At 38.4% G+C, this 72,089-nt stretch overlaps 2 protein-coding genes across 2 annotated transcripts; one reads left to right on the forward strand and one right to left on the reverse strand.

Annotated features, from left to right (window-relative positions):
• Nucleotides 1-30,223: 30,223 nt before the first annotated feature.
• Nucleotides 30,224-48,610, reverse strand: NMBR (neuromedin B receptor). The gene is made up of 3 exons (XM_039707466.1): nucleotides 47,850-48,610; nucleotides 32,965-33,313; nucleotides 30,224-30,722 (listed from the first exon to the last, which is right to left on the reverse strand). The coding sequence occupies exons 1-3, from the start codon at nucleotides 48,263-48,265 to the stop codon at nucleotides 30,321-30,323; spliced, it is 1,167 nt and encodes a 388-aa protein (XP_039563400.1). The 5' UTR covers nucleotides 48,266-48,610; the 3' UTR covers nucleotides 30,224-30,320.
• Nucleotides 48,611-54,345: 5,735 nt separating this feature from the next.
• Nucleotides 54,346-58,226, forward strand: GJE1 (gap junction protein epsilon 1). The gene is made up of 3 exons (XM_039707402.1): nucleotides 54,346-54,556; nucleotides 55,124-55,306; nucleotides 55,699-58,226. Exons 1-3 carry the CDS (start codon nucleotides 54,518-54,520, stop codon nucleotides 56,092-56,094), a joined length of 618 nt encoding a protein of 205 aa, XP_039563336.1. The 5' UTR covers nucleotides 54,346-54,517; the 3' UTR covers nucleotides 56,095-58,226.
• Nucleotides 58,227-72,089: the final 13,863 nt, after the last annotated feature.

Consider the following 72,089-nt stretch of genomic DNA (forward strand, 5'->3'; position numbering starts at 1 on the left):
CTTTGCTGTGCTGAGCAACACCCTGTGAAATTAATTTGCATTTTGCTGAGAGAAATCTGTCTTTTGCTTATTCTCACCAGGAGATCATTCTTTATTATATTTCAGTCTCTTGCTGAGAATATTATCTTAAAATTGCAGAGAATTAGGCTTTTTATGAGGTGATAATGACAAAAACTGTAAGTGGTTATTCTTAAAGCAAATACTATTTGTTATCTAAACGCTGTGTTGAAATATAACAAAGATTATTTCACCAAGATAAAACAAGAGGACATTGTAATTAATATTTTGTTATAATGCAGTAAAAAGGACACTCCAAACTTTGTTTTCTTCTTTTTTTTTCTTTACAATTAGAAACAGAAAGAAAAGAACTATGGTGTTGAAATAGGTGCAAGAAAGTAAAGAAAAATTGAAATTGTTTTTGTTTTCTATAGAATAAAAATACTAGAAAAAGGTCAGTCATATATCAAAGAAAACCTTCTAATATTTTAAGTTTTAACCCCAAAATTGAGAAAAAATTGAAGTAAGCTATTGCTTCCATATAAATTTTGTAAGCCAACATTTTGTGCTACTCTCTGATATACTTAATACTAATATAATCTAACTAAAGTTCTGAAATCATGGATTAGGGAATAAAATTCACAAAATATCTATGTCTCCTGAACTGATTGAATTTTTTGGGAAAAAAAGATACTGTAACTGCAAAATGATGGGGTGGTTTGCCAGGTTATTGAAAATGGAGGGGTGTGATTTAGTTACTGCATCAGTCTAGAATGAAAAGGCTGCACCCCAAAAGTCTAGATAAAGCTCACTCTCAGGAACTATGCTAGTATACAAAGGCAGCTGTGTGTCTTGAGGATATATGGCTTGCTCCTCTTCTTAGCAAGCAAACAGCTGACAAAATCTGGAACTGGAGCCCTCAGGGCACTTTAGGTTTTCTGCTCATATAGCCACACACACTGGAGTGCTGCTGCTAGTGTAACTTAGGGCAAATTAAATGCTTTTCAAAGCAGAAAGGAAGAGTTTAAATCCCCTGCCTTAATGAAACATGGACTTTGAAGTGACAGGAGCCCACATTCATGACACTCCTTTTCCCTCATCCTTCCTCCCCGAGGGTTAGGGAAGCAAGAACTTGATATTCACAAGGTAAAGTGGTAGCACTCTTTCTGGTGTTAACAGGTGATAATGCTTGCATGTGGAGCTGCAATTTTTGTCAGAAGGGGAGACAAAAGTTATTTGTTACAGGCCATGATGCAGAAGAAAGTAGACAGCATGCTCCAAGGATCTCTGGAAAAGGAAAGGCTGTATTAATAAGTGACACTTTTTAAAAATAGGGAAAAATGGACCTAATACAAACATAATTTGAGATCCAATATTACATTTCAAAATATTCAAAAAGTTTCAAGTTATTCTTTGTAGTATCTGTTAAGTAGCTTGAAGTTGCTTAGAATTCTAGGTCTAGCCTTCAGAAGATGGTGACATCTCCAGCCCAAAATAAGAAAAGCTGACGACTAAAACAGCCATGTGTGGTATCAGAATTATTTCCTAATGCTAGACTTAGACACATAACACCTGCAAGCCCTACAGTATCAGAAAACATTGCTAGAGTGTTTGTGTCTAACACAAATTTCCTTCTCAGAAAGAAATCTGAGAGCACATGAGCTGAACTTCACCCAGGCATGAATAAGAGCCAACATTCTCTTTGGCTTCTTGTTAAAGGTCATTCTTCTTCAAAAGCTGTCAGGTGCCTGATCACAGCCAGCAATTTTTCAAGCAGATAAGTCAAGATTTTGTCATTAAGGGAGATCATAATAGAACTACACTGATTAATGTAATTAAGTTTAATCCAGCATTACTTCAAATAGCAGAAGAAAAGCTCAGTAATGCCAGTGTATCAAACATCTGGTCAATGGTATTAATTGGCAAGGCAGATTGTGGAGCCACAATGACTGTAATTATCCATTATTTAAAGAGAGAATTTGTATCTCTTTATCAGAGACAAAATATGAGTGGTTAAATTTTCTATTATATAAAATTGACTTCGAAAACTAAAAACAAGCTTTTGAAGTTCTTCTCTATTAGTGTTATTTCAGGCTTCTCCACCACATCTCTTTTTTCATCCCAAGAGACATAGAGTATTATTTAAGCCTTGGAAGATTCTTAATTGGAGATTCCTTAGCAATAAAAAAATTTAAACATTACGGCCCCTTCTACAAATGTGCTGCTGGCTATTTGCACAATGAATACAAGAGAATGAAATAGGATTCACGAGAAAAGAATAGCACAGAAAGTGCTTGGATGTAACAGAAAAGAACAAGAACAAAATGAATACACTTAGAACAATCAGATAAACATGCGATTTTGTATCTCTGTGCTCCCACGTGGGTTATGATGCTTTCCCTTTCAGATGTCCCCTTAGGCATGTTGCAAGTAGGATTTCATTTAGCTGTTTGTTCACTCACAAACAGGCTTCCCAAAAGGCAAATCTGTGTCTGTTTAGGACCTTGCTTCTCCTTTGAACGTGTCTAGTTCCCTACAAAAAACAATCTCTACCTCTTCATCCCACTTTAAAGAAAACAAGTGAACTATTTTTGCAAAAAAGTGTTTGTGTGGTTGGGAGAGTGGGGTGTCATGAAATTAATAAAAGAATATCAGAATAACAATGAGAATAAAATTATGCAGAAGAAAGTATAGTAGAAGTAAACATTATAAATTCTCCTGCCCTCAGTGAGGAGGTGCCATCAGCAGGGACAGAGAGTTCAGCTCTTGCCCCACACAGTGCCCCAGGCTGCAGCCAGGCTCTGCTGGACTTAGCGTGGAACATTAGTTTGAGCAAGGCTGTGCTGGAGATTCAGGCATCTGGCCACCAGCCAGCAGAACAGAGGGGCTGGAGCAGAGGATGGCTGCACAACTAGAGACAGCAACTCAAGGATGAACGGAAGAGACCCGGATTTCTATCCCACACAGCCCTTGCTGCCTCCCCAGCCGCTCCTCAAGTCCCCTGGTGTCACCCTGTTCTTCTAAGTTCTTCTAGGCCTTCTGATGTTTGCATTCTTGTAATGAAGTTTCTCACACAGTTTTATGTAAATAATTATTGTTTTTACATTCCTCTCTGGAGGAGGAGAAATTTGATGGACTGTTGTCTTGTCCAGTGTCATTGGAGAGGTGGCACTTTCATCCTCCAATCCACTGTCACTTTTGTAAGTCTATAAATATTGGAGTCAGGAAATAAACTTTCCTTCTTTTTCTTCTTCTTACCTTGGAGTCCAGTAATTCGTGTCCTATTGTGACATCCTGGGAGTGCACACCCTCAGTGAGCAGCAGGAGGGGGCAGAAAGAGGGTCAGTACTGCCACAGGAAGACAGCGAGGAGGGGCCTTGGCTGGAGAGCTTGAGCTTTCCCAGTTGGATGGGGCAGAAGACCAAGAGCTATCTAAAAAAGAAAGGAACAAATACCAATAAGTGACGCAAGGGAAGGCCTGCGCAGAGCCAGAGCTGACCCCAGGAGATGCTGGTTGTTACAAGGAAATTTCCAAGGGGGAAAGCCTGCAGGGAGCAGAAGCTGACCCCAGGGAAATGCTGAACATATCACTTCATATCAGAAACTATACCTTCTGAAGTACCAGAATGTATCCCAAGGGGAAGCCTGCTATGAGACAGAGCTGTCCCCAGGAGAGAACAGTGACTATTCGGAAGTTTTCCAAGGCCAAGCCTGCAGTGAGTGAGAACACTCGCACTCCCCAGTGAGATGCTGGTAGCCACCTGGAAAAATCCAGAGGGGAAGCTTACAGTGAGCCAGAGCTGTCCCAGGGAAATGCTGCTCACTACCAGGAAATGTCCCAAGGGGAAGCCTGCAGTGAGCCAGAGCTGTCCCAGGGAGCTGTTGGTAGCTATTAGGAAGTTTCCCGGGGAAAGCCTGCATTAAACAGGAGCTGACCCCAAGAGAATCTCGTAGCCACCAGAATGTATTCTAAGTAAAAGCCTGCAGTGAGCCAGAGCTGTCCCCAGGGAATGGCAGTAAATAGCTGGATGTCTCATAAGGTGAAGCCTGTAACGAGCCAGAGCTGACTTAGGGGGATGATGAGATGAGATGACATGAGATGAGATACCAGAAGTGTCCCAAAGGGAAGCCTGTAGTGAGGCAAAGCTGTCTTGGGGAAATGCTGGTATCTGCTGGGAAGTTTCCTAACAGGAAGCCTGCAGTGAGCAAATGTAGCCAGAAAATGAGTGCCCGCTGCCCGCGCCAGGCCGGGCCCACAGACGGTGGCTGCCATGCAGCCTGCCTGGTGTCCTGAGGGAGCCACACGGGCTGCCTTTGCCTGGACATGTCCTTGCAGGCGGAGCAATCCCAGCTGCTTTGGATCACCCCAAGCGGGTCTCCCCAAGACCAAGTGTTGTTATACCTTTGTGGCCAGCTCCAAACCAGCACCCATGGGCTGGTGCCAGATGGTTCAGCAATGAATCACAGAGAGTCATCAGGGAAGGAAGAGACCTTGAAAGTCATTCAGTCCCACCATGACCCCAGCACCACCAGCATCACCCCTAAACCATGTCCCCAACTGCCACATCCCAATGGCTCTTGAACACTTCCAGAGATAATGACTCCACCACTTCCCTGAGCAATTTCTTCCAATGCCTGACCACTTTGACAGGGGAAAATTGTTTCTGATATCTAATCAGAACCTCTCCTAGTGGAATTTAAAGCCATTTCCTCCCATCCTGAAAGGATTACTTTCGATCCTTTGGAACTTTATCCATGAGGAATGGGCACAGACAGGAGGTACTGCTCCCAGGATCCCACTGCACACTGCAGGACAGTTCATCCAAACCAAATAGAAGTTGGTTTTAAGAAAAAGTAGCAATAAAAAAAAGAAACTAAAAAAACACACCCAAGCAAACAAACAAAACAACCCCTCTCCCAAAAATAAACACAGAAAAAGAAAAGAACGAAGAATAGAAATAAGAATAATAAGAAAATGGAAAAAGAAAAAAAGAAAAATAATCAGAATCCGAATCACAATCACACAATTTTAAATAATAGTAGTAAATAAGAAGAAAAATAAGAAAAAGGATAAGAACAAAAATGTGAAAATGTATAATAAAAAAAATAAGAAGATTAAAATAAGATAAAATAGTAGTAATAGCAGGAAATAATTAGAAGAAGAAGTAAAAGAAAAATAATAAGAAAAGGTACTGCTCCCAGGATCCCACTGCACACTGCAGGACAGTTCATCCAAACCAAATAGAAGCTGGTTTTAAGAAAAAATAGCAAGAAAAAAAAAAGAAACTAAAAAACACACCCAAGCAAATAAACAAAACAACCCCTCTCCCAAAAATAAATTTTATCCATGAGGAATGGGTACACACAGGAGGTACTGCTCCCAGGATCCCACTGCACACTGCAGGACAGTTCATCCAAACCAAATAGAAGTTGGTTTTAAGAAAAAGTAGCAATAAAAAAAAGAAACTAAAAAAACACACCCAAGCAAACAAACAAAACAACCCCTCTCCCAAAAATAAACACAGAAAAAGAAAAGAACGAAGAATAGAAATAAGAATAATAAGAAAATGGAAAAAGAAAAAAAGAAAAATAATCAGAATCTGAATCACAATCACATCATTTAAAAAAATAGTAAATAAGAAGAATAATAAGAAAAAGGATAAGAACAAAAATGTGGAAAAGTATAATAAAAAAAGATAAGAAGATTAAAATAAGATAAAATAGTAGTAATAGCAGGAAATAATTAGAAGAAGAAGTAAAAGAAAAATAATAAGAAAAAGAATATTATTACTATTAATAATAATAATAATTTCCTATTTCTATCTCTCTCCCTCACATTTCTTGTTAAATAAAATCTATGTTAAATAAAATCTGTATCTTGTCCTCATATGGTTGCCTTTGCACGGTTGCCTTTGCAGAGGCATCTCTCCATAGTCTGATTTTAACGCTTGAAATGGGCCTCACTGGAAGGGCTGAGAATCAGACCAATTTTATCTGTTCCCACTCAGAAGATATTGTTGGCAGTAGTCCTAATGAAACCTCAATTAGTGTCAATATGGGAATTGCCAACAGTACAACAGTAAGCTACTTGTGAAAAAAAAAAAAAATTTCTAGTTTGTTCTTCGATGAGAGAGTGGCTATGGAATTGAAAAACTTAATTCCATCTTATACTGTTTCACATATCCAAGTGTTTTGCCACCACTAGTGGAAGCGACTAGCGCTTGTAACACCTTTCCTTGCTGGCTGACATGTTCCTCTTCTTTGTAGCTCTTAGTGTTTCCTGGTTTTCCCATTTGGTAAATCATGGTTTGGTGACTCTCTGCTTGATACAAGATGAAATAATGGAACTAGGAAGGAAGCAACTTAATCCTTTTTCTAAACCAAACTTGGTGTTTATTTACTATGAACAGAGACCCAAATATATTGGATTATGATACTTCATCAAGTGTTGTGAACTCCCCATGTGTGGAGACGCAAAGCTTGACTCCATGTTTTCAGAAGGCTGATTTATTTTATAATTATATATATTATATTAAAATACTACATTATCATGGTTTGGTGACTCTCTGCTTGATACAAGATGAAATAATGGAACTAGGAAGGAAGCAACTTAATCCTTTTTCTAAACCAAACTTGGTGTTTATTTACTATGAACAGAGACCCAAATATATTGGATTATGATACTTCATCAAGTGTTGTGAACTCCCCATGTGTGGAGACGCAAAGCTTGACTCCATGTTTTCAGAAGGCTGATTTATTTTATAATTATATATATTATATTAAAATACTACATTAAAACTATACTAAGACAATAGAGAGAAAAGACTCATCAGACAGCTAGAAAGAACAAGAATAGAATGAATAACAAAATCTTGTGACTCTCAGAGTCTGATGCAGCTGCATCTGTGATTGGCTCTTAATTAGAAAAAACCAACATGCCCCAATCACAGCTGCACCTGTTGCATTCCACAGCAGCAGATCGTTATTGTTTACATTTCTTTCCTGAGGCCCTCAGTTCCTCAGGAGGGAAAAATCCTAGCAAAGGATTTTTCATAAAATATCATGGCTACAATCAGGCCCATTGCAGACCACACTGAAAGAAGAAAGAGAACTCTGCCTACCAGAAGGCTTGGTTTCCAACTTTCTGAAAGGGCTCAAAGCTTGCTGGAACATATAAATCATAGAATATGCTGAGTTGGAAGACAGCCATAATGGATTTGTTCAGTGGTGGATTTGATTGAAGCATATTTCATGGAATAAAAACTTCTTTGTCTGGAAATCAACTTTTAATGAAGTTCTTTCTTGTTCATTTAAGGCTAACTACTTGTATAAATGTTCAAAAGCTCCAGTAAATATGCAAAGTAGTTGGGAAAAAAAGTTATTGATGGAGTTGGTCACCCAACATTAGAAGTGGAAATATACTGTACAGTTAAAAATACAGGAAGGTCTTAATGAAGTTCTTTCTCGTTCATTTAAGGCTAACTACTTGTAAAAATGTTCAGAAGCTCCAGTAAATATGCAAATTAGTTGGGAAAAAAGTTCTTGATGGAGCTGGTCACCCAACATTAGAAGTGGAAATATACTGTACAGTTAAAAATACAGGAAGGTATGAGCTGTTTCTTCCTGTTTTATTTATTTTACTAGGACAATATCAGGGAGAGGTACTATTCTTTTCACATCCCAAGAAACATTTTGTTTTCCATTTTTATGATGAGAAATAAATCCCTGTAACTCACAAGTGAGTATTGTAACTTGGAAAAAAAAAAGCTGTCACGAAAAGTTAGACTGTGGCAGCAACTATGAAAACTTTATTTTGCATTAATTAGACAATATTTTATGAGTGGGATCTGAAAGAATATCTTTGTATAATTTTTTTTCCTGTCTTAGTGGTCACGTAGGTTTTCCTTACACCCCATACTAACTTTACAAGTTCATTTTCGTTTTATCTTTTTCTTATTTTTCAGAACCTTATGTTTCTCTTTTTCACAAAAATGCAGTACAGGTGAAAGTATAGGTGAAGGCACTTTTTTACACTGAGCTGATAGGTTGTTGCAGGTGATATCGAAGTCAAATGTATCCATTTAGCACCTGCAATGCAAAATTGATGACTCATCTCTTCCCTGGCCTGAAATATTCAAGTTAGGTCTTTGCAGCTCTAGCTTTTGTGGAACAATTATTTTTAATTTCCCTAAGTTAAACTCTGGTTCACTGCATTCTTGAATTATGCGTAACTTCTTTGATATCCACTGGATCTAAAGCTAATACTGTTAATGCAGGCAGCTCTGTGAAATTTGTAAATTATGTCTTCCTAAAGTGAATTTTCTTAATACCATTTATTCTTAATCTGTACAGAAAGATAGGTTTAAATTATCTAAGACAAATGTAGCTGATCATGAGAGAATTCCTGAAGCACGAATGCTGATAAATCATGGTACAACAGGCTACCAACAACTGCAATAAAAAGTGTCCTAATGACTGTATGGTCCTTAAAATAACTCCATTTTATTCTGATAGCATAATATGTATATATAAAGCAGATCTATCAGAGGATTTTTGCCTATGTAGTTATAATTTAGGTCAAAAGCCCTACATCACACGCTCCACCCCCAACACCTAAAAAAGAAAGAGGAAAACCAGGTTTTATTTTATTTGATTGAAGTATTTTCTGCAGTAAAGATATTTCTAAAGGTCCTAAAAGATACCCAGTCTCATGTTCAAAGGGTTGGGTTACTCTCCTAATTTTTCTGATTGCAGCAGTTTCTGCAGCAAAATGAGCGAGGTTTCCTTATCGTTCACATGCACTTGTTGAACAGAGTTTCTGCCTTTGTTTTACAGTTGATTTAGATAGGAGGCCATTGCTTTACAGCACGAAAAATAAGAATAGAGAAGGGTGCAAAAGAAGACTAAAAATGAAAACTGTGAGGAAAGAAAATGAAATCTCAGAACTGAGCAGAAAATGGAAATTTTCTGCTAGAATTAAAATAGAATTAAATAGAATTAAAATAGAAGTTGAAAACTGTTGAAAGAGGGAGGAAGGAAAGTTTCGTTCCGACACTGTAAAAAAGAGGAAATACTGTGACAAGCAAAAGAGAATGAAAGAAGGGGATGAGATGGAAGTGGTGGGTAGTACAGAGTAAAACGAAGTATGCAAACATCCAGCTAGAGGAAGAAGGAAAAGATGGTGTGAGAATAGAAAAACAAGGTGAGAATACATGGCCAAAAAAAACAACCCAGGCGAAAGGAGCACAATAAGTCATCTCCATCTATTAATTAAACTTCGACAAAAAAAGGTTGTTATAATTTTTTGGAAGGGAAGAAAATTTTGACAAATTATTATTTATCAGTTTAGTTGCAACTACAATATACTGTCAGTAAAACCTTCCACTTCATATGCTGGATGTGTGCACAGTAAATTCACCTTTGACCCAAAATGTAATTTCTGCATTTGTTAGGTCCATCTAGATATTATTATGGTGTATATTATAGTTTCAGTCAAGCTTCTGCTGATAAGTGTATTACTTGTTTTCACATTACATATAGTATTTGTTTTCATGAATTGTGACTTGAATGTAATATTATTTTTAGACTCAGTGCCTGACTTTTTGGAGCCAGGATAAAACAGTCCCCAAATACAGTGATTCTTGGGAATCAAACCACTTATTGCAGCTTCTGTAGGTGCTCCCTGTAAGTGATCATGTAAGCACTGTAGACAGTAAAAGTGATAGTGGGAACTGCTTGGGTTTAAGCATTTTGTATCAAACTGTATTTGAAAGGGAATTAAATTCCTATGAACATATAATAAGACCAGGGATGTGTAATATTTAAAAGACCTGTTTTCTCTTTGGAAATCCCAACTGAAATAAACATATTTTTTTCACATTAATTATTAGAAGAAATCAAGTATATGTACTCCCAGTCAGTATAAAACAACTGAAAAACATTAATATTTTTTTAAATAAATTATGATTTTTTAAATACATTGAATACACACTGAAATGGCAATACTGTGTTTACATAGCTGTGATATGCAAGCATGAGGTTAGAACCAAGAAAATATTTAGGTACTACTATCTATCTCTTAGGAAAGAAGGTGTCAGGGAAAGAGAAACTCATCCCACCTGCAGAACCTGTTGGATCAGTGCTGTGTGGCAGCTTGGCTGTTGGGGGAACATCACTTGCCATAGCAAAGGCTGGCACCACCATTAGCCATATCCCATTGCACTTATATATTGCACTGCTGAAACGTGAGCAGGTACACATGGCTTTTGTCATTTGGTTTATTTCATCCCAGTTATCATAATTACTGCAGAATTCTGAAGCCAGTTGTATTAAATTTACCTCATACAATACACCCTTCACCCCATTGCCTGTAGCAGTCTTTGAACCCTGTGCTATACTTAAAATATGTCAGAAATTATTCTGATTTTTCATTTTCACCTGGCATTCCCAGTTACAGGAGTCACCTAAAGAAACCACTCTCAATGGTTACTCTGTGGAGCTGTGAACAAATTTCACCTGCAAAACTGAAATTATTGAAAGAAGTTATGCTTATACCACCAGCTGAGTTATCACTCAAACAGGTACTGTTTCATTTTTGGTTTTTATAAATGTACTCTGTGGACATCATACTAACTATATATGTACATAAGCATACAGGTCCCTACAATATAGTCCTTATGAACTGTGTTTTTCATGTTTTGTTAGCTTGCAAGGCCAAAGTTTTAACAAATGCTAGTGCAGAATTCTAACACCATTAACATTAAATTACGTAAAAATATTATTTAAAAGAAGAATTATGGAGATTTAAGTTAAAAACATATGTTAATAGAGAGGAATAAATCAGTACACTGAAGATGGTGTCAAGGAATTGTGTTACACAACAATAGATTAGAACATGATTTTGTATTAGTAGATGATAAATATTAATAATTTATATACCATACAAAACAACAAAACGTGTAACAAATTCCCAGGAAAACATAAAATATTTGGGAATAGGTTGCTTTAAAATGAATTTGTGACACTAGAAGGGAATACAGAGAGCAAGAAGGATGGGTGAGAAAGATGGGATCAACCGCCTCTTTTTTTTGTTTAGCCATGTATTGCATTAAAGAATGTATCTGCACAAGATGCCTCCATTAGGGCTGTGATTTCTACTTTGTGTGCTGGTGACCTGAACAAATAGCTGAGATCAATTCTTCTTCTTTTTCCTTTCCTCTAACTTTTCCAAATTATCTCCCAGAGCTGTTAATAATGCCTCTTATTAACAATATAAAAATTTTGGAAGTTAACAAAGTGATTTAAATGTGTTTAAGCAAGACATTCTTCCTTTTGACTTAATCTTCTGCTTGAATTCCCATAAAATTATACAAGTCTATTATCTGTGAAGGAACTATGATGATTAGATAGAACAGTTTTTTAAATTGATTTTATTTTCCTTTCACTATGATGAGTCTGTAATTTTTTTTCTATCCTCTTTCTACTATTCTTCCCCCTCGTTTCTTTTTTTTTTCTGTTCACTCTTGACTACCATAATTATAATAATAGTAAATCAGGCTCTCAAAACCCACATGGTGTCCCTGTAATGAATCAGGAGATTAGGACAGTAGTTGCAGCAACCTTTTTTGAACCTAAAATAATCTACCTCCTGGAGGACTGTTCTATCATGTGTTGTCAATGCATAGAAAGGAATGGAAATGCATAGAAATATTGTTGTATTAATACCTGCAAAATAAATTAGAGAAAAGAATTAGATCAATATTTACAGAGCTTGTGATTAGGATTGGCTTTCTTCCCAGTCAAAGAAATCAAATGCTTTTAATATTATTAAGAACCAATAAAAGCAATAGAGTTTATTAACTCATCAAAGTGGATCTACATATTCAGATCTAAATGAAAGTGACTTCATTTACAATCATCCCTTCTTTTCTATAACTGCACTTTCTTAGCTCTTTCTTATCACATTTTTGTGTGATAAGAAAGAGCTCAGTTTGCTCATGTTTCTATAGTCATTTGCAAGCAATTCAGTGAGAAAAGAATGCCTGAACTCTCTTCAATTTCAGGTTCCTTGGTCCTTGAAAAAGGCATTTCCATGCTGTGGCAGCTGAAATAGAGCAACTAATCCCAGTGATGGAAGAGCATTCCTGTAGCTCTCATATGAGTTAGCAGGCTGTGGTAAAGCATGGTATGAAACCAAGCACTTACCCCGCCTGGTAAGAACTACAAACATTTCATCTCTGCTGTTCCATGCTATTCAGTGGCCACCATTAACAGGAGGTTTTACCTTGGGGCACAACTGGGTGTCCACCATGGAAAATAAATAAATTAATAAAATAGCTAGAGTGAAATAGAGCAAGAAAATATATATTTCTGTTAGTAAGAGATGAAGTCCATCACCCATGAAGGCAGAAAGTTCTCCTTGCAAAATCATTAATACAGCTCTGGGATAAGTCTACACTGCCCTTCTGTGCCAGATCCTTTCCTGCACTGCAACTGGCAGTGACAGGGACATTACCTAGAGCAGCTTTAAACCAGCTTTTCATCTAAATCACCTTTCTCTTACTTGTACTGCCTAAAAAAATGAGCTGAAATGTAAGAGACCCTGCAACACACTGCACAAAAATTATTGTCTACAAATTAGCTAATAGTCTGACAGTTGTTTTTTAGGCAGACATATGTAGAAGGACATCCAATTTGTTCTGCAAATAATAAAAATCTTAGAGTGACAGTGAGCAGCTGCAAATGAACCAGCATCTGGATCATTCAGCAGAAGAACACAAGGCTTCTCTTCTAATCATTATTTGAGCCTGACTCTTCAAAAGATAGTCTCAGGAGTACTTTCTCTGCCTGTCATGGAAGCTGTTGCAGAAAATACCTGGATGTTCCCTGGAGCATGGATCCTGGAGGATTTGGGCCAACTGGTTTTCATTGCCCATATACTGAGAGATGACAGTATCCACCATCCCCTGCTAGAATCAACATATTTAATCATGTTGAGAACTTTGTAACAAGCTGGCTCTGAGCTAAAAATCATAGTGAGATTAATTTGACCGAGATAGAGAATGAGGGGAGTTGCCATTCCAATTAAACTGTGTGTCCTTGGCCCACGGATGAAAAAATACACTGAGACAGGTGGTGGAGCGGGACAGCCTGGGAAAGTAGTAAGTAGTTATACCAAAACAGCACGTAGATAGCTGATAACTAATTAGCCAATGGTGAGCTGGGATTTTGCACTATGCATGAGCTAATTAAAGGGTGTATAATAATCGGTGATTCGGGAATAAAGAGGAGACTTGTCGATCATCATATGGTGAGCGAGTCTTCCTTCTCCATCATAATCACTTCTAGAAAATTAAGATATTGGGTGGTTTGTGCACAATCTGCCAGTTTCCTCCCTTCCTGGTTTATTCCAGGGGGTGAGGACTCCAGAGAGTGCTGCATGACCTAGCAATAAGCAACTTTGCTCCTTGCTTCCCAGCTAGATCTTTATCCCAGAAAACAAAATACAGTAAATTGAAAACAAATCAAGCTGATACAGCAGCTGCCAGAAGTACCACAGGTTCTGCACAATTTTATCATGGAGTCATTATCTCTTAGTGCGGCTGTCTTCCTTGACACTGTGAGAGCTTCTGCATGGCCAAAAGGCTTATGTGACAGCAGCCTACTGACACACTCACATGCTAGCTCCAGCTTCCCCTAACCCAGGTTCCTGCCTCCAAGATATCACTGCTGCCTGTTCCATACCTTCAAGCTGACCCAACCCAAGTTGGGTTTTTAACACCTACTCCACTCTAGGTAATACTGGCAACTTAAGAAAATTAATCATTCTTTCCTTCCTCTCCCATTCACTTTTGTCATTTACTCAAGCCAAGATGGTTGCAAGTAGATTGCTGTCTTTTTTCAAGCAGGTAACTTGCTTCAGATTTGGGATCCATGATTCAGTACAATGTCTGGAAACTGCTCATGGACCATATTCTGCTAGGATTATTGGCTTCCCTGACAGGCTTAGTTGGAATGCATGCTTTATAAAAGCTAAGGCAAAGGGTGGAAGGTAAGATGGGAGCATATCCTCTGCATGTTAATCAGAAATATAATTGGAGAATTGTCAGACTTCAACTCATTGTTAATCCCCAGAGGAGGTGGTAGGTTGGAAGAGTACACTACTGAAAAACATTTAGGTGTTGAAACTCACTGCATAGGTTTCAACTCCTTGTCTACTTACTACTTTAGTGCCCACTGTGATGCTTTCCTGATTTTTAAAATCCCTAAAAGGGCATTCAGGGAATACCTTATCTGAAAGATGACCATTGTTTTTGTGTGTATCTTAGACAGTTGCAGTCACTTCAGTCATGAGTAATGGACTAAACCACAGCTACTTTTGGTCCATCACATTGCTGTTGACACAGCAAAAGAGCACCCTTTTGCCCAAAAGAGAATATTACTTTTTTTTAAGGGTTGACTCTTGATTTCCTCCTCCCAAGAAAAATCTTCTCATTGCTTATATTGACAAAAAATCATCAGCATAACAAAAGAGTTGGCTTTAGGCAAGCAGCTAGAGAATTAATTACTTGAGAGAATCATATATTTGGACACCTTTTTGGTCAGTTCTGAGTACTTTGGAAATCCTGCGTCAAAATAGATCTTTTTCTGCAGAATATCTGCCAAAAACTTGTAAAAAGCAACAATTATGCTTAAAAGTACTACATCAAAAATTTCTGAGACAAACCTTAGGTTTGAGGTTGATTATGAAATACTGTTTTGGGGAAGTGAACTGGCAAAAAGTTTGAGAGACCAGTTTTTTGGGATTAAGTAACTACAAATCCTATTCAGCTGTGTCAACTAAAAGTTTAATCCTTCATGGATCCCTACCAAAATACAAAAATCACATTCTTGGAGAAAAAGCCTTAATTTGAAAAGATATCACAGTATGTACTAATCAACCCTCTTCCTGAGAGTCATTACAGATACGGCAACAGCTGAATGAGCATGAAGTCTGAGAACAAGGAAACTGTTGACAGTTTTTGGAAATACAAGGTCCATCTGAGAAAAAATATTTGTTATATGTTTCTAGGTAATGAATGTTGTACTTAGGGCAGAGGACTAAGGTTAATATGTGCAAACTAGTGAGCAGGCTTCTGATTTTCCCCCTTCTTTTTTACATAATAACCACCTTTCTGCATATTATTCTTTCCCTTTTAACAGCTGAATAGAATAGTTTTATAGATAGGAAATGACAAATCAAGGAATACATTTTTTGTCAATTTATCAAAGATATTTTTCAAGTGAAAGCTGAGGCATTGTTAATAGCAACATTTTTTTTGTTCTAAGATTTCATTTATCATGCCAAAAAAGGAGGGGAAAAGGAAAATATTTCATAAATTAATGTTTATATGGTTTAATGGTACATCTACTTGTCAGCTCAGTGCATGAGACAGTAAGTCTAAGTTTATAAAATGTTCATATAGAAATAAACCACAAGGCAGGAAAAATTCAGGCTCTCAAACCTCAGTGTTATTTCCTGAATGGTAAATCACTAAGAGTCATAGAGTGCACAAAAAGTAACCAATTTATTTACCAGCATTTACTGAAATGAATAAGAGTTATGTAGCAGATATTTTGAGTAAGATGTAATGAAAATATTTTTCTCACATTACACTCTGACTTAAGAAATAGATAACATGGCATTATTTTTATTAGCATGAGTTTCATTCTGCTAATTCTTAAAACACCAAAAAAGAGTGAGGGCCTTCAAAGATCCTGTATGTACACATATTTACAGGAAAAATAGAGAAGCTGGTGAAAGAAAAGGAAATAAAATGGATGACACTACTCTTAAAGCACATCATGCCCAGGAAAAGACTGCACACTTCCAGCACTGTTTAACACCTTTGTAAGCAGCATGGACAGAGGGATTGAGTGCACCCTTAGCAAGTTCAGCAACACCAAGCTACATGATGTAGTCCACATGCTGGAGGGAAAGGATGCAATCCAGAGGGATCTTGAGAGTCTTGTGAGGTGGACCTGTGTAAACCTCCTGAAGTTAAACAAGGGCAGGTGCAAGGTCCTGCTCCTGGGTCATGGCAACCCTGATACCATTACAGACTTGGGGATGAACTGGTCAAGAGCAGCCCTGCTGAGAAGGATGTGAGGGTGCTGGTGGACAAGATCCTGGACATGAGCTGGCAGTGTGCACTTGCAGCCCAGAAAGTCACCCAGATCCTGGGCTGCATCAAAAGCAGCATGGCCAGCAGACAGAGTGGGGGGATCTTGTCCTCTGGTCTGCTCTTGTGGAATCCCACCAGGAGTACTGTGTTCAGCTCTGGAGGCCCAACTTAAGAATAATTTAAACTTCCTGTATTGAGTCCAGAGGAGAGCCACAAGGTTGACCAGCAGGCTGTAGCACTTCTCCTACAAAGACAGATTGAGAGGTGGAGCTATTCAATCTGGAGAAGATAAGACTCTGGAGGAAAATTATAGCAGTTTTTCAGTATTGAAGGGATTCTACAACAAAGCTGGAGAGAGCCTTTTCACAAGGGCATGTAATGACAGAACAAGGTGGGATTAACCTTAAACTGAAGGAGAGTAGGTTTAGATTAGCTATTGGGAGAAATTCTTTCCTGTGAAGGTGGTGAGGCTCTAGGAAAGGTTGCTCAGAGAGGTTGTGTACTCCCCATGTGTGGAGGTGCTCAAGACCAGGTTGGACAGGGTTTTGAGCAATATGGTCTACTGAGAGGTTCCCTGTCCTTGACAGGGGTCAGAACTAGATACTCTTTAAGGTTCTTTCCAACCCATTCTACAATTCTGTGTAATAATTGTGACTGTGTTCATAACACTGGACTAGTGGAACCTCTCAGCAGTGACCTGCACTGCAACACATTAAACACTGTAACACTGTAAAACTACCCAAGACTAGATGTGTGACTAGGAGAGTGAAGGTATACAAGTACTCAGAGCCAACACATAAATATTTTAAATTAACAGTTCTGGTTAGATTTATTGCTGATCATCATTTTCACCAAGGTCATCCACTTAGCATTAATTCTTACCAGTACTTCATGTCTGTGTGTGTGTGTGTGTGTTAAGGGAGTGTTTGGACTCTTGCCTGGGCCATGATTCTGTTCTGCTGAGCTGTGCCCAGAGACAGAGCCTATGACTGTCAGGTGTACATATAAAGGATTTAGTGGAGGTGTAGTGTATCTATCAGCAGTTTCCAATTTGTGCATAAGACAAGGTATAGAAGATGTTTAGGGAGTGTAAGGCCTAATCAGCTGAACCACACAGCTGCAGGAGGGACCAGAGCACCAGCACATTGCTGCCTTCATATCTTGCATGCCTGAGAGCCCTGAGTACAAGCTGTCCTTATGTCGGACTGCTCAGCTGGTGTCCACAGTGGGACATGTACTGTGGTTGCCAGTTCTCCCCAGGCTGGTTTTATGCAGCAACATTTATGCACTGGGAGCCTGATGCTTCTCAATCTTCATTGGGGCTACAATAATTTGAGAATTTTTCCAGACATGATCTGCCCTTGACATTTCATTTATCTGGTCTCAGTAAAGTAACAGTATTCTATTTCAGTAAGGTTTTTAAAACAAATATAGGACCTCTTCAGTCAATACAGAATGATGTGGTTTACTTTCAAAAGTAAATAATAGCATTTTAAGGTACTTTTGCCTGTCTTCTCAGCTACTTTCCTCTCTCTCTGTCATACTTCTAATAAAGTGCTCATCCAGATCACAGTAAGGGTCCTACCACAAAGACCTACCATTCTTTTTTTTTTAATGGCTAAAAAGAGAAGTTTCCTTTTTACTAAAACTCCTTCTGTGTGGTAAGTTTTCAAGACCAGCCTTAACATTTTTGTATATTTTTTCTTCCTGGAAGGCCTACTGGTGCACTAAGAATGTCTTGCATTTTTAGGCATTATCCAACTTTCAGGTCTGAGTGAATGTTCTACCTATATCCCATCTTCATATTATCACAAGACTCTGGTACTTGCTACATCCTCCAGCACATCACAGGCAGTAGGCTGTAGACAGCTTCAGGAATTTTCCTTCCTAAATACTGTAAACATCTTGGAGGTAAAGTTAGTTCTGCACAGCCTGTGAAGTCTCATATATTATCTCATAAGACTTAAAGGCTGGTCTCAGATGCCTTCTTTCCCCATCCATATAATTATAATCCTATGAGGACCATTAATTTTTCAAATTAAAGTTCTGTCTGCAATTCCCAACATGGTGAAAGTTAGTTTGTCCTCTTATTTGCACCATGGAGTTTTTCCAGAAAGAACAACACTAACTTTGCCATATGAATGGGGAAGGAGAGTAAAGGCCAAATATTATTTATCGTCTTAGCCTGGGGGTGTAAAAACAGACTGAGACTATCATATTCCTCCTTTTTTCTTTCAAGGCATTTCTATCATAACATTACTGTATAAAAGATTAATTTCTAGCTTGGGGTTTTTTCTTTCTCTTGTGAAGTTGAAAACTTACTGAATTTAAATAGGAAGATAAAAATTAGTTTTCTTAACCACTACAGTACAAACTGCAGCATTTTAAATTGTCCAGATGTTTCTCATGGTGTGAACAATCAGAACGCCTGACAGAATGGAAAGTCTTTGTGTATGCATTACATTGCAATACATGGTTAGAAATGCCTCCTGAAAGGAAGCAAAAGAAGCTCCATCTCTGTCCAAAATCCCTGATGATGTATCACTATTCTTCCTGTTTGTTCACGTCACCCTTAACCCAATCATCTTCCTATGGAAAGGACTCCCCTACCAGGAAGACGTGCATATATAGCAGAAACATGTTCTAGTTCCCCATAATCTAAGAAAATACAGTGAGGTCTCTGAAGTATGCTTCCATTTGGACTCTAAGTCCAGAATGAAACCAAGTCAGGTTTCAGAGTAATATCTCCTATTTTTGGGCTTCTTCTCTGGTACAACTTTTTGTCTTCTTTCACTATTTCCTGATCCCATGACAGAGGAATTCCTCCTTCTGGGTGAGCATACCACTGCAGCACCCTCATAAGAGCATGTGTAATGCTCAGCTTGTTGGGCATGCTGAGCAGCTCTTGAATTGCACAGGAAAGGCTGCAGGACTGACTGATCAAACTCTTATGCAGACATGGAAGGGAGATTTTTTGGGGGGTTGTCATTGAAGCATTCACTGTGGTAATGATACAGTGTTCTCTGAGATACTCAACCACTTCTGCTTTCAGCACTGGTCATACAGAGGTTATGACTTTCTGTCCTGACAGAAACACCATGATTTGCAGATTATGTGATTCTTCTGTTAATGAGTCTTCAAAAGCAAGATGGATTTTCCACCTTCTTTACTGCAAAAGTTCTGATGATTATAGTGAGAAAAGACTGTGTATGGAAAGCAAAGTGGTCTCATTTATGAGTGCCCAGCAAACACTTTTCTTTTAAAGGACTGCATAAATATCCAGGCATTCAGGCTGTGCAAAACTCTGGATGAGGGCATAGACATGAGCAACAGAGCAACACACTCTGTAGAAGGTGAATTACACATTTATGCTAGGTGGAGTGGGTTGCAAATTAAATGAACACAATCCTGGAAGATATGTCTAAACTACATTTGGATGAATAGTTGCAGCCAGGTGAAGCACACTCTTAATTTTTAATCTTAACTTTTACATTCACTTTCTTACATTAACATGATTAATATTTAATATCCTAATTTATTCATCAGAAGATTGATAGCGATCTGGTTTTGTGGGGTTTTGTCAAGTGCATTTTCTTGGTGAGTCCAGTGGTGTTATCCATTCCCACTTCTGACCAATGCCATAAGGCAACACAGCCTCTGAAGGGTACAGAAGCCCACAGCAGTCCTATGGGAATGTCTACTCAGCAGTATCAGGTATGAGATTTATTCTGCTTCTCTGTAATTATGGATTGTGACAATTTTGTATCTTTTCAAAACTATTTGTCACTTAGCAAAAAAGTGTGAAACAGATGCATTGCAAAACAGATGCATTTCCCATTGATTACAGCCCAGCAGTATTTTCTGCTCACTTAGCAGACATTGTTTGCTGCATTTTTGAAAACACAAGAGAATGTAGAAGTCTCAAACTTGACAATTTCTCTTATTCTTTATGAGTACTGCACACAGACATTGATCCAGCAGGATTACATGAAAGACAGCTACAAAAAAGGAAAGTTTTAATCTATCTGACATGTCTGAAGGGTGTACCCAAGGACTATACCTGCTGTGTATATTCTTGCTTCAGTAAGAAGAGAAACTGCTTTGCATTGAAACATTCTCTTAGTTCTGCCATCGTGCAAACTCTGGGAAAACACTGAAGTGTTCTAATGTCCCATGGCTTCATTCGTTCAGTGTCTGATACTAGACTGTGTCAGAAAATATCTTTATTTTCACCTGACAGACTGATGAAATAAGCACTTTTGATTTCTGCCTTTCAGGCAAATTACTGTGTTGTGCTTGTTCGTATCAATGTCTTTCACATTAAATAAAAGCCATACATAATGTTGCTAAATATAAAGGCAATTTTCTAATAAAAATTTGCAGTATACATGACTTGACACATATCACTTTTGGATATATACACTTTTACACATATCATTTTTACACATATTACTTCTACAAGGAGACTGTCAAACAGTTTCCTATATTTAAGATTTATGCCAGGGAGTTTAAACTGGGCAGTTTGGGTTCACAGATCATAGAATGACAGAGTAGTCTAAGTTGGACTCACAAAGATCATAAGTCCAACTCTTAGGTGAATGGCCCATACGGAGATCAAACCCACAACCATCACATTGTTAGCACCGTGCTCTGACCAACTGAGCCAAATGGAAATGTTCTCCTCAAAACCAGAAAATCTCTGTCAGTAAATAAAATATCTAATTTTTCTCTGCAATTTTTTATTAGATTTAAGAAATACTGTAATTTTTTCTTAAGTGTATAATTTGTTTTTTCACATAAAATGTGATTTTCAAGAAAAAATTGTTGATACTTTTGCATAATTTCTTTTCTTGGGAGCAATTTCCATTTTTAAGACAATCCTAATAGAAAATATCACACTGGATATTTTGGTTTTTAGTTGTTCTTAGTTGGTTTTGTGCTTCTGTGGGAATTATAGAAGCTAAATGAGATGAATAAATGGATTTTTAACAGGCTTATTACAATGAACACTTGCCAACATGTTCTCAGCTTGAAACATGAAGCTCTTAAGATTTAATTTTTAGCTGCCTTTCTCCAAAAGTAAAATTTAATTAGAACCCAATTATACTGAAATTGAGGTAACTGCTGAGGTAGTGCAATGGATACTCAGTCCCATACTGTCTGATTTATAATCCACAAGAACATTGAAGAACTACCTTATTGTTTTCTCTATATTTATATTTATATTTCCTATTAACATACATTAGAATTCCATGGCTGCTTTTCATGTATTTGAGAACAGTTTAAAAATAAAGTTATATAAGAATGTCTATTTTACTATATATTTACTATGGCTTTACACTGCTAAGAATAAACATATATAAATTGATGTTATATTTCACAGTATGAGAGTTTCTGTTGGAAAGATAAAGAGGAAAGTGAGAAAATCTTTCAGAAAGACAAGTATCATCTTAATTCCTTTGTACAAAAAAAAAACTTCCTAGAAAATACAAAATAAGGTTTCCTATTTTGTACTCACACCAATGTGAGCCCAATATAATGTTTTTAAACTCATTAATTCTAGTTATTCCAGACTTAAAATGAGGTTTTAACAAATATCTCTAAGCTATATGTGAATCCATTAAAATAAAATTTGTTTAAAAATCTCCAACAACAACAAAATAACACAGAGATCCAGACTATTTTCTTACCTCCACCATTTTTCTTCGAGGGAATTCCTGATGCCTTTAAGGGATTTTTTTCTGAGATTTCTAATTAATTACATGACTAGAACTTAGAGCAGAAAGCATCTGCATGCTCTCTCTACATAAGGCACAACATAAGGTACAAGACAATGGAGGATCAGAAGGGTCAAAACCATTAAGAAACAGAGGCCTAAACAAATAGCCCTTCTTGACTCATGCTCTAATATTTTTTTGGGCAAATTTTGAGGCACAAAATGCTGCCATTCTTTATTTTTTTAATGTTTAACAGGAAATGTTAATTAAATGGTAATTATTTACCTACCTGATTAGCATTTCCTATAAGATAATTTGATGTGGACTTAGGTTAGTTTGTTAAGCTCAAGCTTTTTTCTCCAAAAATAATTTTTTGTTTTCAAAATGGTTATATTTTAAGAACAATTTTCTGGATGATCCACATGATAAAATGGTTTGGCAGGTTAGCTAAATGGCAGTAAGTTAACAAGTACTAAATATTGTGTTATGAACTAAAAAACTTGCCTTTTTCTCCATAATGGAAAGCTCCTCTGACTTCGTCTCATTCTGTGACATACAAGAAGCTTCAAAACATATTTATTGCATCTATTTTCTCCAGTTACATGTCTGATTGCAGATCTGCTATGCCATGGGAATTGCCAACAGCTCTGCTTGATGGCAGCTGAATGTCACTGAATGCTGATACTGTACATCACCACATAACTTCTCAGATCACACTTGCATCTGCAATCCAAGCACTGCCACAGAAAGAGTTCACAGTTCCTAAGGAGGAGGAAAGACTCTACAACCCACCATGTAAACAATAATTGATCTGCAGCATTCATACACCCATAGAATTGTTAAGGCTGGAAAAGACCTCTAAGATCATCAAGTCCAATCATAAACCCAGCAGCACCACCATGTTCACCCCTAAACCATATTCTGAAGTGCTGTAGCCACATGTCTTCTGAACACTTACAGGTCTGGTGATGCCACCACTTCCCTGGCAAATCTGTGTCAAACTCTTTACAATCCCTTCTGTGATTTTTTCCTAATATCCAATGTAAACCCTCCCTTGAGGCCATTTCTTCTCATCCTGTCACATGTTACCAGGGAGAAGAGCCCAACACCCACCTGGCTACAACCTCCTTTCAGATATCTGTGGGGAATTATAAGGTCCTCCTTGAGTGTCCATTTCTCCACGCTAAACAGCCTCAGCTCCCTCAGCCACTTCTCATAAGATTTTGCTCCAGGAACCTCACTAGCTCTGTTGCTCTTCTCTGGACCTTGTTCAATTATCTAAATGTCTTCAATTCAGTGCTTGATTACGTACTGTTAAAAACTACCAAAAACTCCTTAGCAATGTGCTCCTTTTTTTAGCCCAATTCAGGCTGCTACTGTCATTATAAAATAATCATAAAACATCTTTATATCTTTAAAGAGCAGTTCAGAAGTTGGTTAAATTCCTAGCACGCGCTTGCCCATTTGGGAGTCTCACAGGGTGTGATCATCATCATGCTGGTCCTCCCATGCATACTGTGTAAAAGGATCATTTCCTCCTCTCTGCACGTAGTCTCTGTTCTCTATTGCACTTCTGGGCAAAAGAGTCAAACTGGGAGTTTGCATCTGCTCAGGTTTTAATAATATTATTCCAAAATACATCTTGATTAGCTGATTTTCTGGTCAGCTGCTGCTAAATCCTTTCCAGGTATAAGCTGATTTGAAGCTTTGATGTTTAATTGAATGTATTTTTGAGCCTGTTGTTAGTACTGGTCAGTACGCTGGAAAATGAAGCCTGACTTCTTATGATACAAAAGACAGGGTGATGCAGACACTTTTTTTCAACAAAGGCTAAACCCACAAAACTGCTCTTCTATGTAAACAGCACACAGAACATTCAAGAAAACCATAGTAAAAGGTCATTTTTCAAGTGGCAAAGCAAAGATCTCCAAAATAAGTAAATACTGGATTTACAGTGATCCTTACTATGTTTATCTCCTTCCCTGTGCAGTGCATAAAGAGAAGTCCTGTGCGAGGGGAAGAGTTTGTTGTTCTGCAAGTAATGATATCAATAATGTTTCACTCAAAAGAGACACACCACTGATTTTAGCCTTTTCTTCCTTGTCTGTGCTCTGATCTGCAGCTGAGCCAGACTGCTAGAGCAACCAGCTATCATAAAATCATGGAAGGGACCTTAAAGATCATCTAGTTCCAATCACCCTGCCATGGACAGGGACATTTTTCACTAAACCAGGTTGCTCAGAGCTCTATCCAACAACATTTGTCTTGAACAATTGTCTTGAACAATTCCAGGGATGGGGCATCCACAACTTCTCTGGGAAACCTTTTCTGGTGCCTTACCACTTTCTTCCAGTTTAATCCCATTCTTCTTTTTCACTATATGATCTTGTAAATAATGTCTCTCCATCTTTCTCTCAGGCTCTTTCCCTTTTACTCCTGGGGCTTTACCTAACTGCCATAACTTTTCAAACATCTTAGGAAACAAGATCTTTTAAAAGGAAACATCTTTTCAAACACTTAGGAAAGTGACTTGGTAATTAGTCAATTCCCTCAGGTCTCTGGGAGGTGTCTCATCAGATCCCATTGACTTACATTCAAGCTTCTCAGGTGGTCATGAACTGATCTTTACTTACAGTGATCTTTACTTCACTCCCTGAGTTCTCAACTTGCTCTTTGTCCTCTTGAGATGTGCGGGAAGAGGGGCAGCTATTGAAGACTGAGGCAAAGAAGTTGTTGGATACCTCAGCCTTCTCATCTGTTGCTACCAGTTTTCCAGCATTGTTTATTGGGGGGAGTACACCTTCTTTGACTTTGTTTTTTCTAGTTAATATACCTGTAGAAGCTCTTCCTGTTATTTTTGTGTTCCTTGCCAGGTTCAGTTACAGCTTCACTTTGGCCTTCCTCATCCCCTCCCTACACAACCAAATTTCATCTCTACACTCTTCACAGGTTACCTGTCATTATTTACACTATCTATGTATGTGCTTCTTTCCCTGTAGTTTGACAAGCAGTTCCTGACTCAGCCATGCTGATCCCTTGCCTTCCTTGCCCTATTTCTTACTCCTGGGGATTGCTAACTAATTGCACTCTGTAGAAGACATCCTTAAAAAGATACCAGCTCTGCTCCACCTAGCCCACTGTCCCTGAGGGCAGTATCCCAGGGATCCCACTGACTATCTCCTTGAAAAGCTGAAATTCTGCTTTGCTAAAGTTCAGGGGTCTAACCTTACTCCTTACTTCACCACATTCCTAAAGACAGCAAACTCCAGCACTGTGGCCCAGACAACCTCCAGTCTTGATATCCCCAGCTAGCTCACTGGCATTGGTCACCAGCAGATTCACTAAAGCATCCACTCTGGTAGGACTATTACCTGGATCAAGAAGTTATCATGATGCCCATATCACTCCTGGGGGAACAAAGATGGTTTAGAACACTGTCAGAACACAGTCATTCCTTCATGGTGTGGAAATCTACTACAGTCCATGTGTTTTATTTGATCTATATCAAAGTGGTAATAATGAAATGTGTCAAACACATCAGCTTTTGCCATCAGAGGAAAAGAAAGCAAACAGTGTGTAGACATAAGAGAAATATTTAACAGAGGCTGGTGAACAGTGAAAGCTATAATATTTGTCATTGCTGGCATTCTCTTCTACAGGCAGATTCCTCCTGTGCTGCTGACAGCTCCATTCTCCACAGCCACACAATCAGATTGAAGTTGCTGTAGATTCACAAGCCCACCTAAAGTTATGCTGTGCTTTTCTGAAATGTGTGCACTCTTACAGAGGTTAAGTAAATCTGCTCTCAGACAGGCAAAGCTGATGGGGGCTCAGCAACATTTAGTTGCAGGCATTGGGATGTTCAAAAGTAAAAGTACTTTGTCATTTTAGAACTGGCAGTGGTTCTAGATCATATTGATTATATTGAGATCATCTACCCTTAATTCTGAGTGTAACTCCAGACTTTCACATCTCATAAAATACATCCAAATTCTAGTCTGGCTTTTCTAATCTCTCTACATAACCTTGCAATATCACTATAGTCCTCACAAATTACCTGACCCTCCTTCCAGAGATGATAGATTCTATTTTTCCCCCTAAATTCCAGCTCAAGTTTTCTGTTTAATCAGGCTGGTATTTTTCCCTGATGACTAGTCTTTCTCGAGTTGGAGGCAGCCTGGTTCCAAATATTTAACAATTCCTTTCTAAAGCATATCCATATCCAGCCTTTCTAAACTTCTTTGCACTTCAGAACTGACTACTGAACTGACTACTGAAAGGCCTCTGTCAATCAGTGTCCTGAAAAGGCCAAAGTCTGCTCGTTGGAAGTCCAAGGTGGAAGTTCTGCTGGTACCTCTCTTTATTTCACCCATTACTAAAACTCTAACATTTCCTGGACAAGGAAGATAACCACTGACTACCAAACCACCCTCCAGTCCTTCTGTGTTCACAAACAACAGGTCTAGCAGGACACCTTCTCTGATAGGCTCATTTACCAGTTGTGTTAGGAAGTTGTCATCCATACACTCCAGGAACTTCCTAGATTGCTTCCTCTTTGCTGTGCTGTGCTTCCAGAAGACATCTGGCAACTTGAAGTTGCCCATGAATACAAGGACTGGCAATCATGAGGCTTCAGCCAGCTGCTTGCAGAATGCCTCCTCTGTCTGTTCATCCTGGTTGGGTGGAATACAACAGACTCCCACCAGCATGCTGTCCACCCTGCTGGCCTTCCCCCTGATCTTTGTCCACAGGCAGTTTCACCCCACCACCTCTCCTGCTTTGCCTGTGTCTTCTAAAGGGTTTATAGGTATCCATTGCAGCATTCCAGTCATGACAGTCATCCCACCATATTTCCATGACAGCACATACATAACTTTCCAGTTGTACTATGGCTCCCAGATTTTTGTGCTTGCTGCTCAGACTGTGTGCATTGGTTTAGATGCACTTCAGCTGGGCTAATGGTTTTGTCCTTGTCACAAGCCTGTTACCCCTAGACTAATCTCTAGTAGTCTGGTCTTATCCCTTTCCCCCTCTGAGCACGGTTTAATATCTCTCAGTCAGCCCTGCTAATTCCTGGGCCATAGTTTCTGTGAGTCTGTCTTGATTGAATTAAGAAAAATATCTATGGGGCAGGTGTGTTGTAAAAATTTGTCCTGTATTGTAAGTGAAGTGGCTTTGTTGAGTATAATTATCACACCACAGTGTAATGTTAAATGAGGTATCTCAGGTTGGCTGAGAGTTTAACCATACTGACATTTCAGGATTGAGCCGTGCATGTAATATTTCTAGTATTGACAGGGTGAAGTGAGAAGTGAGAAGATGCTATCAGACTTATATTGTACTAGCTCTAGTCTACAAAAAATAAATGTCTTACACTGAGGAAACAGTAATTACCTCTATTCTCTCATTTTTCAAAGACTAAGAGAAGGTAGTTTTCTCAGTCATTGCAAAAATATTTTTTAAATAAACCATCTCAAAACTCAGGAGAGGAAGATAGAAAAGAACTGATGTTCCTGAAATAAGAACATTTTTACAACAGGAAAAAAAAATCAGATGGCATTTTAACAACTATTTTGGCACAGATCTCAATGTGGTATATGAAAAGCTGATATATCTTATTTACAGATTTTCTTTGTTCCTTTGACTACAGTTAGAAGAAAATACTTCATAAAATGCATTCTACTATCATTTTAATTGTTAGTAAGCAGAGTTGTCTGAAAATAGCTTTATACATACAGCTTATATACAATGTGTACAAAAACACAATAACAGACACTTCCAAAATGTGCACATTGGGTTAGCAACACGCCTAGTAAAGCTCCAGACAGATTAACTAATTCCCCTACACCATGCTACAAGAATTTGAAAGGAGCTATACAAAATTTAGTTTACTTACTTGAAACAGACTTTGAATATTAGGTCTGGGAAATGAAGCAAAACCATGCTGATTTCCTGACAAGAAGCAGTAATAGTCTACCTCTGAACAACTTCTCCTCACAACAAAAAGGAACCAACTGTAGCTTTCCATTCTGCCAGAAAGATGGTTCATGCTGTCCATACCACACACAGGAATTTAAGACATTGGGTGGAGTGTGTGAATCAAACAGAAGCATCAAATCTACTACAAGGCCACCTGTATCATCTAGTAATGTCCACATCAGAAAAATTCATTTAAGAAATAAAAACTGCAATGGATTTCAAAGTTCTGTGAAAGGCTATGCAGTGTAGAAAGATTGTCAAAAAAAAATGAGGAGCAGGGAACCACAAAAACCCCAGCAGAAATAAACAGAAAACTTGATCACAGTCAATGATAAACATCAAGAATTGACAAAGGAAGACTTTAAGCATTAGTGCTTTGCAGGTGTAAAATACTTGTGACTGAAAAGGACTCGAGATTGATCAGAAGAGCAGAATCCAAAACTTTGTCTGTCAGGCATCCAGGAAGAATTAGTGATATAAAATTAAAAAGTAGTTCTGAGAACATGTGGGCTCACACAAAACTAAGGTATGAAGAAAGACAAGAGGCAAAATGAAGAAAAAGGAGGATGAGGCAGTATTAGGCAGTTATAGATGTGTCCTGGTTCCAGCCAGAAAAGGGTTCATTTCTGCAGTAGCCAGAAGGGAAATGACCTTGAGGTTACTCTATACCACCTCATGCCAAAGCAGGGGCCAAGAAGGGATGGGTTCCTTTCAGTCAGGCCAATGGTGAAGTGAGTGGCCCAGATAGTGCCAAGTTCCCTGTAGTGATTGCATATGAATCCTTCACTTCTTGTTATGAATTCTAATAACACTCTGTTATTAATATTGTTGTTGCTACTGTTTGTTGCTTATTTCATTGCCGTTTCTAGTAAATTGTTAGCATCTTAACCCTTGATATGTACCTTTTATGCCTCCAATTTCTCTTCTCTATTCCCTGCAGGGGGAGAGAGAGGGGGAAGTGTGGAGTGAGACAGCGGCACATGGTTTGGAGTGTTTCAGTGGGAACACTAAACTGGGAAATTCCATTCCTAAACTATGACAAAATGACAGGTTTTTAAACCATTCCACATAGATTTACAAGTTCAAGTTAATCAGATCCTTTGTATAACACCTCCTAAGAAGCCACTGGAGTCACAGGGCAACTGCAACCAGCTAGGGTAGGCCATATGGAGCCAGTCTAAACTGAACTCAATAAGTTTTCTCATTTGAATGCTGAACACAACTTTATGTACATTACATCCTCCTATAGGTCTCACTGGCTGGTTGGCATTGAAAACTTCAATCTGTTACTTTCCCTGTTGAGTGTTTACAACTGGGGATTTTTTTTTCAAGATAATTATCTAGAACACTTACAGTTTACACCAATATTGCTTTAAAAAATTGGGTAGGGATATAACTAGTCTTGAAGAAAAAGGAATTGCAGAAAAAAGGTTTGAATTTCAGGTGGTTCACAGAGTTACAAACAGAACTAAATAAGGGCAAGTGTATTATAAAGGACAAAGGGAACAATGAATGGATACACTGCATTAGCACTTCAGCTTTTAAAATTATAAGACTAGCAACTAATTCCAAAGTCCAATCTAAATGTCTAGTGTACTCTCTAGTATTCACCTTGGAGAAGTCACTGCAGAAGTACAGGATACAGTGTTGTGATAGAGACAGATCTGTGCTGGAACAGTTCCACCCAACTGTAAAGAAAAACATACTTCAAATTACATTTGGCTCATGAGCTGACCATAAAAAACTACTTCCACAAGGTGCCTTTGTCTGCTATTACTGCCCCTGCTAAGAAAAACACTGCGAGCACCTTGTCTCTGGAGCTCACCTGTGAAAGCTAACCTCTCACCAGGCTTGGGAATGATTATTTGTCACATTCTATGTCACCGTATAAGGGGAATTCTGCTCTGACAGCCTCCTTCAAACTTTTGTATTAACAGCCTTGTATAAGTAGCAGCAGTAAGCTTCAGTCATTGTATCTATGTGACTACCTGCGTTGACATGTGAGCTGATTATAGAAAAAATAAATTAAAAATAAAAGTTTAATGGAATCCAAAATGCCTAACAGTCTTAAGCAAACTAGCACACACACCACAGAGCTAAAGTCATGCAAAATCTATTAAAGCAAAACACAAGCCTGGATCAATATTCAGTTAAAAATACATATTTTCATATCAGAAAATCTATACTTTTAAAAGCAATGTTTTATCAGATACACTGCTTTCCTTTGTGTTAAACATATATCAGCATATCCTTTAAATTACAATATTATGTCAATCAGTTTTGTTTTCTCAATATAACATACTCTTCACTTCCAAGAGTCAGAGTATGAAATAATCTCAGATTGGCCAGAATTTAACAGAGCCTCTCCTCTGAGGACTGTCTAAGAACAAGAGCCAAAAGTGACTTACAAGCTGCAAAGGAAAAGTTCATATTTGTTTCATAGTCAAAAATCACACTCATTAGATCATAATGACATTTCTTGTTTCAAGTTGTGCCCATTCAGCTGTGTCATGGTAGTTACTGTGTTCCTGGTATTGCTTTTCAGGGAAGTCATTTGAATGGCAGAAGAGTTGCACAAGTAGCTGGCAGATCTCTCTTTCTGAGCTTTCTTCCTGCAGCGGAGCTGGTTGTTGAAATGTCTTCTAAAACTCTCACTGAGGAAATACAGTGCGAATGGGTTGACACAAGAGTTGCAGAAGCTTAGCACTCGGGCCACTAAGGTAACAACCATATGTCCCATCGATGGATCAATCTTATTGTAATGAAAAGATCTGTACATGTATAGCACGTGGTTAGGAAACCAGCAGATAGCAAAGAAGCCAACGAAAACTAAAACAATTTTTGCCAGACGCTTCCGAGTTTCCATCTAAAAAGATTAAGAGAACCCAAATGAGCAACAACAAATAAAACTACCCCACATAACAGACTTAATTAAAATATGTAGCATTTTGCTATATTAGCTTCAACAACTGTCATGAGTAAGGCCAGCAAAAATGCTTCCTTCGGGGCCTGAATTATTTTTGCTCTCTCATTTCCTCTCCTTTCCCTCATTCAGTGAACTTTCTTAGCTGTTTGCAGCTACAGCAGGTTACTCTTTCTATATGATACATACAGCAAGGAAGCACTGTTTTTTCATGACCCAAGGAAGCACTGGTTTTTAGCCTGTAAGCATGCACCAAAAGGTGTTATCAAATGTAACCTTTTCTGACGAGATCCCAGTGCTTGGCTCGAAACTTAAGTTTTAGTTAGAAAGCGATTTAGAAATAGCTTCTAGTTTCAAAATCTAGAGGTCTCATGAGATAGACATTACTAGGGTGTTGGCTACACAGTGGTACTTATATGCCTTTGTTTTTCACTGAGGGTCTCAGCTTGCACCTCTCTCCCGGGGAAACCATCAAAATTGTATTACACCATCTAAAGCATCTTAATTCCAGGGTAAGGTGAAATGTTCCATTAATTGCAATAACATCACAAAATGTACCTTAATTGCAGTGCTAAGGTATAACAGATTATGTTGTAGATACTGAGAGTGGCTGAAAACATGGCAGGATAGGAGCCTACACAGAGGTTCTAAAGTGAGAGAGGAAGATAAGCTGGCCAGGTAGAAGGCACCAAAGAGAAGCAGAAATTTTCCCCATATTCCTCCTAAAAGATTTGTTATGTATATCAGACATGTAACTTTTGCAGAGGAAGGAAAGTTTTCTGCTCTGCCCAATTTTCTGGCGGGGGGGAACCCAATCAAATTAATTTATTCTAACTTTTTTTAAACCTGTGAAATTAATCTTTAAATTTTTTTCTTGGGTCTGTCTAAACAAAAAACTGGGGAAATCAAAAAAGATGGGAGAACTCTAACATTCAAATTTGGTAGTATTTGCACTCAGACAGATTGCAAGAGCAGACTAAAAGGTGCAGAAGTATAGTGTTATATTCCACTTGGCTTAAAGAAACATGAGCTGATAGCAATAGTCTGAATTTATTTCCTCTTGCTGGGAGATATGTAAGTACACCAGAATTTTCTGTTCTTCAGAGCCTCATAGATTAACAAAGAGGAAAAAAAAAAACCTAAGTAGAATGAAAAAATGTGTTCTTACTTTGAAAATACATGTGAGTTCAGAAATGTGGTATAAATTAAATACTGTTTCCATCCAGAGGGTTCAGCCAAAAGGCTCTCTATATTTCACTGGGAAATAAAATAATACATGAAGTGCTAATATGTATGCACTTTTGACAAGAAGCAGACTAGAGTAGAAATCAAATGTTGCTCAAAGAGGACGTAAAGGAATGTAGTCTTCCGAAAAGAATGTGTGCATGCAAAGAGATTTCTGAGAGTATGAAAGTAGTTTTCTAAATTACTGGCAGAGAAAACAATTCAAAACTGTTTAAATTGGCATAATTATTTTTCTCTATCAGTACTAATGCTTTTGCAAAGCAGCTGAGGGGCTTTCACTGCAAAAACTGTTGTTTGTACATGTGTGTTCCTGCTAGTGTTACTATCTTGTTGCTTCCTGTGCCTTATGGGAAAGATTGGCTTTCTCCAGCATTTTAAAATGCTCTGTCTCAAAGATATACGGAATCTATACCTATCTATGCTCTATGTTCACATTTCCAGCACTCCTTCATCTGAAAAGAATCTTAGATCCCCTGAGTAAAGTTTTCCCTATCTATGTCAGCTTTCTCACTTCCAAGCACAAATAAAAAGGGACAATTCTCAAAACATTCATGTAAAATTTCTTTCCTAAAATGACTGCCAATAGAGACAGTTGAAGCCACCATCATTAACTACAAAAACATCACTCTTCAGTAAGAGTACAAGTAATGGTTACAGTAACAGCACATACAAACATATATAGTGAACTCACATGCTGCTAGGAATGTGCATTCATGGCAGTGAATTTATAATTTTCCTTGTTCATATTCATTTACATACTGAGCTTAGTATTGAGTAATCGTGAAAACCAGACAAATGTTGAGATAATCCTTGGTTTATTTCATGTGGAGACTGAACTAATCCTCAGTAAAATCCAACCATTTAGATGTTATTGACTTTCATCTATAAGTGTATACAGCACACAAATCTTTTACTAGGATGTGAAAAGCAAATTGCTTACCTGTCTTTTGGAATGCTCACTGTGTTCCCCAGGGATGTTGTGAGCACTTTTTATTAAACTCTTTGCAATATGACAGTAGTAGATACTGATAATTACAAGAGGGACAAGGAAATACACGAGGAAAAGCAGCACAGAATGGATCTTTGGGTGCATGTCGTCTGTCATGGGGTATGGTATGCATGCTGTGAAAGTGGCATTATCTGTGTCATTGATGTGAGCCAGTTCGGAGAACACTGCTTCAGGAACTGCCAGGAGCATGGAGATTACCCAGATGGCAGTGGCTTTCAGACAAGTCCATAGCACTGCACTGGAGGTCTGGATGTCCATGGGATTTACAATTGCTTTGTACCTGAAATTGACCAAAACGCAGACACAAATTAAAAGGTATTCAAATTCAACATGCAGTCCATAAGCGTACTTCATATCTTTGATTAAAACAATGTCATGTTTTTCTCTCATTTGGGATTTCAAGGGGCTTTTAATCTTTCTTTAACTTGAATTCTCTAAATCTCCACCTTTTTTTGTACACACTCATCAGAGGAGGTGGGAGGAGACCTGGATACAACCTGTGGCTGTATGTGCCCATTCTGTGCCAGTGTGGTGAAAGTGAAGAATCAGCCATGGCTCTACCCTTTGCTTCTCAAAATACCCCCCAGAAAACCTCCCACCACTAGGTAGGTGCATCCTACCTCCATGCTCCACGTGTGCCAGCACATGCACACTTAGTATTTCCTTCCTTTTTTCCTCAGCTCCTGAAGCCCAGGGCTCTCTCTTGCTGCCACCACAACTTTCCCACTCTAGGACATTCCCACCCCCTTAGAGGAATATCTGCATCTTCATAAAGTCAGGCAGTTATGACTCCCAATGGCCTGTGCAGAAAGTATTAAACTCCTACATAAAGTAAATATTTCCACATCAATAGCTGGAAGCTGCTGCTCTACACTGCATTTTGGAAAACTGTCTCATAATGTATGATTACATATAAACCTTTGTGGAACTGATAATTGCATAGCCCCTGCAATGGAAACAGGAAGAATTTCAGAGAATGGAAATATCACTCTAGAGCAAAGAAAAATAAATGAATACAAGTAGACTTTGGTCAGGAATTCTTTTATTTAAAAAAATCATTGCAGGAGGTGATACAAAGTCAAACATTCCACAAGAAAATGTAATTGTTATAAGGACAAATAGAATTTGAGAAAAATATTTCAAACATATTTTAAAGTTCCACTTACATTTGTAATTTATTTTAATTTTTTTATGTAAGTAAATTATTCTTACATTAATATTTCTATTAAAAACTAAATCTTAAAGGTTAAACAAAACATTTCATTTTGTCTAAGCTGTGGCAGTATGGAAGCTCAGGGGATTTTTCTTAACTGCATTAATTTTTTTGTTTCTACTTTCAATTTGATTTGGGATGGCTGTGTTTTTTTCTGAAAGAGCAAAAGTTTTGAGAAATTTAAAAAATTATTCTCCTTTAATATTCAAGGAAAAGTTTAACAAGATAAGGGGAGTCAGTAGAGGTTCATACTCCAGGTACATAACTTTGTTCATCCTCTAGTGTTTGTAGTCAGTGAAGAAGTATGAATCACTTTCAAGGAGTGATTCAGATTTTAGGTATATTAAATCACCCTCTAGGGTGCTTGGGTTTTTCCTCTGTTAGCTACACAATGAGCTTAGATTAAGGAGAACAGTAAGTCAGAGGCCTCTACTTTGTGATAAAATTCCTTATCCATGCATGTAGATAGATATACATGCCTGTGGATGTATAAATGTGTACGGGTATGAGCAAGTGTCTGAATACTTACCAAGGATTAGTTTATACCTAAATATAACTTGGTTGCTGAAGAGAATGCTGATAAATGCAGCTGTGATCCCTAACACCCCTTAGGGCTAATTTGCAGGTCCTGACAGGTAGTTCATAGCCCCTCAACACCTTAAGCAGATGTTTGCAACTGGCTATGCCATGAAAGAATCTGGAGCAGAGCATTATCATGGTACCCAAGGAAGCCTTTCCTTCGCAGAATATGTGAGTCAAAATGTGCCTTGGGGTCCTCTTTCTCAGGTTTGTGATAAATCATTTGATCATGAAATAATTTAAAATAATGGCTATTAATGTTCATATCCTCTCTAAATTCAGAGAGAATTTTTGACTGTATTTTCACCCCTATCATGGAGTAGAAAACAAAACTCAGAAAACTGTCTCTGTTAATTTATATTTACCATTTCTGCTAACACGCAGTGAGAAACTCCCTGGACACCAAGGTGTAAAGAAAGCCTTTATACTGCCATAGGAAGGACAGTAGCTTCTGCAGAAGTATGAATACTCCCCAGCACAAACTGTAACCTCATTATTCAATAATTGCTTCCTATTGCTGTCTGCCTTTATTTCATTACATAAAGACAGACCCTCTATTTTTGAAGTGATGTCAAGTCCTTACATCTGCTCATTTTTAAAAAGTTTGCATTTTTAAGGAGAAGCTGGTTTGGTGATTTTGGGGTAGGGGGAGGACATTGGATAAAAATAATGTTTTGTAGTACAGATGGCTTTCCTCTCCTTTTCCACTTCATCACTTCAAAATACTTTGACCACAGTCCTATGACCCAAGTAAATGACCATGTCACAAATAGTTGTTTTAGCAGCAAATTGGCCTAGTTAATCTCTAAATGGAAGAATTTTTCAGAAGTCTTTACGTTAACAGAAGATGTGACATATATTTGTACTTTGGCATATATTGCTGTTTCAGCAAATAGTATGTTTTTCTCTGAGCCATAACTACTCCAAGTGGAAAGGCACTGAAGCAGAGTGCCCCATTTCACAAAACAGCTGAGTTTAGCACAAAAACCCCCTTCTTTCGTTCAGCTTGCTAGTTTACTGGCTACAAGGTGGCAATCTTCCTAGGATTCAGCCCTTCACAGTATTCAGTGTCAAGAAAAATACACTGTGTTTTACAAAAAAACTGTCATCTTGTTTATATCTTTAAAAAGCTATGGAGTGAAAAGAAATAGGTTACAGATAAAATGAAATGTATCCTGAATATAATGAGAAGTGTTCCCAAAGTGAAAACCCAACCTCTGCCTTTCATAAAACCAGTGTAAGGCTAAAACATACCACCAACCATTCAAATTACAAAGACCATATTTTCCATCAATAAAAACAATGTCAGCAAATTAGACTAATGGTGCAAATTAGTCAAATTAGTAAGTAGATTCATCTTTTACTTCACTGAAGAAAAAAGAGCAAATTATAGGTTGTCATGAAGTTCAGGAAATAATTATAAATATGCATTTTGTTTTAATTAAAAGTCATCATGTAAATCCTGTCTTCCTATATCCTCTATCACTATCACTGCTGACAAAGGGACCCCAGCTTGGGAAACCCCTCCTGTCTTTGAAGCTGTGGTTTCTGCCAACAGACACAAACTTGCCCCACTCTCCTTCAGCAGATTGGTTTCTTTGTATAGGGGGTGGTTTGGTGTTTTTTTCCATTTTAAAGCAATCTCCTCTCTTCTACACAATCCCTACTAGAAGGGAAGGAATCTAGAAGAATACCTTCTTTCTCTAGAGGTATAACATTTTGCTACCTTCCAAACTCCAAGCTATTTTATCTACTTCTCCTAACCTTTGTTTTCAAAGACTTTCTAAAGGTATCTCTCAGCTCCAAATTAGAATGGAAAGTTCTACCCCCGTTTCTGCTGCATCCACAATGCTGTTTCCCTCCCACAGAGTTGATTTCAAAGGAAGGTGCTCCTTTACTAAACCTACAATGTCATTCCTTTGCTTTCCTACCTCTTCTCCTAGAGCACTTTGTTGTGATGACCTTAAAAAAAACCTAAAAACAAAGCCCCAAAATAACTAGTCGATATTTGGGCAGCCATTGGAAAATAGCCTACCATTCTAACTAGATTAGCCTCAATATCTCCTCGCCCTTTTGATTGTGTGTAGTCTCTTGTCCTTTTTTAAAAGCCCTTCAGGTCAAGGACTTTCTTCTTGTTGCTGTTTATATAGTACCTGCCAGAAACAGGACCCTAATTTATCACCTGATTTCCTACATGACATCACAATGAAAAGAAATATAATAATGAAGTGTCAGAAGCCAGGCAGAGACACAATTCAGGCAGGGAAGTTTCACATTGCTTTAATTTTCATTTTAATCCTGGAGCTGGAGGGGTTGGCATTATTTGCCTCATTATAAATAAGCTTTTTAAAGTGATGTTGTTGTGTCATTGCACTGCATTTCCTGCAAACTGGAGTAATTTATCAAAGCCATTCATATGGTTTTGATAAAAAGACTCCAGTCTTTTATTGTGCCCTTGCACCACGTGCCCTTGCATGGTGCTTTCAAACACAAAAATTTTAACAACATAAAAGCTTATAAACATATCCAAAAGGAAACCTGGTTGTATAATCAGTATTTGTTAAAAATGCTCATATCATGTCCAGTTGCAGTCCACTCAACTACAGTAAAATGAAATGTTAGATGGGACCAAAGCCCTTTCCCTTGTATGCGCAGTCCAATTGGCCCAGCTCCAGCAGAATCATTAAGAGGAAAACAATTTATCCTGCTGAAAACATTGTGGGATCATTTTATCATTTGAATTCAGATATGCATTGTTCTATTTTATTCTCATAAATTCTTGAAATGTAAAGTACATGTCTCTCTTTTTTCAGATAATATCAATGTTTTTATTCTGTGTTTATCTCTTGAGAGCAGAGAATTGCATTCACTCAGGAATGAGCATCTCTGAGGTCTGATAGTGAATATAATGAACAGTATTTGAAATGCAGACTAGAAGACCATGTGTAAACACACTTAAAGTCAATGTCAATGTCAATAACATGTGTTCTGTGTTTTGCAGGGGGAAAATCTTAAGATTTTCCTAAGTGGAAAAAGTTTTCCACTCTGTAAAAATACACTGTGTTGAGCCAAAAAAATATCAATAATGGTTCAACACTTGTTGATGATTTCTCCACCCTGAAAAGAATCAAACCAGAAGTTCTCCAGGATGGTGGAAGGATTTTTTTCTGCATGAAGTGTATTACCTGTCCTGTCCACTCGTTTCAGAAGAGAAATTTTCTCTTTCCTTTTCATTTTTTCTTCTCTTTCTACTTCTGCTACTTGCTATTTGCCTCACATTAGCTAACTATGCTTCTTACAAGCTCGTGCAAATCTTGCAATGCCAGCTCATTGCCTGCAATCTGGACTTCACTTCTACTTCTCTAAAGCCATTCATTTATATCTGCACTAGTTAAAAGCATGAGTTAAAAGTACCACAAATAATTTGTTCAATCTGCTCCTGAAAGCAATATTAGTAACTTGTTTCACCAGCTATTATTCAGAAAAGTTCATTTATGTCAGTATTTTCAGTGAATTTATATTTAAGTTTGATAATGTCAAGTCACTGATGAACGTGTTTTAAGATATCTTAAGACAGACTAATAGGTCTTTATTAGAGTTGCAGTTTCTCTAAGTTTCTACTGTGAAAAGGAGGAGAGGAGTCACCCTGTTCTTCTAAGTTCTTCTAAGCCTTCTGATGTTTACATTTTTGTAATGGAGTTTCTCACACACTTTTCATGTAAATAATGATTGTTTTGCATTCCTTTCTGGAAATAGAGAGAATTGATAGACTGTTAGTTTGACCAGTGTGACTGGAGAGGTAACAATTTCATCCTCCAATCCAGAGTCATTTTTAGAATTCTGTAAATATCAAGGCCAAGAAATAAACATCCCCTTTTTACCTTGAACATCTCGGCATGTGCGTGTCATTCATTTCGTGTCATATTGCAACAAGAACCAAATCTAATAAAGATGCTACATCTATATGAGCAAATTAAACAGTGCCATAGTCTATATGTATGCCTGGAAGCCAAGTGGCATTGGCCAGACATCCACGACTATTTAATTAATCTCTTTAATTGTCCAGTACAGGACCACCACATCCAAACAAATTAGGCAGTTTACACTTCTGTTGGTAATGGCCACTGGACCTGTGTTTAATCCTGAATCAAGCCTAGAAATTGTTCAGACAATACTGATTGACCCAGGTCAAAATCACATAAATCACCTCTACAAAACCAGTTTGACAAGTGTCTGACTGCCAGTCCTCAGTCCCATGCTCTGGTACTGTTGAATATAGGTTTGTACATATATAGATAGACAGATATACACAGGAATATCTATGTGCATTTAAAAAAAACCCACACACTTTCAGGCACTTGGAAGCATCATCCAGCAATCTTGCACAATGGCTGGCCCATCCCAACCCACTGTGCCCATTCTTTCTTGACTTTTAAAAGAAGAAAGCTGTTGTATTTCCGCTGCTGGACGTGCCAGGATCTTCCCTGGATTGCACCTACTCTGTTTGCACCTAAGCTTCATTTACAATCCTGAAACTAAGCACAGCCAAACTGATGAGTCTGATTTCAAAGTTATGTTTAAATAATGGATGGGGCACACCAAAGTCATCACCCTTCACAAAACTGCCATGGCAAAGGTAGCTCTGGCATGTGCCTCCCCGGGAGCAAAATGGGGCCATTCATGCAGCCCAGGCTGCTAGACAGTGGCTCAAAATTAATATTTCACCTGTGAGGAGAGATATGTGCCTCCCCAGGAGCAAAATGGGGCCATTCATGCAGCCAGGGTGTCTGGGAGCCATTGCCCAGGCTGATAGACAGTGGCCCAAAATTAATATTTCACCTGTGAGGAGAGAACTTTATTCTTAGCCTGCTGCATCACACAAACAACTGTATATACTATTTCCCAGGGGGAAATATAAGGAAGTTTAGGCTTCTATCACCTTTCTGGACTATTTATCTCATTCCAACACTAATTTGGAATCCTGTATTTTGGATTCTGCTCAGGAGGGGTGAATGGGATGAGGGGAAAGTCAGTACCTAGGCTAGGTATTAGGCCATGCAATGCACAGCCTGGACAAGCTTAGCTACTTTTTGTCTTTGTCCCCTAGTTATCTTTTCTCCTTTTAAAAAAGCTTAGAAAACCACAACTAGCCTTGTTTAATTCTCTCAGGGTTTACAGTCTCAATCCTGAAGGGTCAAAGGACTTTGACTCAAGAGAAATCCATTTCTCCAAATGAGTTTGATCCAAATCCCATGATACCCTAACCTTTAGACTGATGATACAGAGTTGCATGCTTGTCTGCATATTTACTATGTGCTTACTGCATGTCTCTCAGCAAAAATATCTATACATACTTAAATGAAAAAGATCTCATAATATCATCACTGATGGATCAGAAGGTTGATAAAAATATCAACTACAGAAACTAGAGTGTCTGAAAGAAAAAATCCCAAATGTAAAACATGCTTAGTGCCATTTTACCTTTATAAAGTTTTTATTGTTACAAAACAATTTCTCCCATTTCATTGATGAATTCAGTTATAACCCATACCACAGCAGGTAACATACTGTTGTGCAGAAAATTACATGGTCAGATGATTTTCAGAAAACAAGCCAGGAAGAATTAAATGACCAAACCTCTATTAATATACCTAGAACAGACTCATTTCTCATTTTCTCATTTGAGAATCTAGACCCTAATTTTCTAATTTCTAAATTCAAAAATTCATTTATTTGCTCCAGTATTATCATCTAAAAGGTCTACTCTCTCACTTATAATAACATTTCCAGTTCAATTTTATTTGCAATTTCTGATCTTGGTCTGCCCTGAAATCAGTGTAGATGGAAAATAAATGAGTACATACCATGGTAAAAAAAAAAAAAAAGAGGAATATAAAAACATTATAGAGGGAAAAGTTAATGCAATAATCCTTAAAATACATTTAATCAAACAAACTTGGAACCAAAATACAAACATGAAACTATTCTTAAAAAATACTATGAAAATCAGCTGGAAAAAGATTAAACAATATTTGGAATAATCATGTTAAGGAAAAAACAAAATTATATGAGATATAATGACATCATATCAGAATAACCCATTTCTCTCATGTTTATACAGACACCACAATTTTATTTTGATGTATGTTCATACAAACCTGGAAATACACAAATCTACATGCAGCAGATGCTGCTGAAAAGCTTCTGTGGACTGTTTGTCTTGTGGTTATTTTCTCTGATGTCTGAAAAGTTGTGTCAACTTTGTTCCAAAATATGCTTCTCTTCAATGGACACCAAAGTAGGTTTCCTCTTATTTTTACAAATTTAACGAACTAGTAAGAACTTACTTGCTATTTGTGATTACACTGTCAAATTACACTGAATCTCAGCATGGTTTAGAAGTTGCTAGTGAAACATACCTAGACCTAGGCATTGTGATTGCATATACCTTGTTTTATTAATACATATAAAAACACATAAAATAATTTACCATCAGAAATATATAGTCTGGTTCTGCAGCAGAACTCATATCATAAATACACAAGTTCTTCTGTAATTAAACAGTTTAAAATGAAGATTCAATGAAATTATCCCTTTCAGGAAGATATTGAAGAGTTCCATCATACTGCATGCATATATAGAGACGTATTATTTATTCTCTAACAAACTTATCATGTGAAATATTTTCCCTAGACAAAGCATTGGTAAAGCATACTTGATGTTTGACATCATTTCTGAGGATCTGCTAAATGCTGACTTGAGAATTCCAGCATTCCAATTCGTATTAACCCATTGCAGTGTAATAGATGAGGGAGTCATGTACCACATTATGCTGAGGACAAACAAATAAAATAAAGGGATGGTGATATACACGCTTGTTAAGAATTGGGCTGGATCTGCTGTTTAGCAGCTATTTTGCCTGTCACAGACACAGGCTTTTACTGAATAGCTCAAAGAAGCAGGAAACAGGAGGGATGGTTTTGAAGCTGTTTCTCTGTGGTTAGGTTGCAGCCTGCAAAAGGCAATCTAAACACCAGCATTTGCAATAGTTAAAACAAAGTGGCTTCTGCCAGCTCAACACAGGCACTGCATTGATCACTGACTGGGATAAACACCACAGCCATTTCTCACTTCACCATCCTCCATCTAAGCTGTTTCTGTATGGGTTGGAGAGTACACACAGGACATGCACAAAGGCAGGAGTTTAACAGATGCACGTGTCTGTATGAAGTTTGAGAAGCAGTTGCCTAACTTGGCAGGAAAATGTTATTTGCTGAGAAATCACTTTCAGCTGTGCAAAGACAAGAGGAACTTCTCCAACAGCCGATTTGAATTGCCTGGCTTGGACAATACTACCCTAGAAGGGTTAACTCCTTAATGTACTCCAGACATAAAATTCTTTCTGCAATCTCTAAGTCTAAACATGTTGGGGAGGGGGTGATTCTGCCATCTCTTTTTTTTTTCTGGAATATTTTACATCATACTCCTTTTATCTTCATAAGATGGATATAAATTAATTGGAAAATTATTGGGTGGGGACAGGCCTCATTGTCTCATTTGACAAAGGTTTTCTGGGAAGCTTTGAGAGTCAAGTTTGCATATATAAACTAAAAGGCAAGTTGAAAAAATGTGACAGACAAAGCTTACCAAATCTCTCTTAAATTTCTTTTGCATTGCCTGTTATTGCATAAATATAACCATACTGTTATAGTCTACAGTGAGAGAAACATCTGGACTATCATGTATTTTAATGAACTTCATTCATTCAATACATTTACCTCAAGTGTTAGGGTATCTAAAATATATACTTACAGAATCTCATAGTTCTATTTGGTCCATATATTTTTGTTTTTCCGTCTACTGTATAGTGCTAAGGCATAGCTTTTCACTTATAATCTTCCATTTTACCTTTGATTATTTTTTTATTTATTCTTTAATTATAAGTAATTTTCAATATGTCATTTAATACTATTTTACTCATAAGGACTCCTTAGTTCCTGACTATCAGCTATTAGAGCTCAAAAGGAAATCATGTCCACTGTCCTGCTTCACCTGCTCCACTACATGTAATAAGAAATGAGGATTTTACATTTTTTCGATCACTGTATTTCAGCCTAAATTAGCATCTGCCATAATAAAAGAAGAAACTAAAAATAAATTGTGAGAAAAGTAAAAAGAAGTTTTTACTAAAGTGATATTACTAATGAAAAACCCAAAGAAGTTAGTAGGGCAGCTTTTCACACTTCAGAACATTTCCAAAGTTCCCAAAGAAAAGGAGATAATAGATCAGCAAACTGAACCAAAACAGATTTTGCTATCAGATGTCATCAGATGTCAGCACAGAGTGCAAACTTTCAAAAAACATTGTTAGATTCAGATTGCAGTCTTCCAAATCTAAAACAAATATAGAGAAAAAAATGGAACAAAGAGCTAAACAAATAGTTTAGCTATGAAAATCTATAGAATACATTTTAAGCATCTCAGGCACTATATTTATCTATTTAAGTATGAATTTAAATTTTCAAACTCTTAATCAAGTATTTGTCTCATCAAAGGTGTCTTTATGTCACATTACTTAGGAAGAAAGAAAATACGATGCTATTCCAGTTGTAGTAGGGTGAGTTCAGCTTTGCTGTCTCCATTAGAGTGCAGCAGAACTGCATTAGGTCTAACACATTTAAATCTTTCATTAGAAATAAAATTCAGTGTAGGAGAAGAAATAGCATTAAATTTAATCCTATTTTTACAGATCACTTAAAAAATGAGGCATAAATGATGGCTAAAAAGGAAAGACTATTTGGGACAAGTCTAAAGCTGTTTGAAGAGGCTGCTGTTTGTTCCTCCAAAGGCTATTCACTGCAGATATCTTGGCATTTTTTGGGTACCATACAACAATACAGCAATGCCAGAGGTGCACATTGTAGCACCCAGTCTTAATTCACTTCCCCCCAGAACTGTCCACACCCAGGTTAAAATGCCATCCAGACCTCTAACTCTGAAAAGCATCTTGGAAACACCTTCCCATACTGCCCTGCTAAAGTTTTCACCCTACCTAGATTGCTTCTCATGCACAAAACAGCGAGATCCCTCACCCTGAAAAAACCATGAGGATCCCCATGGGCCCAGTTTGCCTTCTGAGCTAAATGTATGGTCCATCATGGACACAAATTGGAAAAACACTTCATGCAGCAGTAAGAAAGTTCATTGGATGGTTCAAGTCAGGTTCATCCCTGGCTTCTGCCCTTTTTACAGTGAGGAGATGCTGGCACACATTTTCTTCACGTGTGCCATGCTGCAGCCCCTCTGGCAAACACTTCTCACTTCTTCATTTTTATTCTCCTTATCAAAGACCATACCAAGTCCTGCAACCTTCTCATCAACATCCATTAGCCCTTGCCAAAACTGCAGTCCATGGACCCTGGAGAAACAAGCTCATCAAAGCTCCATTTTTCAGTTCTTGTCCCACCACATCTCTAGGAAGTGCATCCCTGGCTGGCTCACACCCGAGCTCTGGGCACTTTCAGGGTGTGCTGCTGTTTTTCAGTTCTTGTCCCACCACATCTTTAGGAAGTGCATCCCTGGCCATCACACCCGAGCTCTGGGCACTTTCAGGGTGTGCTGAGTGCTGTTGGGAGTGTTCTGTCCCACATTCCCCTTAGTTCCCCTCTTTCTTTTGGTACATTTTTGTCTTTCAGCAGTCTTCCTTTTTCTCATTTGTCATCCAGTTTATTAAGTTTTCTCTTTCTGTTGCCCACCCTCTCTTTTTTCTTCAGTTTTATAAACAAGAGAAATATTAAGATTTGTAGAGGTGGTCTGGTTTCTCCACAACAGAGAAAACTCAGTGGCCATGAGGGGCATGGTTGCTATCCCTACATATCCTGTGTGGCAGTGAGAAGGGACAGCTGGCTCAGCAGCACATCTCCTGTGCTGACTTCTCCATCCCACAGGAGAGGGAGATTGCATCCTGCTCTGACACCAAAACTCTGTACCAGCAGTGCCACCACTGCATCATCTCTGCTGCCACCATCCCCACCTGCACCGCTGACCTCCCACCCCCTCTGCCCCAACACGTGTGGGGCTGCAGCAGGGCACCTCTCCCCACGCCTGGCAGCCAGACCTCCAGGAGCTCAGGGGTGGGAAAAACCAGCTGCCATTCCTGTGATGGGGATGGGCAACCTCAGGCAGATATGCTGTTAAATCCCATCTGCATGGAGGGGAAGCCTGGAAAGTATTGTTAAAAAATACATATTACATTTGTACACACAAACAAAAACACCCAAATTAAAACTCAATCTCAATACAAGATAATGAAGCTTTCCAAATAAAAGGTGCATGTTTGTCACCATGAAAGCATTACTGATGCTGAGAAGGACTTCTGTGACAAAAAAAAATCTGTATGAAATCAAGCAACTTTACAAAATATATACATATGCAATTATATATTACTACTTTTACTAAAGTAAAAGCAGTAGTATGTAATTTTTCTTCTTTCAGTTTGTTGGCAACAATCATTCAGAGTTTGTAGCTTCTGTAGCTACTTCCGTTAAATGTATCACACACAAGGAAATCATTATGCAGAACTTCCACACAAACAATAAGTATTAATTTGACTGTGGAAACCAAGACAACCTCCCTCATCCTAATTTACACAAGCATGCTCCAAAGAATCCTAAGTATTCCTAAATCTGTTCTTTAGTGTAATCAATGTCTGGCATTCTATACAGTCTCACGGTTACAAGTGGCAAAAAGCAGGAAGGGCTTTAATTAATTATCCTATATTAAAATGTACTTTGAACATTATCTGTGAAAGAAGGGACCACTAAGAAGACATTGTATACCAGACCAAATCCTGGATTATAATGGAGCCCTCTTAGTGACATCACTGCTTACAAACTGCTACCATCCTACCCTAGATTCACTTATCTGGAGAAAACACTGCCCCCAGCCAGGCCTCACCTCCTCAGCACCTCTTGGGTGCAGGATGAAGCCAACACTTCTGATCTGCCAGCATAACCACCCACAACTGATCTAGCTGCGACACACATTAGAATCTGGCTACAGATTGGTGTCACAGAAACCCCTCCACAGCAGTGCCTCCCCTCTAGTTCAACACAAGTGTTGTACAAGGTGTCCTACAAAGAGTAGACTTGACTCCAACCCAGAGACCACTGAAAGTTCAGCCAGCTTCGCTCAGCAATCTCCTGGGCCCTAGGAGACTGGTCTCTGAAATCAGTGGAAGATCTTCTGACTGGAAAATACAAGGTTTTTTGTTCTCAGTTACCTAAAATAAAACTACAGAGGTTAAAGAAACATTGTAAATTCCTAGTATAACCATTTATGACATTGGCATATACTGTGGAGTCCAAAATGCTGGAGAAATGTATTTTTTATGAGCTATTTGTTCTCAGCACACAAACTGTAACTGTTTTTTAGTATGTGCAATTCTAGACGCATTAAGCATAAACACAGTCAGTATTATAAATTCTTGACTCTTTACTGAGATAAAAAGAGGGATATAAAATTATCCAGAAAAGTCAAACAGTGAATGTTCCAAAGCTATATATAAAAAAAAGCAAATTAATGAATCCTTAAACATTAAATCACCAGCATTCCCTCACATCACATTTCTCTAGAGAAATTACCTCCACCAACTTCTTCCCTTTTCAAACAAGATGTACACCACAAGATTCTACGGAGTTGAAATAGAGCAGAAAGAGAACTGCAGGGTTTCCTTGGATCTGTAAGGGATTTTAAAATACTATTTAACTGAAGTAATCAGAGAGCTACAGGTGTTCACTTTAAGATATGTTTTGCAATCTCTTCTTCAAACTCGTAATCCATTTTCACAAGTTACAGTCTTTACAGACAAACACATTAGGTCCTGATTCAAACAGAACTGAAATTAATTTCTCACTGAAGACTATCCTCAAGTGAAATCAATGGACTGAATTAGCTAAAAAAAAAAAAAAAAAAAAAAAAAAACCCACCAGAAAATAAAGGCTTAAAATTTTTAAACATTAACATTAATATCCTAAATATTACTCTAAGTATGAAACTGTATTTCTAAACTAAATTCATGCATCAATGTAATGCAGTGGCTCAATTCAAAACCCAACAAAAGAAAATTAATGAATGCCTATGGAGAAGAAATTAAACACTTTCATTTCTGGCCAAAAAAAAAAATTGCTCAGATAAAAAATAAAGATAATTTCATATAATTCAATTACACAGCAGATTTTGTCTTTCAGAGCCTGAAGCATAGTCCTGAAGCTACTCAGTTGCTATAAATTCCTTAAGTACCCATTCACAGCAATTGGGAGGAAAAACTGGGGATTCAGCTTTTTGTTTTTTCCTAATTTGACAAGTACTGGAGATAAAATTGTTACTTTCTAATTTGTTTTGGGGTATTTCCTTTTTTTTTTTTCTTCTTCTTTTCTAAAAGTTCAGAAAATAATAAGAATAGTTTGAGCAAAAGTTTAAGACTGACAATTAGAGCAATTTGTTGTCCCTGAATTCCCAGAAGATAAGCTAGTTCTGGCAATCACCTCTGGTAACGTGCTCCTCTACTAAGGCACAGACACACATACAGGCACATGTGTACACCTTCTCAGCAGAAAGAAATAAACTGATTAAAAATACATCTATGTCTAACTTGGTTTAAGTCACTCACTGCCTGTAGATACAACACTGAATTGGCAAGGGTCGTATCTGGCATCTAAAAGTTTACTCTAATTAATAAAATTTCAGTATATGGACTGTTACAGGACCATCCCAGGGATGCAGAAGACAGGGCTAAACTCAATTCTTGCAGCTGACACCCTGGAAGCTGGGGGTCAGGCACAGCCATTTCCAGATACCCTTTCACTTCAATTAGTACCACCTAGGGAAGAAGAAGCACAGGCACCTCACAGGTTGGAATAAGGGGATTGCAAACCAGGGATGCCTTGTCTAGAGAGGTGCTTTACCTTTCATCCAGCCTCAGCCCAGGTTGCAGAGAGCTGAAGTGGTAGCTCAACTTTCCTACCTGTCAGCACTGAGGGCGGTGAGGGTGAAGACAGAGACACCAACGGAGGTCAGCTGGATGACAGGGATGAGCTTGCAGCCCACTTCTCCAAAGAGCCACTCTTCAGAGAAATACCGGGAGGCATCCACAGGCACACAGGTCACTAGCAGGAGCAGATCACCAGCAGCGAGGCTGGAGATGAAGATGTTTGGCACACTTCTCATGGCGCTGTTGGAAATGAAGATCTTCATGAGGGTGATGTTGCCCAGCAAGCCGACAGTGATGATGAGCAGGTAAAGTGAAGGGATCACACAGCGGATGACGAACACGGCCGTGCCTCTCCCCGGGGACAGCAGGGCTGTGTCGGGTGCCAGGCGGACACTCCCATTCTCCCCGAGGGGCACTGCTGTGAGCTCGGGCGGGGGCTCTGGCTCCATCCCACAGCTTCGCGTGGACTGAAGGTCTCCAGTGTAAAGTGCAGTGGGAGCCACAGGAAAGCTTCACCTCTCTGCAAGTCAATCAACTCCCCCCCCTTCTCTACCGCCTTTCTTCCTACCCCTTCTTTGCCGAGTTTTCTCCCTTAAGAAATGCAGAGGAACGTCTGCCGCAGCAGTGGCCGGGGAGGGAAATAAAAACTCCCGTGCGCTGCCCCTCGGCTCCTCGGACAAGCCTCTCCCGGTGAGCAGGAGATCCTGGGGGCAGAGAACGCCGTCGGGACAGCCGCTCCCTGCCCGCGTCCCGGGAGCGCCGCTGCCGCGGCGGAGAAGGCGCGGTCCGGCCGCCGCCGCCCCGCGGAGCCGCCGGGGGGCCGGGGCAGGCACAGAGCGAGCCCGCTCCTCACTCGGCAGCACCGGCTTATACCTGGTACCGAGAGGGGCCGCCCAGCCCCGCCCCGCCTCCTGCGAGCGCCTCGCCCCCGCCCCAGCCCCGCGCCGCCGAGGTGGATCCCGCGGGGAAGGGAGAGGCGGATCCCGGAGCCGCCGCCGTCCCGAGGGGTCCCAGCTCCTGAGCGCGATGGGCACGACGTGGTGAGAAGGAGGGGAGAGGGAAGGCGCTCTCCCCGCCGCTGCCCACCGCAAAGCAGGCTCTGCCCGGCAAACCGGAGAGCTGTCCGACACGTCGGACAGAAGGCAGGATCGCCTCCGGAAACTCGTCTTTCAGCATCTTACCCAGGTGAAACCACAGTGCTTTGAAACGCAGGGTGGCAGGGAGCGAGGGGCATGAGAATAAAGAGATTTTATTCCTGACATCCATCCCATGTGGGTTGTGCATAGATTACTTACTCAAAGACATCATCTGTGTTTAAAGTTTTAAGGTTTGATTTGTGAAGCTGCATTTCACAGTGGTCTCTACTATGGAAAGGGGGGCAGGTGATGTGTTCTATCCATTACTTACTCTGCAAGTGGTATAACACAGTGGAGAATGAATTTTTGTTTGCCTCTTTGAAGAGGAGAATTTGTCTCTAACGCTTCTTGATTTTCAGTGAGAGTAATGTCTTTACATCCGAGTGTCTGCACATGTATAGGCTTTCCAAACAGCTCCATCTGTTTCCAGCAGAAGCCATGAATGTAGGTAGTCATGTACATATGCTGGAAGACAGGCAGACCTGTTGGACTGAAGTTTCCAAGATGAAATGTAAAAGTAGAATAACAGCATTGTCCAATAACATGCTCTGCAGACTGATTCCTTTATTTCTTTTTCTCAAAAGAGAAGATTCATGAGAACTAGCTTGTTCATATCACTACAGCAGTTTTCTTGAAGCTCTATGAGTTTATGACAGGTCTGTGGAGAATCTGACCACTGAAATATCAGAAGCAAACCATGTCACATGTGCATGAACTGTCCATGGCATGGTGTCTAGAGTAGGAATTAAATCAGTGATTTCTTCTTAAAGAAACTTTTACTAAGGTTATCCAGAAAAGTATTAATGTTTCTTTAAAGTTACACTTCTCTGTATGTATTAATTGATTGTTGTGACTCTTCTCACATCCCTGAATATATAAATGTGTTGAAGTTGTGTAAATTACTGATTCATATAACACTGAGTAATTTGTTTGAGCCCAACCAGTGCCAGGCCTCAGAAAGGATCAAGCTAGATACTTCACCTTTATCACTAAGCAGCTCATCAGAATGACAGAGCTCCTCTGGAGGTGATTCTTGTTACTGATCAAGTTCCTTCCACACAGTTTTAAATTCAGCTATGCTCCCTCTGAGGCAACCTTACTGATGGTTTACATATTTATATAAATTGCTGTGACCCTCTATTTTTATGAGCATATGTGAAATGTTCTAAGATCAACAATAGTCATGTTTCTGTTAACACTCCAAATCCCGCTTTTGGATTCCCATTGGCTGGATCCAATGTAAGTCTTTGATTCTGTGAGTTTAACACTGGGAGTATGGTCCTTTTGCTAACTTGTTTGAAAATGGGTTTATATATCAACAGACAATATTATTCCCATTGGAAGAATAGTTTAAATTCAACTTGTCTTTAATATTGATTTTCTTGGGACAAGAGGAAGCTGAGTCTTTTTGCATGAATACCAACAAAAGAACCCTTTAAATACTTCTATTGATATGAACTTAATGCAGTTTGCATGGAGAAAAGTGAGACCCCTTGCTTTATGTTTCACAACACTACCACTTTTTTTGCTGCCTTCCAGGAGAATTTCTTCTATCCCAGTGAATTTTATCTGTCCTTTAGTCCACAGGATGGAATTCCTCAGGTTGAAGAATTAGAAACATTTTCAGTGGAAATTTATATTCCTGATTTTATCAGTACTTGATTTTATCTATTTCATGTTTTTTAGGACTCTAACAGCAAGGAACTAAGCTTTGAAGAAAATGAGTGGCTCCAGCTCAGGGAAAACAGAAAGTCAGACAATGCTTCTCCTGCAGTATGAATATAATTCAACCAGCTATCATATCCAACCAATATTAATATAATTTCCTGCAGAGGTAAAAAGGCATGTGTGGGGAAGATCCATATGACATAAACCAGTCTGAATGCAGATCTCCACATACAAACTGTTCATCATTCTCTTTTCAAAAAAGAGTCCACCCATGCCTAGATGTTATTTCAGATTACAGCCTAGAGACAATTTCATTGTGCAGCTTTGACACAGTACTTGGCCCAAGAGTGAGGGAGAGAGTGCCACTGGTGAATCACCCCAGTGGGAAAGAAACTGCACAGGCACAATCAGCCACCACAGATGGAGTGCAACACCATAGGGGAGAAACTACAACTACTTGGAAATGTGAGAAGGAAAACTTCTTCATCAATAATCCCCAAATGTAGGGATTTGTAATCAGTTCATGTAGGAATGAGGAACTCCACATATCTCACAAACGCCCTCTACTGAGAAGTGTGTCTGACAGGAAAAAACACTCTTCTCACTCGTTTACGCAGCTCAAAGCACTCGATAATTCAAGGGCTAATTCCAGATTTGCGCATCACAGCATGTGTAGTCCCATGAAAAGCCAAGCATATCTGCCACCAAAACTACATGCAGTAAGTAGCCTTAAAATAAGTATGTGTACTTGCACATTAAATGAAAACCGGATTCAGACGGAGCCGTGGAAGTGATCATGTTTGAAGGCCTGATCATCAGTCAAATTTTTAAAAAAAACAAAGCAACGACCAAGGAACAAATACCACTTGAATTTAAACACTGAGCATTAGGAACTAAACCTTCAATAAATTTTATATTGTCACACATTACATCAGTAGATACAGCTGGAAAGTGGGCATGCATTGTAGCAGAGTGACTTTTTCCAGGCAGTCAAATGTATAATAACCTGAAGTAATTCACTGGTTTTTTCTTGTTATTTCAATGGAAGCTTTCTTATTTTGATGGAGGGAACTCTGCAAACCAAAATGGAAATTCAGGTGCTTCCAGCACTAGACAAAGCTGGAAAGCTAGCAGCTTTCTCCAATATTCATGCAAGTTCTCTTTTGGGAAACAAAAACTTATCTTATTGATATCAATTCAATTTTTTGTACCATTTTCATGGTGCTGATTTTATTTATGGCACGAGGGTAACAGGTGCCATTATCTTTAACCACATTAATAAAGGAATGAATTGGGTGCTTAACATTAAACATGCAGGTCATCCCTCTAAGCACAACTGTAGCTTTATGCATGCATTTGCATTCCATTTGTTTTACTGTATTCATTCAGTAGGACTTCAACTCATTAAAAGGTTAAAGAGCACACCACTGAGCTGCAAACTGGAGTCAAGATCCAGGCTTCAGGCTCACTTAGAAACAAATGTGATATCAACATCTTCCATCCCATTTGTCCATGATAGACAACTAACAGACAACTGCTCCTACAGATTCAAAACAAATAATGATTTTCTGTCAAGGAAGTCTCAAGAAATGGCTTGAGTTCCCTCTGCACTCAAAAGGACTGCACAATGCCAGCTTACTTTACTTCCATCTCAAGTTATCTTCCTAATGCGATGTTAAGAAGCACATTATTGAACACACATGACAAAAGAAAAACATTGCTATTAGTTCCTCCTAGTGCGAAGATAATGGGATTCCTGTGCTTGAGCTCACATGACATTGGAGCCATTTCAAAGAAAGTGACAATTTTATTGTGGGCCCATTCATCACACTCAGTGGGGTTTTACTGCAGACACCCATGGGGTTTGTATTGGGTTTATCTGACAGCCTCTCCAGAATTAATTTGGTTTTTTATTTCAGTGCAGCTGTATTCCTTATGTGTTCCTAGAAAAAAATCAGAGCATTGCCAGCTAAGTCTTCTTTTAGTATCTTTATCACATGACAGAGATTCAAGTTTCTATATTGTTACTGAGGTTGATTGTGGATTGTCTTGTATCCACATCCAGTCAGGTAAGTAATTATGTGATTCTCACCGAAAAATAAAAAGATACAAAGCAGCATTTGTAGAGAGCAGACTTTTACCTAAAATGTGTTCTGAAACATTGTTTCTATTTATAGTGGAATCAAATTCTGATCAAACTTTATGGGTTCATGTTCATCAATTAATGTGCAAATAATCACTACTCTACCAAGCATGAAAAAAAGCTTTGAAAGATCTATCTCCATTTAGAAACTAGAAGTTGTTGAGTTTTTCTATTGTGTTTTTAAACATTTCTATTTAAAAAGATCCTAATAAATACAAATACAACTACTTTTTGAGGTACATTCAACAGCAGATTTTCAATAGGCAATTCACATTTTAAAATAATTAAATTATTGAAATATTACTGATATTAAACATGCTGAACTAATTTAGTCATTTCATAGTATTGTGGGAGCACTAGAATTGCATTTGGATGATAATTAAGTTCCATATGTGTTGAAAAACAATTCACTGTGACCAAAATCTGCATTTTGGTGAAGGTCAGTCACCATGCTGAGAACCACAGTGCTTTATTGCAGATCACACACCACTAAGAGACATTACTGCTTTTAGTTCATTTGACATACACAAACCTCAGCATTGTCTCTACGCAGCAGAGCAGCAGATTGCACTAAAAACGTTTGGAAACCCAGTCTGAGTTCTATCGATACAGCACCTTTTACAGTACTCCAGGACACAGACATTTAATTAACTGCCTGAACTAGGAGCTGAAGTAAAATAACATGCACTTATTGGAGCACTTTTCACCTTCTTTGTAATATACTTCAGTAGATGCAGGGCAGGTTCCCTTCCCAAAGGGCGTTCTGATATCTTACAGCAGTTAATTCAACCATGTCATTAAAAAAGTCATTGAGACATTTAGAGACACAAAAGCTAAATCCATACATAAAATAAACACCGATTCCCATCACTTCCCTTCTTCTGCCAATGTTTCCATGCCTATGAGCATACATGACAGAGGGAACAATGCTTTTTGATACATCAGCTTGAAGTCATGCTGCATCCAAGGGAGGCTCTCTTTTGAGTTTAGAGGCAAAACAGTAACTGCCCCTCTCTGGATTTGGTGACTCGATTTCACTTTCCTGTTCACGCCAAATAATACTGCATACCATTCAGTGAATGACAAATTAGCATTTCCCCTTTACTGGTTTCCTATCTCCATCCTTCCACCCTCCATCTTCCCAAAGAACTCCCACAGGGTTCAGACGACTGAGTTGAAGTACTTCCTTGCGGCAGTTTACCAGCAGGAGTGTCTGGCTCATGCACGGGCTCGCATGCACAACTCTTCTGGACCTGCTTCAACTTCACATACTGAGTACCCTGGCAAATTATTAGTAGCAATTATTGCCATTAAGTTATTTGTAGCAATTTGGAAGAGCATAATATTATTTGTTTTCATTCAATTTCTGTTTCTTTGAATTCAGAATCGTGGGTCTACAGCTTCCAAGTCCCGCAGCATCCTTTTTTACTGGACTTAGTTACAAAGTTGATAAACTCTAGCTGTTCCGGCTGGCGGTGCGGGGCCGGGCGGGGTGATGGTCGGTGCAGCGGTACCGCGGGGCGGCGGTGGCAGGCCGGCGGGGCAGGGGCCGGGGCCGGGGCCGGTGTTAGCGGGCGGCAGCGCTGCTGACGGTGCTGCCCGGGGATTATCGGCGGGCGCCGGCCGGCCCCGCTTTTGCCGCGCCCGCTGCCGGCCCGAGCGCGGGGCCCGCGGGGGACAAAGGGCGGAGCGAGCCGGGGCCGGGGCCGGGGTCGGGGCTGGGGCCAGGCCCACACAGGGCACCTTCCCCAGCCATGTCCCCCAACTACATCCGGAGCTTCTCGGAGGGATGTGTGAGTACGCGGGGCGCGCCCCGGCCCCGCCGGAGCCGGGCTCCGGCCCCAAACCGCGCAGGGGCAGCGGGGCCGCCCGGGCACGGCGGGGCAGGCGGCCGGAGCGGGGCAACAATTGCCCCTCTGGGGAAGCTGAACTTTGATTTGCGGGAATAAGTGTGGTTCTAAGCATGGTTAGGTTTGATGGTGGCACGCCGGGTCGTGCTTTGCCGTCACCTGACATCATGTGAATGAATCAGTAGAACAGCAAAACGAATAGACTTTGGGTCGAAGCGCTCAGCTCCGTCTGGCGCCTTCTGCAGCAGCAGAATACAGATAAAGGCAGTGAAACAAATGAACTGGCAAGTGCTAGACAAATTAACGTTTATATAAAGTTAGTAGGAACAATAAAGCGTTGTAAGAACATTATTTTGTTAGAGAGCTACTGCACCCTTCATAGGCAAACTGGCTCTTTAAAACAAGTAGAATAAAATAAATATTCTGGATAATGAAAAAAAGCAAGTAGACCTCCAACAATAACACTGTTCATTTTTGTTTTTTATTTTGAATGAACCCTTTGACTTGCAGCTCAGGCCGCCAACAGTAATTGGACAATTCCACACTCTTTTTTTTGGCTCAATTCGAATGTTTTTCCTTGGTGTTTTGGGCTTTGCTGTTTATGGAAATGAGGCCTTGCATTTCAGCTGTGACCCAGACAAGAGAGAGGTTAATCTTTTCTGTTACAACCAGTTCAGACCTATAACTCCTCAGGTAATTATATTTTCCTGTTTTTTCATGGTAAAGATCCAATGTAAAGCAAGTAAACTGCAAAAATTAAAGCATGATTGTTCCATATAAGTACTAACTGATTAGGCTAATTATCACTAGCTTTTTTCATTAATATTTTCTTTTTAATATCCCTTTAGCTGTGGCTAAATATGGAGCTATATTTTCTGTCCTTCAAAATAATGCTCATGGTTCAGAACCCAACTAAACTTTTCCAATCAAAACATAACTGCTTTTTACTTTTATTGTCATCTAAGCTTTTATACATTTGATAAATATTTAAAAACAGACTTGCAAAATGTTCCAATATGCGTGTGTTTTAGCTGTTCCAAAGCAGATGTAAATGATCTGACAGGTACATTTTTGCTATATTTTAGGTATTCTGGGCATTACAGCTGGTGATTGTACTGGTACCTGGAGCCTTTTTTCACCTTTATGCTGCTTGTAAGAGCATCAAACAGGAAGATATTCTCCAAAAGTCATCCTACACTGGTTTTTATATCTTCTCTGTTTTCTTAAGGATTGTCCTTGAAGTTGTGGCTTTTTGGCTTCAGATTCAGCTCTTTGGTTTCAAAGTGAACGCAATCTACATGTGTGATGTGGGAGCACTTGATAAAAAGTTTAACGTTACTCGGTGCATGGTGCCAGAACACTTTGAAAAGACAATCTTTCTTATTGCAATGTACATGTTTACTGTGATTACAGTGATCTTGTGTGTTGCTGAAATTTTTGAGATCTCATGTAGAAGGCTAGGTTTTCTAAAACCTCAGTGATGTCAACTTGCACTCATTTACTGCTCTGTCCACCTGCAGCTTTGTAATAATGGTTTCAAACCACAGCAGGAAAACATCTCCTGCCCGCTATGCAGTGCTGCAGAAAAGAACCACACTCATGGTTACTGAGGCAGAATAGTCACTTGACATAAACTCCTCACCTAAAAACTTGCACACTATGAGAATAATCTTTGTTTCCATGTCAAGGTCAAAAGCACTAAGATCTCCAAGAGCAGTATATTTTCATGACCTGCCACCTATGATAGTTCTGCCTCCAGAGGAGTGTCTGTGTGTGAGGAGATGGTTATTTATAAACACATTTCTATTCACAGCTTTTCTGAACACATGCCATCTGAGCTAATAAGGCCATTGCACTTCTAGGAAAAATTGCAAATTTTTTACATGTTCTTATGGCTTGAGAATTGAACAATAATAGTGGATGCTCTCTGGGTACCAGAAAGCATTCAAGCATCTTCCCAAGAAGTGCCACTGAGATGCAATCTGCAACTCAGCCCCCGGGGGCAGAGACTCCTGGTTAGGCTGTGGTGACAACATATCCATGGATACCAGTTTAGCCTGCAGAGGCTCAGCTACTGTCACCTGCTGGCTCAGAATCTCCTTTTAAAAGTGGAAGGTATTCTTTGTGTTGATTGCAATGCCTAATTATGTTTTGGCTTACCATGTAGAAGATTTTTACCAATTTAGTATGATCACATTTTGAACGAGGAAAAGGGCTTTTAACAATTTAACATAAGCGGCTTCAAAGTGTCAAAATAAAATCTTGAAGAAAAGCCTTTCCTAGGCCCAATTATGATTTGATTTCAATGTATTTTGCTTGTGTGTGACTGCCAAATTGGGCCCACAGAATTTTCTGCTGTTTGTGTCACACCTAACTTTTTCTTGCTCTGACTAAAGCTGTTAGAATAACACTGAAAAAAGAACTCTGCATATTAAAATTATTCTATGCAGTAAGTATATTGGGTTAGGTTAGGTCTTAAACTTTTTATAGGCATCAGATGTTTTTGTGTGCAACAGCTTCTTCTTAAGGTCTAATAAACATACTATATATAGAAGTGATTTCCTTGTGCTGAAGTGAGATAAAGAAAAGAAAACAGATTTCAGAATCAGAAAGAAAGGAGGAGGTATTTTCCTGTATAAAATATCTACAAATAGCTATAATAACAATCAACGATTTTCCATCTGTTTTTCAAACATAAAAAGCTGAGATCTTGATAACAGAATCTGGGTAATTCCAGAAATATTTAGAAAATTCTGGAAAAATTCTTACCAACTCTTTTACCACCAAGTGTTTAGTTAATTAGCCCAAAACACAGTTGAATTATAACAGTCTTGTAATTCTCACCCACAAAAGTAAACCTGCCAAATAAATGGAATAGCAAGTTTTAGGTATCTTGGATTTGATTGAATCTATGCCATTTAAAACAAAGTGGGCTACAACTAGATGTGTGGTTTTTTGATATGCTGATCAAGAACAAAACTATGTATTTCAATACATTTGCTATATTAAAACATTAATATTATTTTTTCCCTATGGAAATAAGTTATATTTTAAGTTTTCTTAAATGTCCAGTCAAAGCTATCAGATTTATGCAATATTAAACTAGTTATGTGATATTTGCAAGCATTGCAAGTGAAATAAAAATCACTGTGCTAACTTGGTGTTTGCATAATAAGCCATGTTCTTTGGTTGATACATGTCTGATTTTTCACTGTATATGTCAATGTCCATCTGGAATTATTCTTTCCAATTGAAACTTGTAATCTCAGGTAAAAAATATTTAGAAAAACATACCGTATATAGACTACTAAGAAAAAGAATTTACTTTCATGTGCTAGGTACAGTTGTTACCAATGGTACACTTGGAATCCCACTTCATCAGTTATTTGTATAATAATAAAATAACCTAATCACAAACTTGTCAGTATTTTCCCTGGTGCTCAATATGTCATTGCTTGTCATTCTCCTGTAAATTTCCAAACACTTCAGAAGGGTCAGAAGAGTGCCAAAACCCCCAAGCCCTCAAGAGTTGTTTATGTTCTTGTTACCATCAAGAGCCTTGAAGAACAAGTATTGGTATGGGACTGTCTGAGGATCCCTAGAGAGAGCTGGATTACTCACCACCATGGCCCTTCTCTTTGTGGTCACAGTTTTGGAACATATTAAAATTTTCCCTTCTTCCAAATCAGATACACTGTTTGGTTTTTTTTTTCTGCATTTCCTGTGGAATGAAAATTGTCAAATTCCTCAGTTTTTCATTAAAAAAAAAAAAGTGCATTATTACCTTTTAGTGCAAATGTTTTTCTGTGCCTCATTCTGCCATTCATTTCTGGAACACATTGATGGAGATATTATGTCCATGTAAAGAAATCATTTCCCCGTGGATGTCAACACTTCTCATTCCTATATTTGCCATTTGTTTTCCTGGCACTCATTGTATTCTCAAGTGTCTATAAACTTTTCTTTTGCTTAGTCTTCCAAACTCCCACTACTTTCATCCTCATTTACATTGTTTTCTGTCAGCTTCCTTCCACCCTTACTCCCTCTGAGACTGATATGCCTTCATGCAGTTCTCAGTGTTGAGCTGATTTTTGCTCAAAGGCTTAGCAAGTATTTGAGATGCTCATGAAGGCTTTTTGTTGTTGTTGTTTTTGCCATTAAGAAAGGAATTTATAATACAGTTGGGGATTCTTTGATTCAATTCTATTTCTTTACACAGTGAACATGAAGTCCTGTCTCCCAGAACACTGAGGAAGCATTTTTGTTGCTTACATCAGGTTCACACTATAAGTGCTTTGACTTTTTTATTGTTTTCCACCATACTCTAGCCACCTAATTTTCACAGATAGCACTCAAAGCAATCCCCAGCTCATGTGTTTGTAGTCAGTTTTGTCTCTAGTCAAACATCATGACTATTTCAGTTCTCACTTAACAGAGAGCCGTAATTGTGACGTGATTGCATTTACATCAAAGGTATAGCTGCTCTGGGCCAGCCAGCTTCTAGTACAGCCCCACAGCATCCCAGTCCTGTAACCATTCCTCATTCTCTTCCTTTCATGGATTCCTCTCTTCTGTTCAGACATAATTTCCCTTCTGCTCCCTTTCTGGCACACTCCCATGCCAGCAATGAGACAACGCAAGCTCTCCTACCCTGTGCGTCCCTGCAGCATGCACCCTTCTTTATGCCCTGGAGCACTGACATTCTCTTCCTTTGCAAACAGACGCTTTGAGCTCAAGAACAGGTTTGGCAAAAGGGCTACCTAAAAGAAATGTAAATAAAGTTTTAACTATGCCATCAGAATGAGGTAATAGAAACTAAATTTATATTGCAATAACTTATGAGATCCATTTGAAACCATTTTGCTTCAACAGTTCACTTTTCTTGTGCTGTTCTTATCCCCTCTTCACAAAACCAGAAATCCCTGGAGGTTCCTCTGAGAAAAAGTTATCTGGGAAGTGGTAATCCTAGGAGACAGGAGATGCATGTTCCAGGGCTGACAGACTTTCTGATATCCACCAGGAAGCAGCCCAGTCCTATTAGCCAGGCCATGGTAATATTACAAAATGTGAAGTATGTTAAATTTTCTTATGAAAGGATTTTTTTTGGATGTTTAATCTTCAAATACTTTCAAACTTAATCTACAACAAGGAAGATTTAATCTGTGAAAACAGAGAGCAGTTAACAAGCAAGCTCTAACTGATGTCCAAAAACAAACCACTTGGTAGTAGAATTGCCTTGTTTACCAGGTTTGCATTGTTTGCCAGGTTTAGAGCTTGACATTTTTCATCCATCTCAGACTCTGGGGGAGGTTAACAAAACTTGGGAAGAAGGATGCCCACTGGTAGTTGACACAAGGAATGCAGAAGTTACAGGCCACAGGGCCATTTGGCAGAACTCACAAAATAAGGAAGAAAACTAGTATGTTCCTTATAATAAGGCCACTCAGCTGCTGCACTGCAATCAGCTCCGACTGGGTAAAAGGCAGTTCTGGCAGGGGGAAATCCTGACCACCAGTTCATGGACCAGTGACCCAAGAAAGCAAGAGAATCAACTAACAGAATACAAAAAACTAACTAATAAGAGAACTACTGTTCTCTTATTAAAAACAAAACAGCCTTCGTTTGCTAAAATGTATAAATAGTAAAGTGCTGATAGTTGGGGTGCTTGATTTATGGAATACCCCCAAAACACCCAGGCTGGCACAACTCTAAAATTAATAATCAATACCTCTATTGAATGTGTATTTATTGGCTGGTGGCATACCAGGTAACTAATTAGATTTTTGCAGACAACAGTTTTTGGGGATGAAGGGCAGAGGCCCAGAAGTTGAGGCACAGTTCAGCCCCCAAGGGCCTCATGGACCTTGGCGCAGCCCCAGGAGAAGTTTCAGTCTGAGAAGGGATTTTACTTGCAGGTGCACCTGCACAGGCCAGGCCTGCCCAGCTCTCTGGGCTGGCCTGCCAAAGGAAAGGAGGCAGCAGGGACGGGGAGGGCGGCACTGCCCAGCCCTGGGCGGCCGGGGCCAGGCTGCAGCGGTGGGAGCAGCCCCGACCGCCCCGAAGTCTCCAGCCTTCCGTCACGGCTGCTGTGGGACGCGTTTCCAGCACTAAGGGGCCACGCAGGTGGCGTTTGACACTGTACGTCCCCACAGACGGACAGATGGATGGATGCACGGACGGATGGACAGGCCCCTCCCGGCCAGCAGAGGGCGGCAGCGGGCGGAGCGCTGCTCCGTGGGATGCGCGGGGGCGCGGGGAAGCCCCTCCTCTGGGCGGGGCGGGGTGGTCGCGGCGGCCCCAGCCCCACCTTGCGGAGTGCCGCCTCTCGGCGGTCGGAGTGCTGGTACCGTGTAAAGCGGTCCTGACGGGACAGTCCTGATCAGAACGGCAAAAAATAACATCCAAGAAGTGGTTCAGAGTTTTTGTCCTGTGTAACCCTGAATGAGTATTTTGAGTTTTAAAATCTTTAGTGCTGACAGAAGCTTTCATTTTCTCCTCTGTGGGGCTTTGTCACTTTCCCGGAGTTCCCGGAGGGAGTGGTTTGCTCTTTTTCTGCTTCTTTGGCTGAATTGAGCACAGCAAAACCCTACTGTAAAACTTGCAAATTAATATGTAAATTTTTCAAGCTGATGTGGTTTCTAAGCTAATGGTTGTCAGCGTGGACTGTGAGCCTTTTTTAAAGACTTTGAATAGTGCATTAAGAAATACAAGATTGCTGTTAGTCTTAAATTCCTGTTACAGTTAAGGGACACTGGTAAAGGGCCTAAGACTAGCAGATTGCCAGAAATGTATGTTTATGTTGTTGACAACCCACCCTTAAAGGGAAGGTCATCACAGCATTGGTATTTTTGTTGAGATATTAGGTCATTTGAGGGGTTTACTTGGCTTGTCTTCAAAAATAATGAAATAAAAAACAGATGTAGACCTAACTGGTAGTTTTTTTTCATTAGGTGATCTTAATTTGGAAGAATTAAATAGTGAAATTCAGGTTTCAGATAGCTCTGAAAAAGCTGTCATCTGAGTGACAGAAGAATAATTTTATTTATTCTGTGTTACACAGGAATGGTGTGCTAAAGTGCAGCCAGAAGGTGAGATAGTCACATATTAGAGCACTGGATGTTCTCACTAGTACTAGCTCTTTATTTACTGGAAAAACACAGGACAAGTGACACTGTGTGGCAGGAAGCACCAGCTAGGTCAGGTTGCACTTAGGCGTTTTTTGTTTGTTTTTCTTTATTTCTTTGGATTTTTCTGTCAGATGTAGCACACTGTCTGGCTATACAAAAAAAAAGACATGCATTGGTGTAGGTGAAAAAATACAAGTCTGTTTCAAACCAGAAATGTTTTTAGTGTTCAATCTCTACTTTTCTTTGTCTTTTGCAAACTTACGTCTTCATGTAGAGGAAAAAACCTATGTTGGATAATTACCATTTTCTGTAAAGTCGTTTGCCTTGTCTGTCCTAAGTAGTCTGAAAGTTTTTATTTTTTCATCTGAGGACTTCGACAAATCTGTTTCATTACTGAATATAGCAAAGACTGTATTCTAGAGGTATCTGTTTCATTATTGTATTATATAAAGTAAAAAGCACTGACACCTCTTTTTCAAGTTAGATCTTGCTCAGATCCTTTCTTTTTTTAAATGCACAAAGGAGAAGAATGTGTTTTCACCAGTGTTCCACTGATGACACACACTTCCTCCCATGGTGGGTGCGTTTGGATTGAAGAAAATGCAGTACTCGTGCCCCATAGTTGTTTGTTTTTTCTTCATTTAGTTCTGGCATTGAAGCAGAAGTAAGGTTTATGAAACATTAATTTTTAACATCATGGGTTTGGCATAATTACATGGAATCCCAAAGTATTAATTATTAATATTGCTACTGTCAAAAAAATGTACTGTATATTTACTCCTAGCATGCTATGAATAGTAAAAGCTTTACTAAAAGGATAGATTTTTAGAAGTGTAGAACAGGGGTTACAAAAAGATTTCAGGATTTCTTTCAGATAATGTTTTGAAAGCAATGTGGATTTATGTAGGGTTAAAGCAATGCATCTCATTAGATGCTTCACTGAAAAAAGTGAGCATCTCTTTGTGGAGCCTTTGAAATGGGTTTCAGCAGAGCTCTATTCATTTTATATAATTTTATATTGCGGAAGGAATACAGTGAGGAAAGCTCTGTGTGTGCTAGATTGTGTGTGGTTCTCTGTGCTGGCACATCCCCACCAGCCTCATGTGAGGCACAGCAGAGTGCACCCTGTGTTGTTGAAAGGCCGTGTTCCATCCCAAAGCTGCTTATGCAGCCACTCTGTGTAGGGCATCACAGGTTAGCTGGTGGATGGAACTATCAGTCTCAACAGTGATGTGTTTATAGCTTTGGAATGTTGCCATGAGTGGCTCATACCCAGAAAAAAACTTCAGTCACAATATCATTAATGTTGCCATGGCACAGCAGTTTGCAGTACGGGCATATGTATGCTAGGTTTTGATTTATATTAATTTTAGTTAAATTGCACTTTTATATATGTAATAATAAGAGCTGTGACACAATTTGAGGATTGGTAGCAAGTGAACTCTGGCAAGATGTTTTTGCAACATAAAATGCTGCTTTCTCTAGCTTAGCAATAAAATTTTCAGAGAACTACTTACTGCTCTTGTTAATGTTTTTGTGTCTCATTGTAGGTTCTGTAGGTGCACACTTAAAGCTGGAAATTGATGTGACAACTACATAATCTATTTGTCTTTTTTTTCTCTTGTGTTGTAGTGCATTTTGAGCATTAAGCTAGCATAAATCAGTTATGCTGCCTAAAAAAAATGGTGTATTCCTTCTATGGCTTCTCATTCCCAACCCTGGACACTAGCATAAATCAGTTATGCCGCCTAAAAAATGGTGTATTCCTTCTATGGCTTCTCATTCCCAACCCTGGACTGCTTTAGAAGCAAGTGTTGATGGAATTGTGTGATGAAAGACAATAATAAGCTATTTTTCAGCCAGGCCAATTCACTGCGGCTTAAACAGCTGTGTTCCCACACAGACAAAGAAAAGGAACAAGACACAGTGGCTGGGGGCAAAGGCAGGACTCCTGCTTTTTTTGGTATTGCTGGCATATGTTGATTTACAGAAACTGTAATTTAATTAACATTAATCTGGTTTACACAATATAAATAGCTACAGCGGGGATTATTTGTCTTTTTCAACTGCCACATAATTTTCCACATGAAAAGTAAAATGTTGAACATTGATGTTCTTGTACACTCTAACACAACACTTCTTGTTGTGGTACTTCCACATTGCAAAAATTTAAAAACGGGTTTGTTGCTGGTAATACTGTGTAATCCTTACAAAACCTTCATTCTTAACCTCTTTTTTAGGTATTCAGATTCAAAGCAGAATATGATCAGTACCTTTATATGTTGTGTGTATACTGTTACCTTTTTAGCCCTATCTGTTGTTAGTATATGGATGTAATTGATTGAAGTAATTAAAATATCTTTTCCTGACAGTGTGCACCATAAATTCACATGGTTGTAACATTTCTTTTACCCAGAACACAGGCTGTCGAGAAATAAAGAAGCCAGGTTTAATTTTTGTGAATTTTTTTGTAGGACATGATCTCACAAAACAATTCTCTTTTTTAAGAGATTAGACAATTGTTAATGTAAGTGTTCATTTACATTAATGTTAATTAATGTTTAATTAATGTTAAAGATTAGCATTCTGCTAATCTGCCACCTTATTTCAAAATTGTTTCCTCCCCATGTGATACTTTTTTTCATTTTTGTATTATTTGTTAATCATTGTCATTAAGTATGTAGCTATTTCAGGTTCAGTAGAGGTTAGTTTGTTCAGCAGTTATAATGGAATACCTGAAAAGTATGTTTCATTGGTTGCCTAGCAAAGGGCAAATATGTAATTGGTAGTCAATAAAATAACTTTTTATGTTAAAAACTTACTTGAGTCTAACTGCTTTGAGATGTTATTTTGCAGACACAAGGAGGCAGGCTCTGATAAAAAAATCTCTGGCCTGTAATAACTGAAGAAATCATGTCTCCAACTGTGTTATAAGCAGTTGGACTGATGAGTTAGTTTTGTTTTTTTTTTTAATTGCAAGGTTTGAGAGGTAACTGTATCTTCAAAACCTTCAAGTTTAGAGTTAAATGCAAGATTTTCGTTAATGACTGTTGTTTCAGCCTTCCGGTTGCATTGTTAATCTCTTTGCAAAGATGTGTGGTAGTCTGTACTTACTGAACTTTGATGTTCTAATTCAAATGTCTTGTGAGAATGCCAGTGAGTTGCCAGAAAAGGACTGATGTTTCATGAACAGTGTTTGGATAGTCAGTGAATTCCTGTGAGAAATTATGTTTCTAGTAAATTTCAAAAAGCAAAATGTGGTGACTTTTGCTTTACAGTCTCCTAACATAGGAAACAATAATGTAAGATCAGTAGATATGATCTGTATAAAAGAGGCATGAAAAAATCTTCAATTTTTAATTTTTGAGATGGAAAAGCATCAGAGAAATGCTTCCATACTCTTGTATTAACATTTGTGGTTTCGTGAGATCAAGTGAGAGAGAAAAACGAGAGACAACTTTTATTCCACAAGTAGTTGACAACCTCTTGAACCAAAAGGCATTCAGCTTTTAAATGTGACTGACTTGTCACTTTCAAGTGTAGTCAGACACCTGTGAAACAAGCTTCTCTCTGCATTAAAATTATAAGAGTTTTTTAGTATTATTATTACAAAAAAAAGACTGTGAAGTTCATGGCCAGACTAACAATTCAGGAAATATAGTTACTGTGCAACTTTACAACTGAAATACCATTATTTTTTACCAGTTCTTAGCCTTTACCAATCCAATTAGTCCTTCTTAATAGGAATGACTAATAATGGTCAAATATTTTAATTGAGCTTTTAAGTTACTCAATTTTTAATTGTATCTTGGTGCATTCTGAATTATTAATTTAGAAGATGCATGTAATTAAGAAGCATTAATGAAATTAAAAGTATTGCTGTATTTGGAGAGATTCAGCACATACTTAGTGACCTCATTTATACTGGGACATTGTGGAGTTGAAATGCCTAAAAAAATTGCTTGTAGAATTCCACATCTAATATGATCAAATACCTGAGCTTTCCAGTTTAAGAGTTCAAGTTGTAGAATTCCACATCTAATATGATCAAATACCTGAGCTTTCCAGTTTAAATATTCATCTTTTGTATTAGCTTTGTATTGTCCATTTGTAAAAGTACATTTTCATATTCTTGTATTGCTGGTGGCAGAAAACTATTGTGGGCTACGAATACAACAAATGTTTAAAGGCTTTTATTAGAGCTTGCATATGAAGAATATATTTAATCTGTTCTTTACTCAGGGTAAGTTAATATGTTTAAATCAGATATTTAAGTAAATACCAATTTCGTAGTGTACTATGAGACTTGTTTTGATTCTGCTACGAGTATAAGCTAAACTTTTTTTCAATTTATACTTTCGCTTTCTATTTTTTTTCTGTTTTCAGTCTGTTTGCTCTGATTATTTCAAAGATTTGTAATTGGGGAAGACTGTGCTTTTAAAACTGCTTTGTCTGTGGAGACAGAAAAACTAAAAAAGTGGTGGGAATAACAAAGGTGATTGTATAAACTCCACAATCCTTAAAGCAGACTGTGGGTAGTGGCAAAAGTAAGACAATATTAACTGTTGTGTAGTATTTTGGGCACTTGCTTTGATTACATGGGTAATATTTTAAAATAATCTGTCCTGCCAGAGATAGGAAGGAGAACATACAAAACAAGTGTACATCAGAGACTGAAACCTTTTCTGAGTTGTGTATCTGTATACAATCCTAAATTTCAGTTGTATAGTGTAAATATACTGAGGTGCATTTTTTCCACCATACAATTCACCATCTTTTGCTACGTTCTTACTCAACTGAAACCTCTGGAAGTAGAATTAACAACTGAGGTATGCTTTTCCTGCCTGAGGTATGCTGCTGCCTTTGAAGGAGGGATGCATCAACATCAACATTTTGATTTGCAGAATCACAAAACTGTTGAGGTTGGAGGGCTTTGTACATGGCTTCGTGCAATGCCCTGCTCAGAGCACCATCACTAGGGTAGGTAGGTCAGGACTGTCTGCAGGCGGTTTTTGAACATCCCCAGGGACGGCGACTCCACGACTCCTGGGAGCATCCTGTTCCAGTGTGTGATTACCCAGACAGTAGAAGATTTTTCTTATGTTTAAATGGGATTTCTTGTATTTCATTTTGAGCCCATTGCCTCTCGTCCTGTCACTGGACACCACTGAGAACAGTCTGGCTTTGTCTTCACTCCCCACTGCCACCCTCCTCTCGTCAGGTATTTAGACACAGTGATAAGACCCTCTTTGCTTTTCAAGAGTTAAACAGTCTGAGCTCTGCCTCTCCTGATGTGACATGTCCCTAGCCTTTCATCAGCCTTGTGGCCCTTCCCAGGTGCAGGTGTGGCACATCAGTGCTGAGTAGAACAGAAAGATCACTTGCCTCAACCTGCTGGTGACATTCTTCTCCTAATTCAGCTGTGGATGCTGGTAGCCAATAAGGTCAGGAGTACACTTTGGAAGCTTATCTCCTGGTCAACTAAGGTGCTTTGGCTCACCTCGCAGAGTAGTTTAAAGACATGAAATAGGCTTCTTCCAGTTTAAACTAAACAAGAAGGGTGTTTCAGATTTGTGCTCTAATCACTAAAAGCTGTTTTATCCTCATGACTCGACCACAGCTAATCCAGAATAGCTGCCTTCTCCTCTTTTCACGTTCTGAAGATCTCAAATGCTATAAATCTGTTTAATGTAGTGTTTATGTTTTAATTGGAAATATTTTGTTTTCTTTATTTAACTGTAGAGACCAGATTTTAAAGATACAAGTAGTTTAAATATTGTAGAAAAGCCTAGAAGCTTATGAATTGTAGATATACTGTTACTCAGATTTTACAAGACCAAAATAAGTCCTTAAACCAGACTGACGTGGGGTAGTGTAGAATACCATCATTTCCTGAGATTCATAGTAGGTATTGCTTTGTTATTTGTTTTGTCATCTAACCTTAATAGTTACCAGTCGTGTTTGTCATTGGAAATTTTGTTATACATTTTTAGCTTGTCTATTATTTACTATTATTAAAGTGAATTGTAATGGAACTTACTCAAACTTTCAGGTGTTTTAAGAGGCATTTGAGATAATTTTGACTTAATAAAATTTGTTTAGCATGTAATGTACTATGCTGTTACCTACTCACTTTATTCAGTAAGATTCAGAATACTATAAAAGAATCTGGGAGGCAAGAGGGTCATGATGCTATCTTGAGTTTCTTAATTATATTTTTGGTAGTCTTCATTTCCCCCACTTTTGCATTATTTTTTTTTCTTACAGGTTTCCCTAAGTTAATTTTACTTGAAAATAAGTATTTGAAAGTAATTTGGTTTCTCTGGAATGTTTTAGTTTTTCAGTTGATGGTGCCAGCCCAATGTCTTGTTTTTTGCAAGATTCCTTCTGCATCTTGTAATGAAGAGGCAGTGTAAGACCTTCCAAGTTTGTTTGTCAGTATGTTAAATCTATTTGTAAAAGTCCTTGAATTCAGACAGCTTGGACTTAGCCATGTAGAAATATATTTATGACCTGCATGCAGAAATTACATTATTGAAATATGACACACTAATGTTTATGAGAGCAAGAGCATTTTTATATGAAAATGTTTCCAGTAGTTTTGGATTTGAGTAGAATCCAGTTTAATGTCTTTGTGCCCTTTGCTTCCCACATTTGTATTCCAGCTGTTGGCTTCCTGTACCAAGCGTTTTACAAACGTTTTTCTGTCAGTGGTTTGACAAAGGGATGTAGAATATGAATGAGTAATAAATTACAGCCTGGTAAAGCTTTCATCCCTTAATCAGAATCAGAATATCACTAAAATTTATTGCAATGGTATTTGTTACTATTTTATGTCAGTTTGTTACTATCAAATGTCAAAAATATTTCTGTTGCTAATAATTTATTTTCTATGCTAGAGAATTAAATACACACAGGAAAAAAGAAGTATATTTTTTTGATCCTGTTAGACCAGGAAAGAGAAAGATGGGTAGTAGGACAGAATTTAGAAGATAGAGAATAAACCTATTGTGCATGCTTGCTGGCTGGAACTTTTGTTCTCCAGTATTTTTTACTTGGCACAAATTTAGTTTAAAATGGGAGTGAGGGGAGTTTCAGTTGTTATCCAAACATAAATCTGGAGTAACTTACTGTGTATGAGGAATGAATGTCTGGCACATACTAGAGACAAAATACTTGCTCTGAAATTGTGCTGTGTATTAGCAAAGGAAAAATAACATGGTATTACGTGACATAAATAAAGGCAGAGAAGTTTCTGTAAAGCTCACTGTATAATTCCAGCCAGCACACCCACACTTAGTATTTACTGAACAAAGATTAAGGGCAGCAAATCAAGATGTATATTTTGTAGTTGTCTTGGCAAAACATTTTTGTGAGAATGATAACTTGCCAAGTCTTTATGAATTTGAAGATAAATGTCCTGTCTACAAACTCTGAGCAAACTCTCTTAGTTAATAATTGGCAAAACAGTTGTGTCTTTGTGTGTAAAATTACAAGTGACTTTAGCTCTACTTCTGATGTTATTTAATATTTAAACATTAGCTCTCTGTAGCCTCCTTTACCTCCTTAGTACTTCAATTTCTGCACATACAGTACTACTTTGTTGGCCACAAAAAAGTCTTTTTTGCTACTTGGTTTGAACAGTTGTATCTATTATTAAACTGAGTGCATAAAACAAAAAGGAGGAATAACTTCATTCATCTGTTTGTTCCCAGATATTCCAGATCTTAATCATAAATAGTGAAGAGAGATAAGAAATACAGGTCACTTAATTCTGAGATTGTCGACATTCTTCATATACATTTAGGCTTTAAAACTTGAAAATATTTGCAGCTGCATTGTATGGGTTTAATTTTCTTTTATATCAACATTTTCAGAAGCTTGGCTATTCACAGAGGATTTTCTTTTATTAGAAGTTCCTAAATAAATGCCTCCTGTAAGTCAAGTTCTTCAGTTTTAACAGTGTGTCACTGGTCATTAGGGACATGCACTTGAAACATTTTGTTCAATGTATAGAGAAGTTCTCCAAAGAGAAAACCAAAATGATTTTGATGTAAAATGGCCTTTCAAGTGTGATATGCTATAAGGTAAAACAATGCATTTGAAATATATAACACTATGAGGATTTCTTTTGTGGCGTCTATACTGTTCAGGAGATTACTTTCCACTTATTAGAAATTGAACCACTTCCATTGAAGCAAAAGTTTTGTGACTTAGCAAGCATACTAATAATAATGTTCATTGCTTTTGCAGTATTGCAGAAATCAAAACAGCTGTATTTAATGGAATGTAAATAATTTATTTTCTTTTGGATGTGGGGAAAGGGGGCAACTGAACTCATGTCACTGTTGACTTTCTTAGTGGAGATCCTGGAGTGGTAAACTTTTGACCTCTTGCTTTTGAGTTATTTGCTACTGAGATTACATGTCAACATAAACATGGAGGACAGTTCTTTGACCATTAATTGCTAGTTTAAAATTTGGCTAATGATATTAACAAAGGAAAGGTATGTTTTGCTCTTGCTGCTGAAAATTTAGTAACAAGGTGCATTTGCCTGTTTGCTGCAAGTTAGGCAGGAAAAGGACATTAATAGATTTACTTCACTAGGTGAAAACCTATTTTTCAGTTACAACCATGTGTCTTTACAATAAGTAATACTTGTGTGATCAAGCACACACAAAAGATATGGAAGAGAACTAACTGGCAAAGGTAGTAGCATCAAAACCAACACAGTCTTACAGATATCCTTCTTGTAGAATATTTGGGATATAGATAAAGATATGGAAGAGAACTAACTGGCAAAGGTAGTAGCATCAAAACCAACACAGTCTTACAGATATCCTTCTTGTAGAATATTTGGGATATAGATAAAGATATGGAAGAGAACTAACTGGCAAAGGTAGTAGCATCAAAACCAACACAGTCTTACAGATAGCCTTCTTGTAGAATATTTGGGACATGTCAAAATTAGAGCAGAGAGGATAACAGAAGACACAAATGTGGAAGAACTTGCATTTGGAAATATTTTTTTTTTTCCTTAGGAATATGATATAGTAATACTCAAAAATGGAAAAAGGTTTTTCCTGTGTCAGCAGTATGGCAAAGGACTGCTTACTGCTTTCAGATTCACTCCCATATTGCTCTTCATACAGATAATTTCAAAAGCAAAATTTTAAAACCTTGAAAGGTTATTATATTTATTTCAGTATTGTCTTTCAAGATAAATACCAATTTATTTCCTCCTCTCCCTATTTTGTTTCTTTTCCTAGAAATCTCTAGTTCTTTCAGTTTTTCAACTATTTCACCTTCTGTTTGGTAAGTTTAATGGTAGAGGTTTTCAATCCCAAAGCCCTACTTTTGACTAGAGCAGCACTGAGTAAAGCAGTAAGTGTACCTGAACATACTTAACAACATTCTATGTGTCACTGATGAGATTCAACCTGGTAGAGTGTACTTTTCTTCTGTTCCTTCAGCTGATCAGCTGAAACTGATGTTTGTGGACATTTTGACTGGTAGTGTCTGCTTTGCATTTCCGGACCCGAAGGTTTCCTCATCTTTCATTGCAATCAGGTTTTATCAGTGTTTTATCAATAGTATCTGAGCCAAGACTACCTTTTGGCTCTGAATGCTACTTGGTAGTGATGCTCTGTCAATAGTTGTTTTCACAGACTTCATGCTTTTCCTTGACAAAAAAGGGATAGCTTTTGCCTTTATCTGAGCAGTGGCTTCATCAGAGGCCTGTCTCTGGACAGGTTAGCCCTTCTTTCAAACACACAAATGTATGTGAAGAAGTGAGCTTGCAAAAATTCCAGACTTCAAAAGCTTTTAAAGATCACAGTAGACTCTTGTTAGGGTAACTTAAGTGTGCTTTGACCCTTTGCTAGTTAATAAGATCTTTCAGGAAATCTTAACAATTTCTGTAGGTGTTGATACAAACTGGGACTTAGTGGCTGCATGTGGTAACTGTCTACTGTGGTCAGTTGTGTGGCACAGAAATGTAATTGCTGTGATGGGTGGAACACATTTAATCTTAGGTGACATTAATAGTCTGTCTCTAGGATGTCTTTGTTCCTGATATCTTAGAGCTGCTGCTGTGAAAGCACCTTCACTCTTTCTTCACAGTCTGTGCTTAGGATAATAGTACTTTGATTTTTAACAACCTAGGAATCTTGAGTACCTTCGTCCTAGAATCTTTTGTTAGGAGGAAGGTGTTGGTGTGGAAGGTTGCTTAGTGTCACCCACAGTGTAGCCGTATATATGGACAAGAAAAACATTTTTCTTGTTTCTGTAACTGTTGTTCTCTGACATGTGGTTTCTGTGTTCAAGAGTTGTTCAGCATTTGTTCATTG

The sequence above is a fragment of the Passer montanus genome, unplaced genomic scaffold, assembly GCF_014805655.1.
Source record: "Passer montanus isolate IOZ18808 unplaced genomic scaffold, ASM1480565v1 scaffold2, whole genome shotgun sequence".
Classification (NCBI taxonomy): Eukaryota; Metazoa; Chordata; class Aves; order Passeriformes; family Passeridae; genus Passer; species Passer montanus.

Coding starts and splice junctions, on each gene's coding strand:
- NMBR (XM_039707466.1), bottom strand. CDS start 48,265: ATGGAGCCAGAGCCCCCGCCCGAGCTCACAGCAGTGCCCCTCGGGGAG. Junction 33,314..47,849: donor ACCGCCCTCAGTGCTGACAG/GTAGGAAAGTTG, acceptor GGTCAATTTCAG/GTACAAAGCAATTGTAAATC. Junction 30,723..32,964: donor GTGAGCATTCCAAAAGACAG/GTAAGCAATTTG, acceptor TAATCTTTTTAG/ATGGAAACTCGGAAGCGTCT.
- GJE1 (XM_039707402.1), top strand. CDS start 54,518: ATGTCCCCCAACTACATCCGGAGCTTCTCGGAGGGATGT. Junction 54,557..55,123: donor GGAGCTTCTCGGAGGGATGT/GTGAGTACGCGG, acceptor TTTGACTTGCAG/CTCAGGCCGCCAACAGTAAT. Junction 55,307..55,698: donor TCAGACCTATAACTCCTCAG/GTAATTATATTT, acceptor GCTATATTTTAG/GTATTCTGGGCATTACAGCT.